Source organism: Helianthus annuus, chromosome 3, assembly GCF_002127325.2.
Source record: "Helianthus annuus cultivar XRQ/B chromosome 3, HanXRQr2.0-SUNRISE, whole genome shotgun sequence".
NCBI classification, from domain to species: domain Eukaryota; kingdom Viridiplantae; phylum Streptophyta; class Magnoliopsida; order Asterales; family Asteraceae; genus Helianthus; species Helianthus annuus.
The window spans coordinates 164,070,084-164,142,172 of NC_035435.2; the positions used below are offsets into that span (position 1 = coordinate 164,070,084).

The following is a 72,089-nucleotide window of genomic DNA, read 5'->3' on the forward strand; positions in this document are numbered from 1 at the left end:
CAATTCAAAAACCCAAGTTGTAAAACACAATACACAATGGTAAAACCCAGATCGTAAAACGCAATTCTAAAAACCTAGATCATAAAACGCAATTCAAAAACGCAGATCGTAGAACACAATTCTTCATATTTCTTACACAGATTGAAGCCGATTTCTGAGGATTTTTTTCAACGATTGATGAAACTTAAATGCTAGAAACACTTAACGATTGAATGAATAGATTGATTCGCTTAAAAACACGAGAAAAAAATGATAAAATTGTGTGAACTGGGTTTCTTCAAAGTGATGAGGGTGGAGTGACGTTGTGGTGGCGGTGGGCGATGGAGGGGTGGTGGTGGGCGGTGGTGTGGGATGAGATGAATCGTAAAAGAGAAAGACGTACTGGGTTTTCTTATAGATCTAGGGTTACACGACACTAATTTGTATTGACTAAAATGTCCCTTTTTATGTTTTTATTATTTGCCACATTTCTTCCTATTATTGCTTCCTACACTTTCTACCTAAACTAAACTTTCTATTTGATCCTCTCCCATATTATCTATACATGTAAGTATTTATATCAAATGTTGATATTAATGTCGCACGCATAATATTTATCACAACTCGCAGAAAAGGGTAGAAGGTATATATATATGTGTGTGTGTGAAATGTATGCCAATCTCACCTTATAATATATAGTGATGTTAGCAAACATTATGTTAATTAGTTTCTAAACAAAAGAAACCCAAAAAGAAACAAAGACCATGCAAAATTAGGTGCAGGTAGCTTCCTTTGAAGTTGCAATGGCTGACCATTCTTCATTCTTACTTATGTGGGAAGATTTTGCATTAGGCTTGATAATCTTGTCATAATGCTTTCGAACGAAGGACGAAGTGCTGGGTCGCTGCAAGTTTTTTCGATTCAATTACACATGGTTTATGAAGATTAATTGTAGTTTTACTAATTGCACATTTTAACAGGAGTATTAGGAGTCACATAGTTATATTCTAATAATCATATAAATTACATTACACTAGTTCAATTGTCATCCAATTACCCATCAATCCATCATAAACTGTTGGTAACAGATTTGGGACAGCCTTTTTTTACACATTGTTCTTTCTCATATCTCCTCGCCTTTAATAACATGTCAAAACGGGTGGGTGTGGGTGCCCCCCTTAAAAAAAGTTTAGCACATTTTATAGGCAAAAATCCTGATCGCACCATTGAAAGTTCGGTTGAACCCCTCATCCCCCCCCCCCCCCCCCAAACACACACAAACACAACAACTACTAAATCCTGGGTCTGCCACTGGTAACAGGTCGATCAAACTGAGTTGCGTTGGTGATTAGTTAACCAAAACACTATATTCGTTCAATAATCAATGAGTTAATGATGAAACGTATACTAGTTTAATAATATCTAGTTTTTGATAATATAAAATTATTTAGGGGGTTTTTGGTGTTGCGTTTTCAAAATAGATTATGCGTTTTCAATATAGATTTTGCGTTTTCAATATAGATTTTGCGTTTTCAAAACTGCGTTTTGGAGGCAGATAATCACTTTTTCATCCAAACACTTTTTTAGATTGTTTATGTTTTACAAACGCAATAATCAAATAATCACTTCAAAACGTAATCCTAAACACCCCCTTAGAAGGTTTGATGGGTTAAAAAATACGTTTTGGGCGACCTTCAACTTGTTCGGCCCATTTCCTGCTTTTTCCCCCTTTAAGTTGCCTGTTTGACCCGCTAAAGATTTAAAAAAATAAATAAATAAACCTAAATTCTTAAAATCCACCTCTTATCACAAATTGACTATATCTATTAGGTAGTAGGATGACAACTGAAGAGCAATGTAAATGATATGGCTGAAAAACTAGTATATGAATGATAAATGTAACTCGAACAAAAAGAGGCAATAGTAAATGTAAGATCAAACCTTTGCCAACAATCTTGAATGATAGATGAGAGAGATGGATCTAGGTCTTCGGGTAAATCCAATCGACGGTCCATGAAACCCACAACTCCTACCACCTTCAAACATCAAAAAGTACCACTTAGTAAATGTAATACGTACAAGTACGGTTGATCCACTATAGTAATGGATTTGACACGTAGAAGAAACTTGATTTCGGTTATGAAGGTGAGACCGCGTATTCGCTAAATGAGAGAAAATTAGATACCTGTAGCGGATTCATATTGCTCCAAGCAGTGGCGGAACTAGAAGAAATATTCAGGGGTATCCTAATTTTTTTACGATACATTTATAGAACGGAAATTTTTTTACCTACATTACGGGGCAGGGCCGATCCTGAAAATTCAAGTGCCTTGGGCGAGCCAAAAAAAGGCCTTTAGGTCTTACCGAATTAAATTTTATAAACTAGTTTTTTTTTTAAGTTAGAGTAAAATGCACGGATAGTCCATGTGGTTTTGCAAAATAACACCTATAGTCCCCAACTTTTGGAAATTACACCGGTGCTCCCTGTGGTTTGATAGTTTGTTACTCGGATAGTCCCTAGAATGGATGACGGTTAGTTTTCCCTGTTAAGTGGATGTGAAATGACAAATTTACCATTCATCTTCTTCACTCTATAAAAACAAAACAACTCCACCCTAACCCCACCCACCCCCACCTTTAATGGTGGTGGAAACAGAAAGATTAACAAAATCCAAACATGAATTCATGTTAGTTTTGTTATATACTATCCATTATGTACCTCAAAGATGGCATCCGGAGAAGATGAAAGGACTTGACACTCTAAATCTTTAATGGCAATATCTTTGGTCCCTTTGTATGTTACAATAGTGATCGTCTTTGACCACATTGAAAACTCGGTTTCCCACAAGGAAAGAGCACTGGAAGAAGCTATTATTAGAATAGGCTTATGTCATCCAGCAATGATGATACAAAAGAGACCACCTTAGCTAGCCGGTCCTGCAACATTTATGTAATCGCTTGTTTGCGAAAAAACGATAATAATGAATGAATAATCCAAGAATTTCACCTGCCCATCAAAGAAAACAGTGTTTTGACCTCTGTTCTGATAATCACGAAGCTTGTTAACATAAGGAAGAACGTGATTAATGGTGGGGGGAGACGGAGAGAAAGGCGGGGGTGGGTGGGATTGTTTTGTTTTATAGAGTGGAGAAGATGAAGGGTAAATTTGTCATTTCACATCCACTTAACAGAGAAAACTAACCATCATCCACTCCAGGGACTATCCGAGTAACAAACTGTCAAACCAGAGGGAGCACCGGTGTAATTTCCAAAAGTTGGGGACTATAGATGTTATTTTGCAAAACCACGGGGACTATCCGTGCATTTTACTCTTTAAGTTATTAGTATTTAGATTAACGAATCAATATTGAGCATATCACATTTGTGCTAGGCTTTATGAATTAATATTGGCAATTAATTTGGGCTTAATATCAGTTTCTAAATTTTTTTTTTTGAGGGGTGTCCTAGTAGCGGTTGAGGGGTATCCTTAGTATAAAAATCGGAAAAATTCTTTTTTTTTTACACTACCGCTTAAAAGTTGAGCCGTAGCCCGGGCTACGCCTACGACTATACTAAGTCCGCCCCTGGCTCCAAGGGACACTTTGTGTGACTAGTTCCCATAGTATTATGCCAAAACTAAACACATCTGACCTGTCCATCAACAAAATAAGAACATCCATTAGCATAACACATCCATGTGGCAAAATGGCCGGGTTGGGTTGACCCGAAGCACTTTCTGTCCAGAATCTTCTTTTTTTTTTTTTTTTTTTGCATAAACTTTTTATGTGTCAAATAGTATACTTTTTTCAAAAATAATATTATTTTGAAATAAAATGATTAAAATGTTGTATGCACTAAAAGCTTATATTATCTTGGAACTCATATCCTCAACTGACTAATTTCAAGATACTAAGTGAATCTTACTTCTCGTTTGAAGGCTCATTACGAAGAACTTCAGGTGCCATCCATTGAGGCTGCAGAAGAAATAACCACAATCAATAATAAGAATTTCCAGTTTTGACACTTCGTCAAGAAAATAGTTAAAGAGAATATTCTTACTGTCCCTCCCCCGGATCTAGCAGATAAAAAGGTTGCATGCTTCAATTTTGAAAGACCGAAATCCCCAACCTGATCAATATCATGCTATATTAGCTTGCTTCATTATTAAAAGATAACAATAATTAACAAATATCAGCTCATTTAAATGGTGTTACTCAGCGAAACACTACCTTAACCGACCAGTTCTTGTCTACAAGAAGATTTGAAGATTTGAGATCTCTGTGTACAATTGGCGGGTTTCTGTGGTGCAAGTAGTTCATACCTCTTGCCTATAATTAAGAAAAACAAACGTTATTACAAAAAACTAAATATCCGTGGGACTAGGAACAAGAAAACTGGTTGTCATTCGATAAAAAGGTTTAAAAAACTTACAACATCCGCAGCCATTTTTAGACGTCGCCTAATATCCAAAGATTGACCACAGTTGTGAAGAACATTATAAAGGCTTCCCCTGATCATGACAAATATAGTTAAGTTGGTTACCGACTCATTAAAATGAAAATTTTATGCAAATTAATCAAACTTATATATGAGTGCATAGCAAGAAATACATGCATTACCTGGGTAGTAACTCTGTAACAATGGCAAGTTTATCTTGTGAACAGACCGACCCCATAAAAAGCAAAACGTTCGGATGACGGAGTCTTTTCATGATATCAATCTGAAGTACTTGCATAATTTAGTAAATACCAAGCGCTTATACATTCAAAGACACAAACAGTGGCGGATCTTGACCGTTGAACGTGCCAGGGCCGAAAGACACGGGCACTAAAAAAAGCCTGGGCAAGCCCGGGCCAAACATAGTATATATAAAAAAATTTCGATCGAAATGCGGAAAATTAACACTACGGCCGAAAAACTTGCCTGGGCCGTGGCCCTGCCAAACAGGGGCGGATATATATAGAACCAAGGGGTAGCCTCCGCTACCGCTTGGTCCGAAAATTTTTGACGTTTTTAGTGTAAATTTTGGAAAAATTTGACGTTTTTTCGATTTCGTTACCGCCTATTTATAAAACGTTCCCGCTTGGTCGGAATCCTAGATCCGCCACTGCTGCCAAAGCCTAACTAAGAACCGCCCCTGGACACAAATTAAGAATTTTTAGTTTAATGTTAAGTCATACCTCTTTATTGTACTCCTGCAAAGCCTTTTCACTGTATTGATTACCAAAATAAACTTTAACCGCCACATCCTGATTAAAAGAGCAACAAACATATAACAAGTGTTAATATAACTGGAATGTATATTCTTCCAGGTTGTTTAGGAGTGTTCTTTTTAAGGTTTTACGGCTTATTTTAAAGTTTTTATAAGCCATAATCATAAGCAATCCCAAATACACCCTTCAACATGAAATACAGGTACGAAAAGCTTCTAGTTTAGTTAAGATTTACCGATCCATTCCAAAGTCCACGGTATACTCGAGCAAATGACCCTGAAAGTTAAGAAACTTATTAATATCTTTAAAAACATATATGATCGACATGTGGCAATTTCAAACCATATACTTACCGTTGCCAATCTCTTCCTTGAAAATTAAATCTTCCCATCGAATTTCACAGTCAACCGCAGAGTTAATGTCATTCTCAAGCTCCATTTCTTTTCGTGTAAACTGGAACGTTGAAATCGCCAACCGATCAACTGTATTCGCTACCTCAACACACTCCTCTTGCTCTCCCTCAAGGGCCTCAAATGAATAACCATTTTCTATAATATTAGGGTGCGCTTGTTTGTTCCCCTTTGCATACCTTTGTTGGTAATTCGGCATGTAAGCTGCCGCTGGGATCTCAATAGGAGGACCCTCCGGTTGTATGTTACCACTTCTTTGAATATTCAACTTTGACAACACTTTTGCCGCCTAAACGTTTGTTCCAAACAAAAATCTTCATCACATGAATAATAAAAATATTTAAATTAATTTTCTCTACTAGTTAATGAATTTGGAAGGAGTTCATACATAATTCGAAGACACAGAAAAACCGTTCTCTTCACTGTCACCTCCGGTCGCTTTCTTCCAAAGATTATAGCCAAAACCACGCTTAACAGGCTGCAATAATTTAAAAATCTCGTTTATAAGAAAAACATCAACCAACAAGTCAATTACCAAGTAACTAACTTGTTCACATTTTCAGTTGAGGATGTTAACTTGAACTTACAGGTGCTTTTGGAGGCTTCTCTATGTTCACATTTTCAGATTCTAGAATGTCCCCGTCCATGTCAACGGATGAATTTTGCGCATGCACATCATTTCCGCCACCTTTTCGCAATATATCCGTCGACGTCTAATCATAAGGTTCAATAAAAACAAGGGTGTTACTTTAAAAAATATTAAACAATAAGAAAATTTGCATATTAAAAAGAGTTGACTGCCATTTACGTCCCTGTGGTTTGTTCACTTTTGCCATTTCAGGCCAAATTTAAAAATTACACCGTTTTCCTCCCTAGCATTTTGGAAACGTGTCATTTCAGTCCAAAAAATAACCAAAGTTAAAAATTTCAGTTAGCTTAGGGGTAAAATTCGTTTGTTTCTAAGCAGTTGGTCACGGGTTCGATCCCGGCCAGCTGCAATTTTGACTGTGATTACCCGTAAGCTAACTGAATTTTTTAACTGTGGTTATTTTTTTGGGCTGAAATGGCACGTTTCCAAAATGTCAGGGAGGAAAATGGTGCAATTTTGAAATTTGACCTGTAATGACAAAAGTGAACAAACCACAGATCCGATGTAAATGACACTTAACTCTATTAAAAAAGAAGATAAAAAGTTAAATAGACAAGCACCAGATTTGAAACAAAAGAAGATAACTGTTGTGGTGGCTGCCATTGAATCTTCTTGAATTTTTTACCGCTTTTTTTGGTTTGAACATTTGCAGGATCCTCATCGAATGACCTCGGGTTTTCGGACTTTATTTTGTTGAAAATAGTTGCATCACTTGCAACTGTGACTATGCCAACAAGCTCATCATCTTCATATAACGGGCTTTTGTTGACTAAAGCCATGAATGTCACACCTGACCTTTTTCTGAAAGGGAATTGACCAGCCCAGCTTTGACCAGACCTTACTCTTCTCAAAATCCTCTCTGAAGATACATGAAACTCATCATATATAAGTAAGTCAGAGACTGTTTGACCAAGTGCTTCATAATCCTGATACCCAAACAGTTTCTCAGCAGAACGGTTCCTGAAACATGATTACGTTTATCAGATATAATATTAAGTTTGTAATGTAACACGTTAAAAATGGTTTTCTAGTTGTATATTTCTAAAAAGTGTGTAGTTTGACTTTAGTCAAACATACTAATATCTAACTTCAAGATTTGAAAGAATGTTAAAATAACTCTTATCTGAATTAAAGTAGAATATTATTACTCATAAAAGAATATAGTTCCTATGACCTTTCATTGTATATGATCACGGCCCGGGTGTCCTAAAATGTCCCAATGATCAGGCTTAGGCCCAAATATAGTCCGGCTCATTAGGCTGATCAGGCCCATGTTTCATTCCCTATACAAAGTTACAATAAAAAGAACCCTCCTCTCATTCTCTATCTTCTCCTCTCCCTCTTCTGTATTACATCATCTCTCATTCTACATTCTTTATACCTCTCTCTCTACATACATATATGCTTGTTAGTATATTGATACAGGGGAAGGTTCATTTGAGAACAAATTTGATGTGAGAAGAAAAAGAATAAATTGTATATTAGTAAAATATTATTTCATTTATAACTCATATCATTAATTTTTCTCTTTTTAATTAATTAGTCAATTAATCATTAATTATCCTACATATAATCTACAAAAACCTACATATAACAAAATTTTCTACATATACTATACACATTATAGAATTTTATCCTACACAGTCGAAATTTATCCTACACACCTTGAAATATATCTTACACAACTCGTAATTTATCCTACACAACTAGTAATTTATTCTACACTTCAAATTAAGTTGTTTTTTTAATTTGGAAAAAGTATATATTTTGAAAAGGAGTACAAATTTAATTTAGTTAGTTATTAAAGGTGAAAGATACAAGTTAATGATTTTTGTAAGTTTACCAATATGCCCTTATATTAAAATTAAATGCAAATATATTAAATTAAGTAAAATGAAGCATTCTTATTGGTTGAAACTTCTTCTTTTTTTCTTCTTACAAAAAAATTCTTCTCATTTGAACCCTCCACTATTGATACATTTGGTTAAATACTATAATGACTTGAGCGTTGAAGAGTGGTTCACTGCTATCCCCGGACTCCTTCTAACGGGTTTCTCGTTGCAGGTCCTCTTAATAACAATAACAATAATTAAAACCTACTCTTAACCATTTTTGTTAATTCTAATATGTAATGTACCCACTTAAAAGGCATCTTTTTATACATACAATATCATATTACCTTAATATCTATACATATAATAAATATAATATATATTCAAATACTAAAATTTTTATTTGTACCATTAGATAAGATTTTTTATTATATATCATTTTATTTCTCGTCACACTCCAAAGTCCAAACTCTTTTTTTTTAAAGGTGTGAATTATTTGCGAATGTCGGGAAGTTTAGCATACGTTGTCGTAATCGGGCCTGCGCTAGAGAGCCCCTCGCACAATAGATCCCCAATTTAAACCCCTCAATAAGAAACCCCTATCACCCAGACTCGAACTTGAGACCTGAAAGAAAATACTAACCCGGACCCATCACATGTGGAACTTAAATACCCGTGATCACCACTAAACCACTAGTGATGGTTGCATTCTCATTTATCTGTGTTGACAGAGGGGAAGCCCCCCTAAAAAGAAAACTATCAAGTCCCATCTATCTTATTAATGATGATAAAAAGACTTTTAACCACTTTTTAATGTTAATAATGGTCGGCCGTATCACACTCACATCAAATTATGATCAATACGTTTCAAACATCATAACATACAATAACAAACATATTTCGTAACAAGCAACCCATTCATTTACTTCCCAATGAATTCATATTGTCTCCATCTCATAACTATTTGAGAAATTTCTAACAAGAATATTATTTAAAATTAAGAATCTAAAGAACAAATATGAACCATCAAGTTAAACTTGACTTTGAAAAGTAGTATCATTGAACTTTCAAAAGCAAAAGTTCAAATGCTTATCTAGCTTAAGAGTACCTAAGAAAATTATATAACGAATTATAAATAGATAACTGCTAGAATTGTATAGTATATTTATACGTAGTGTTCACTAAATATATTAAAGTTAGTGGTTCAACTGTTAATTCTTTTTTAACTGTAAACAACCCCCCCTCTAAAATCCACCTATTACCTAGTTTGTAAGGCTTGAACCCGTACCATTTTAATAAAAATAACGTATAATGCAACTAGGTAAACAGGCCTTACGCGGTTGAACGGTTAATTGCCTTCTCTATAATAATATCAGAAAATGCACAAACATTTAAACCATTTTTTTAAGGGGATTGTTACGACAAACCATATATCAACACATACTAAAACACACATACATAAAACTAGCATTTTCAAATTATATCAACACATGTAAATTAAACAAGATAATTTTTTTTAGTACACACGTGAATTATAAGAGCACTTTTCTTTGTGGAGAATTATATTAGCACGTTGAAACCAAAAGAAGGATCCAAAAAGAGAACTGATTATTCGTTAGTATAATTATAGGGAATTCAATATAACTGATATTGTTAAGGTTATTATTTTACCTTTTCTCTATAATTGATCGGATGCTGCATGGTACTTTTTAAATGGTTCCTGTAATTTGTAGACAAAATCTAGTTTGTATTTGATCCTCCTCTCATTTTTTTTAAAACTCACATAAAAAGAAAACTATGGAACTAACTAAAGTAACTAAATAATCATTAGAATTCCAAACAACTAACCAGTAAATAATCTCTCGATTAATAGCTTTGCTGACATAAACTGCATGACCCAACTGGTCCAATGCTCTCTTATACGAAAACCCTACCGGCAAAACATCCGGGACACTATTCCAGCCGGAAAATGACGTCATACCGGGCCGTATAGGACCCACTTCTTCTTGCTGTACCTTCCCATGATTACCGGATGACGTCTGCTCAAGTTCCAGCATCTGAAACTGCTCTTGCAAGTTAGCATAACTTGCTTCCAAGCTCCGGCACCGGTCCAGTAGGAGCTCGTAGATGGATGAATTGTCGCCGCCGGTGGGATTATCCGGCGGAGCGTATCTGGGTCTGACGGTTGACAAAAACATATGATGTTGGTTTCCATTGAGGAGTCGTGTGTTGTGTGGATATATGCCTGAAAGTTGGTGTCAAACCGCCATTTGAGATAAACATAGATGGAATAATAATATTTTAGTAACTTTTGGTTTAGTTGCATGTTTTCCCCCTCAAGTTTTATAACTAGCATTCCACATCCTCGAGCTTTTAGATTTGGTGTTTTGATCAAGGATTTAGTTGATCAAGTGTTTTAACTGACTTTTTTAGAATGGCTAGAAGTGGAGGGCAAGCCCCTCCACGCCACCCACATCACCCCGCCATAAGCGCCATGGTCGTCACCTCTCTTGCCCTTGCCCATCACCCTATGTAGTCTTAACTCTAAGTCAACTAAGGGTGTGTACATACGAAAAAAGATCCATCCGACTCCATTTTCACGACAAAGATATCATAATTGCAAATTGTAAATGTCGGTATTATCCGACCATGCTTTACAATGATGCGCCAATGTTGGTACCTACCATTGTTCCCTATATCATACTTTATTAGACTTTTTTACAAAGGATCAAATAATCTTTCCTAACCCTTACTCATCCATTATACAATAGAAATCCTACAAATATGAAGAAATAAAAGAAGTGAATTAGGGTTAACTTCTTTGCTAATCGTTCGAAATCTAAGATTTTCGTCAATTTTAAGAAGCAAATTAAGGGTGAAAGTTGACAACAAACCTTGTTAAACACTTCACCTCACTAGCTCGTTTCCTATAGATTCTATTATGATCATCATATGTTGCTTACCTTTATACTTAAAAACGCCAGAGTTAATCAACCATACTTAAAAACGCTAGCGTTAGTCCACCTGTGGGGTTGAAATGTAATACATAAAAGTTGATGGTGGTTGAAAGTATGATTGAGTTAAAGAAGTGATGTATAGTCAAACACTGAATGTTGGCAAGTGGAATACAAGCACATACTTTTAGGCTTAAAAACGTGGGGGCTGGCGTAGTCACATGACACGTTGAATTTGCCAAAGACTAATACTAATAAAAGCGTGACACGTGTACTTTAGATGCTAATTTTGACATGTTTCGTCGACTCATGCAACCCCAATTTCTAGACACATATATAGAAACTAACAGCCTTTGTTTTCTATATGCAACCCCAATTTGTAGACATATATAGAAACTAACAGCCTTTGTTTTCTATTTTATTTGGTTTTTTTCTTCATTTTAAGATGACCACGTGTGAGGTTACTATCCGTTGTTTTTTCTGCCCTACAACCCATGTTTAACTAGTTTAATACTCGTTCGGTAGACGCGTTACGTTGATATATTATACAATAACAACATGAATTAATGAACCTGTAACACCCTTGTTATTATCTAACGTTTATCATATAATTTAATCTTAAAACCATGTAATTATAGTCACAATTATACTGAAAATACGGGCTTGCTAAAAACTTTTACAATTTAAAGTGATACAACATAACGTGATTTTAATACGCCGTTATAGAATAACGACGAAACAACATTGCGGAAGCTTCGTTTAACGTGTGTTCGGTTCTTGCTCAATGCTTGATCTTCATCCGGGACTAACGACATTCACCTGTGATCAAAACCAACTTAAAAGTCAGTTTTGATAATTAAATAACCAATATAATAAGGAACTTAGGAAAAATGCAACATTGATATCTTGATCCACAAACAATCAATTGAATTCTGGCCTTCACCGTAACTTACGGTGGTCACCGTAAGTTACGGTGGCCCCTGCATCCGACCTTTCCATTTTTTTGCCGTTATTTGACACGAAAACTTTCGTACCATTCAATACGCTTATCCGTTTGACCTACCGTTTCTTCCCATGTGATTGTAATTTGATCCCCCATCATGTGGAGATAAAATCCAACATCCGGATTAACAAAATTTAAGACTTTCAAGTCTTCGGCTTATTACCCCTTTTCACCAAATTTTGACCCGTTCGTGATTTTATCAAACAACATGATTGTTTGATCCCGATTTCACATGAACCTTATAATTTCAATGTTGTCTAACATATTAGGTTCAATTCACAAGTTTATGTATAATCTTAAACTCGTTTATACTTAAATGGTTATTTTGACCCATTAAGGGTATTTAAGCACTTTTTCGCTTACATCATACTCGTCTATTTCTAGCATCTTATTTCCACAATATTTATCAGATAATCTTCCACCACAACTATATGTGTGGTGAATTTAATGTAATGTTCTATGTAATCCGAGTTTTATTTCCTCGGATTGTTATTCTACGGTAAGACCCATATAGAGTCGTTTAACCAAAGTCCTACATCTTCCTCCTTCTTGTACCTATTGTAAGCATTTAATTAAGCATAAAACTCATTTCCAAACTACCGTTAAAGGCCATTTATTCAATTTAGCTTACAAGGGCGTAATGGTCCATTTTACCTTTCATTTATGATGAAGGACCTTCACTACTTATTTGCCCAAATTTGTACGTTAGCTATAATCATATTTATACGTACCTGGCTCGGGACAACAAATAGACCCGGTTTTGTACCTTGCTTTAATTGTCACTCAATCTATGGCGACGCATTTATCCGATTCGCCAATTGATCCTGTTAACATAAGACTTGACCACCGCATTAGTCGGTATTGTCAAATGGTGTTATCACCACCATTTGACCCATTTGGGCTATATACCCAACGTTATCTATTTAAATCAAAAACATGGTTTTTGATGTCCAATTCATACATCCATCCCCTCCCGGATTATATTACCTAATCCTTTATCTCTTAAACTCTTTTCTTACTAATTCAACCCATTTCGGCTTACGCCATGGGCACGCTTTTAACCTTAATTACATTAGTCGACTCTTGACCAATTTCCATTTTCACCATTTTTCCTCATCATTAGATTACACCACAAAGTAATCTTAACAAAAATCCATATTTCAATATTATTGTTATCGCGATTATTTCGTATAGAATAAACGAGTAATCTACATAAGTGCGAAAATTACACTTACCTCTCATCCGGTTTACGCCTTTCTTCACGCGCTTGATTCGTTTAACCGCTTCTTTCTCAAGCCTCCACCTAGCTCGTTAAGCGTCAAACTATTGCCAACATTTACAAGGTGGTTAGACTAGTCATTTAAAATTACGACCATTCCACCTTACTTATTCTCTATGTCGAAGCTACTATTCGACTTCAAGATTAGTTATAACTTAGTTTATTAAAGCTAACTACTTTCAATCACATGATTTACAACATTAAGTTCAAATCAACATGATGATTATAACTCTTCTTGTTTCATATTTCATTTAACTAGCCATATTATTCAAATACGCGTTTCGTTCTAAATTTCAATATTTAGCTTTCTCTTAGGCGTTTCATCAAACACCTAGTGAGCAAACTTTTATAAAATTAACAATCAAACTCCATGATTACATATCTTGCCAATTTCAACATCTTTTTACTAAATAATCGTCTAACTCATGGTTAAATGTCAAGATTAACTTCATAGAGTTCAAATAACACTAGTTTGATAATCATGATTCTAGTGTTCATCATGTTTCTACAAAACCCATTAAACACCTAGATAGTGATCATGAGTTTTACTAACATGCACTCAAATCCCTTAGTTTATTAGCTAGGGTTTATTTCAAATCATGCATACATCCTATTTTCACCCAAATAACCATCATTCAAGATCAATTTCGAACTTCTAGGGTTCATCAAGAATCTGAGATGGAACAAAATACTGAAATTCGACATACCTTATGATCCCATAAGCTTGGTGATTGTTTTTATGTGTTCATGCATATGATTTGGCTCTGATTCACCCTTCAATTTGGTGAATTTCTTGCAGTTTAGGGTTGAGTTTTGAGAGCTCCTTGTGGCTCTGATGAAATCGCAGACACCACATACGTATGTGTGGTTTGTGTTTTTTTTTTTATTAAACTTCATTACACTTGCCCATGTTTAGTCCCTCAAGTTTAGAGATTCACAAATGAAACTGTAACTCATAGTTTATTATCTAATTACCCATTACTAACTAGGTTAATTTTTACCTAGTTAACTTAGTGGGTTTCGGGAGTTAAAAACCCGTTTTATTTTAAGTCCCTTTGACTCGGGCTCTTATAAACTAGATTCCTTAATTCTTTGATTCGCTCGTATTTAATTATTAGGATTTCTTATTTAAATCCAATTATTTACCGGGTTATTTTTACTGCTAACGGTACTTTACCCGTCTTTTAGCATTAACAGAGTTTGATTACCAAACCCGTTTTCGGGGTGTTACAAAACCTATGACACACGACTTACCCGAAGACCACCGTGCATATCTCCAACATATTCTTCCTCTTCTAAACAACCTGCATGACAAAAGATGTTAGTCTGCAATACAAAGTGTACAATTACTGTAGCGTTTGAAACCTCCTAAATGGTTTATCTTTTTACGTGTGAACAGATTAAGCAGGCCTGAATATTTTGACATGAATTGAAAAGAAAGTTAAGTTAGATATTCATAGTTATTACATATATATTTGCAACTATGTCGTGAGTCCATCTGGCCCACAGTCTAGCGATAGCCCAGAAAAGGAAGAGCAGGCCCAAGCAAGGAGAAACAAGAGGGATCATGTCCAGCCAAAGAAACTTGGGGACTACGTGTTGAAGGCCATGTCAGCAAATATCTAACAGAATTCAGTTAAGGCACAATCTATTTAAGTAATTATGTATTGGTCATGAGGCAGGAAAATTGTTAAGAACTTTATGGTTTCTCTTTCCCATCTTTCTCTATTTCTCTGTTGCTCCCATCCCCAATTCTGAGTTATCAATAGAAATCTATCCTTCTGTAGGATCGTTTTCAGACCCGAACGAGTCGATCAGAAAAGTTTTGCTCAGTTTGAACGGCGGAAACAGACAACCTGAGGTCAATTCAGCAAGAATACACTTTAAACTGTCGATTTGATTGATAAAAAGACGTTATACAGCGTAACGACACTTCGGCAGCACTTCGTTGCAAAACCGGAAGAAAGTTCACTAACTCACTGATTTCGCTTGAAGTTAACTATTTATAAGAGATGTGATTTCGCTTGAACACGTCTCAAGCGGAATCATCATCATTGTTTCAAGCGGAATCAGCAAGAACAACTCGAGCGGAATTAGCAACTATTTGATTTCGCTTGAAATTGACATGGTGTCATTTCAAGCGGAATCACCACTATTTAACCATTTCTTGATTTCCGTGCCCTGATCTAACTAGTTCTATACAAGACTCGATACAAGACGAAGTCGACAGACGCATGCACCAACAAACTCCCCCTCTAATGTTGACGAGTCTTCGCATCTTCGGTCTTTATCAGTCTTTGGGCTTCTTTTTAAAGTATCTGACGCTGTAAGGCATCTTTCAAACTCTCTCTTCTCTTCTCTTTCAATCATCAACAAACACCTCTCGAACAATACTCTCCCTCGTATGTTGAATCTTTAAGTTCATTAGCATCAGCAATCACAGGATCAGAACCTTGCTCTTTGTCATTCAGACTCCCCCTCTCAATTAACTGGATCGCAGTCAGGCTTTCACAGGTTCAAGATCGTGCCCTGGCTCTTATCCTGCTCTGGATCGAAATCCTGGCTTTCTAGACTCGGGCTTCTCAGGATCAAATAACCCAGCTTTTACTCAAACCTGCACATTCTCTACCTAAAAATAAATTTCCTGATGACCACTTGTAAAAACAACTTCACCTTCTGATGAATCACTTGCAGGGATACAATTTTTAATTCAAATATTTTTTCTCGTTTCATTTCAAAATATCTCAAATCAACTTCACCCAATCCATTTGTTCATCATGTTTAGCACTTAGAATTTTGAACATCAACTTTTCAACACCAGTTGTCGAAAATCTTTTTGGATTTTTCAAAATTTATGCTAAAACACACATAAAATCTTTTTGGATTTTTGAATAATATGAAATGCAGTAAAGAAATATTTACAGATAATATTTTTGTGATTTTGTGTAAGAGGATCATATCAGTTTGTGAGACAAATCTCCAACACCGTTAAGCTTGATTACATTTTAAGTTCTAAACAATTCACCTAGATTGTCAGTATACTGGTCCACTTAAATTTTCACACAAAGTTCAATTATTTCGAGATACGAGATTAATGTTTTAGAGACTTAAACTTATTCGCGTGTCCCACCACTTGAATATACTCCCGTATCCAGATCCCAATATTCAGTCTTACAGGTGAGTATACCACATATGATATCTGTAAAGGGGCTAAATTGCAAGGGCCGTGAGAGCTCAGGTCAGAACTTTCGTTCAGCAGAGAGATGACGACTTCGACTTTTGGTGTGTCCCCTTTAGAGGATCTTTTCTTCAACAGCAATGATTATCAATTTTATTGTTTAATCATTTTTGCTGAGGGTTGCGCTATATTTCAAGCATTTTGCAAAGTATTATACGGGGACTAGGTCAGAATTTCCATTCAGCAGAAGTCCCGGAATAATACCCCAGATATCACTGAGTATAAAGACCTAATATCTCAGAAAGAGGGACCTTTCAAACAAGATTTCGGGGGTTACCCATATATCCAAGAAATGTTACCCACGAGATAAGTAAGTTTGAAATTTAGGTTTATATCTCGAAAACAATTTACTGAATGTGCAAAAACCTACTGGCACATCCGTAGTGAGATTATTTATCACATTTTTACTTTACATTTCTTTAGCGTGTTGTGATAGTCCACCGATTTACTATCATTTCCTCTTTTAAACAGCAAAACTCATTTTTGAATTTTATCATGTTTTTGGCTTTTTCAAATTTTCTAATGTTTTTGGATTTTTATAAATTTTTACTCCCCCTAAAATGCAAACACATTCAAAGAAAAAAAATTGAAAACAAACTGTAGAAACAAAGTGATAACTGTTATCGAATTGCTTCAATTTGCCATTCACTAGGCATAAACAATCAGAACTCCCCCTTTCAACAAACTATTTTCCCATTTAGATTTCAAAACACTTAAGTTTGTTTTAATCAAAATGGTTTTTCCGGAAAATAAGTTTTGTTAAACCACTTGTAGGTTTGGGATCATCATTTTGCTTTTCAACCACTTGTATGAGAATTACATCAAGTTCAAATTAATGACCTTAAGTAATCACTTTGTCAGAAATAAACTTCTGTATCACTTGTAAGACGAAATCACTTTACGTGAATTTCTCAAGAAATATGCCGATTCCTGCTCCTCGCTTACCAACCTGGGAGCTCCGGCAAGTCAGGTTTTTCTAATCAAAGAATATATCCACCCAAGCCTGACCAGCCTTGGGTGTTACCAAGTTATCAACACTCGGTTTCTTACCTCCCATTTTCTTTTCATAGAACTCTTTAACCCCCTTGACCTTCCTGTCAATCATTTTTCCAAAAATATGTTTTACAGTGGGGTTAAAAGCTTTTTCAACATCAAAACATTTCTTTTCAGAAAATAATTGATTTGAAATCTCAACCTTTCCAATTTTCTTTTTAAAATTTTCAGCCCGAAGTGGTGGAAAATTCACATCATCCACAGTCGGAACTGACTCTTCACTTTTTGAACCAACCTGTGGCTCATCTGATTTTGTGGAATCAGATTCATCGCCCGAAGATAGCTCCTCTGATTTTGACCTATCAGAATCATCGCTAGAACTATCACCAGACTTCTTAACAACCCATTTCTGGTTGTCAGATTTAGCTCTTTTCTTGTAAAATCTGTTAGAACTTTCACCAATTTCAAATGTTGAGTTTTTGAACAATTTAGTTCTGTCAATTGGTGGTTGATGTGTGTAAAATGCAACATATAAATCACATCAATTAAGGCATAAAACTAACCCTTTTTAAGTACTAATGTTGGAAAAAGAGTGTTTTTGTCTTCCTTTTGTATTTTCAGGATGAAATGAGCTCAAATTCACAAAAGAAGCAAAAAGACAACTAATTCTAGCATAAATACAAGAAAAGGAATAAAAGTAGACTGCCCGGACCCTCAACGGCATCCTCCAAAGCAAAGAAGAGAAAACAGAAGCCTGAACACGCCCCGTGCTCAGCCAGCACGGGGCCGTGCCCAAGAAGCAGCATAAAAGACAAACTTGTAGAAGCTTCCATTGCCCACCACGGGGCCGTGTCCAGTGAGCACGGGGGCGTGGTGAAAGCACAGCAGGCGCATTAATTGTAATTGCGAATTACAATTAATGAGGAGAGAGACTGTCAGACGGGCACGGGGGCGTGTCCAGCGAACACGGGGCCGTGCCCAGCCTTCTGTTCAGCCTATAAATAGGGGTGCTTGGTTTTATTCCATCTCATCCCTTGGCACACCACCTCTCTCACACTTCATCCACCACCCACCACCACCATAACACCATCATCCACCACCATCATCCATTGTCCATCATAGAGTGTGTGAGTCGTCTCGGGATCCAAGATTGATCGTAAGAGTTCTTGACAATCAAGGCCATGTTTGCCTAAGTCTCTTACATCACTTGGTGAAGACAAGTGTTTAGTATAATACTTTTTATTTTTAATCTTTTGCACTTTTTATTTGGTTTTGTATTAATGACTTTAATAACTAGTTGCTTATGTTGAAGGTGATCTTTCCTTATCGTTTGTCCGTGGTGTCTTGGCATTATTTTACTGTCTATATAAAATAAAAGATTTTCACCATTCATATCTCCACGGTCTATATGGAGGTATGTTGGCTACCTGGTCGGGGGTTAAGGGAACGGTTTGGTAAGGGTCTTGCCCTTGTTCAGCGTTTAGAGGTCCTGCTTGGGACCTGGGTCATATTTAGTAGGATCTCCTTCAATGCCCATAGGTATTGGATGGCGGGGATCCAAACTCTTTGACCCCCTCATAAGTTAACTACTATTAATACTATAACCCGGCTATTTAGGACTGTATCCCTGCTGACTCAGACTACTTAGCCGAGGGTAACGTCACCGCCAAAAGCGGGGCCTACCATAATTTGCATTAATAACTTAATTCATTATCTTCCAATAATCCGACCCTTTAGGATTGTATCCTTGCTGACTCAAACTATTGGGTTGAGGGTAACGTCGCCTTCAAAAGAGGGGCCTACTACAATAACTAAGATAATCTCTTAAACAAGTGCAAAAGTGCGAAACTAATCAAAGGTTATACTAATACACGAGTCGGATCCAAGTGATTCATCTTGTCTATCTGTTTTTATTTTTATTTTATTTTTCAGCATTTAGTTAGTTTTTATTTTCTTAGTTTAAAAATATTTTTCTCACTTTTTGATTTGATTAGACGTTGAGGATAAACCGGTATTAAAAGCTCTTGTGTCCTTGGACGACCTCGGTATCTTACCAACACTATACTACGTCCACGATGGGTGCACTTGCCCATATGTGTGTTTAGTGTTAGTGAATATCGTGTTTTTATAAATTTAAAACTTGGCTAAAGGTGTAAAAAGGGCTTAATTATATATCTAAATTATATATACACCAACACACATCAAGTTTTTGGCGCCGTTGCCGGGGACACAAGGATTTTAAGAAAGCTTAAAATCGATGGCCTAATCAGTTTTTCAAAACCTTTTTAAAACGCGCGCACATTTTTCTGCATTTTAGTTTAGTTTGCATTTACAGGAACACGCCCCCGTGCTGCATATTTTTAGTTAGATACCCAGATACAGAGTCTGAACAGGGGCCGTGTCCATCGAACACGCCCCCGTGTCCAACGTGACCAGTAACTTTAATTAAAACGCCCAGATACAGACCCTGAACACGGGGCCGTGTTCACCCAACACGGGGCCGTGTCCAGCTTCTGTTTCCGTCCTTATTTTTGTTTTCTGGTCCCGAGACTCAGTTGTGGTCTGTTGAGTGATTCTTATGGATCAATACTCAAGAGGTTACAACTACACCTACGATGAGGATGATTATAGGGGTAATTATTGCACTAATTGTCGTAACGCACGCTCGGTTCAATATAATACTTCATATCAACCATCCAATTCATACAACTATTATGAGGAACCCAGGTACGAACCATCAACTTCATACACATCCTATGAAGACCAAAGGTATGAACCTCTTCCCTCATACTCATATTTTGATGAACCAAGGTATGAGCCTTCATACTCATACTTTGAAGATTCAAGATATGAGCCACCACCTTCATACTCTCATTATGAGGAACCATGGCGTGAACAACCCACCTCATATGAGTACTATGAAGAACAAAGTTTTGACCCTTATCCATCATATACTTACAATGAAGAACAATGGTGTGAACCATCTACTTCATATGAGTACTATGAGGAGCCAAGGATCGAACAACCGGATTCAAGCTTTGAGGATCCCAATTCTTTTTCTCTCACCGAAGTGACCAATAGGATATTAGAACACATTAAAACTATCGAACGTTACATGAAAGAATCTCGCGCAAGGGAAGAGGAGTCCCGCGCAAGAGAAGAGTTAAACAGTAATAATAACGTAGAGATAGTTGAGAATGTAAAAATGGAAGAACAAGAAAGTGAAAAACCGACACATGAGTTAAACAATGAAAAAGGTGAGTCCGATAATGTTAAAATTCATGAAGAGTCTAATTTTGAAGAAATTAACCTCTTATCACATACTTTCGAAAATCATTGTTTAGTAACCCCTCATGCAAAGTTTTTAAAAGAGTTAAACACTAGTGCTAAAATCAAAGAATTAGTAAGTGTTAAGTTAACCCATGATCAAACTTCGCTAATAAAAGAAGACCCTTTTGAAATTAGCATTACACCGGTTCCATGTTTCTTTCAAAATTCATTTATTAGTAATATCACCATTGATAGAGATCTTTGTGTTAACATAATGCCTAACTACATTTTTGAAAAATTAAGTATTAGTGATTTTACTCCACTTCAAATACCCATTTTTCTATCCGATCGAAAAGTGATAAGATCAATCGGTGTAGTTGAAGATGTTTTGGTTCACAAAAATCAATTGGTAATCCCAACCGACTTCGTCATCCTTGATGACGCCCCTCTAGTCTTAGGAAAACCTTTTGTACAAACTCATAAAGCATTGAAAAACCGGAAATTCAACAATCTACCTCTTCAATTAGGGGCATTCAAAAGGAGCATAGATCTTGAGCGTTCAATGAAATATCCTTTTGGCAATAATGACCCCCTAATTGAAGATGAAGCTGAACCACCCGATACAACTAAAGAAGATGACCACTTTGTCGAGGAAGAGATAGCTATAGAACAAACCTTTAAGGTTCTTGATCTAGATGAGCCACAAAATAAGGTGTCTTCTAAAGACCCGCCCATTGAGCTCAAAGAACTTCCTAAAGGTTTGGAATATGCTTTCCTAGGCAAGGATGGTAGTTTACCTGTAATTATTTCTTCCAAGTTAAGTAACATAGAAAAAGAGAAGTTAGTTAATCTACTTAAAAAACATAAAAACGCGATCGCTTGGAAGCTTGTAGATATTAAAGGAATAAGCCCTTCCATGTGCACGCACAAAATTTTAATGAATGATGACTACAAAACAGTAATTCAACCACAACGAAGAGTGAATCCCATTGTTCAAGAAGTGGTTAAAAATGAAGTAATCAAGCTGCTTGACGCCGGACTAATCTACCCTATCTCCGATAGTCCGTGGGTAAGTCCCGTCCAAGTAGTCCCAAAGAAAGGAGGTATGACGGTAATAACTAATGAGAAAAATGAATTAATACCAACGAGAACCGTCACAGGATGGAGAGTTTGTATAGATTATAGGCGATTAAATGAAGCGACAAGGAAAGACCACTTTCCTTTACCCTTCATTGATCAAATGTTAGAGCGACTATCCGGTCATAAATTTTATTGTTTCTTAGATGGTTTTTTAGGTTACTTTCAAATACCGATAGCACCCGAAGACCAAGAGAAAACAACTTTCACATGTCCCTACGGAACTTTCGCATATCGACGCATGCCATTCGGTCTATGTAATGCGCCTGCAACATTCCAACGTTGTATGGTGGCCATTTTCCATGATATGATAGAAAAGACAATGGAAGTCTTCATGGACGACTTTTCCATCTTTGGAGATTCATATGACCAATGCCTCGATAATCTTGAACGAATGCTATCCCGATGTGAGGAAACTAACCTCGCCCTTAACTGGGAAAAATGCCATTTCATGGTAACAGAGGGAATAATACTCGGTCACAAAATCTCAAGCGAAGGAATGGAAGTTGATCGAGCAAAAATAGAAACTATTTCTCGATTACCTCCACCATCCTCCGTAAGAGCAATCAGAAGTTTCTTAGGGCATGCCGGATTTTATAGAAGGTTTATCAAGGACTTTTCAAAAATTTCAAGACCTCTAACAAAATTACTTGAAAAAGATGCACCCTTCATCTTTGACAAGGAATGCAATCAAGCATTTCTAACCCTCAAAGAAATTCTAGTCAATGCACCCATCATGATAGCACCCGATTGGAAATTTCCTTTCGAAATCATGTGTGATGCAAGTGACTTTGCTGTTGGAGCAGTCTTGGGACAAAGAAAAGAAAAGCATTTTCACTCAATCTATTATGCTAGTAAAACGCTTAATAATGCACAAGAAAATTATACAACTACAGAAAAAGAATTACTAGCAGTGGTGTTTGCTTTTGATAAATTCCGTTCTTACCTTGTTCTTTCTAAAACTGTAGTCTATACAGACCATGCAGCCATCAGGTACCTTTTCAAGAAACAAGACGCAAAGCCCCGTTTGATCAGATGGATTCTACTCCTCCAAGAATTCGACATCGAAATCAAGGACAAAAGAGGAGCAGAAAACACTGCTGCAGATCATCTCTCGCGCCTAGAAGACCCAGCTTTGGAAACAACCAGGGACAAGCAAATCAATGAGAAATTTCCGACAGAATCCTTGGAGATGATGGAGTGTATACAAGAACCATGGTATGCCGACAATGCTAATTACCTAGCTAGCAGTATAGTCACCAAAGGATGGCCACATCATCAAAGAAAGAAATTCTTTGCTGATGTAGAGCATTACTTTTGGGAAGACCCCTATCTTTTCAAAATGTGTGCCGACCAGCTCATCCGAAGGTGTGTCCATGGTAATGAAGCACGAAGAATTCTCCGTCATTGTCATGAAGGTCCATATGGAGGACATCATGGTGCCGCAAGTACCGCACGAAAGGTATTTGATTCAGGGTTTTATTGGCCAACCATTTACAAGGATGCACAAAACCTTGTAAAGACATGTGATGCTTGCCAAAGATCAGGTAATATTTCTTCCAAAAACGAAATGCCTCAAAATGGCATTCTCGTTTGTGAAATCTTTGATGTGTGGGGACTCGATTTCATGGGACCTTTCCCGCCGTCAAAAGGAAACAAATATATACTTGTGGCAGTCGATTACTTGTCTAAATGGGCGGAGGCCGAGGCTCTCCCAACAAATGATGGAAGAGTAGTGGTAAAATTTCTGAAAAAATTGTTTTCTCGCTTCGGGACACCAAAAGCTTTGATAAGTGATAGAGGTACCCATTTTTGCAATCATCAACTCGAGAAAATATTAACAAGGTATGGGGTCTATCACCGGGTCTCAACAGCATATCACCCTCAGACAAATGGGCAAGCCTAAGTGACTAATCGAGGTTTAAAACGAATACTTGAAAAAAACCGTAGGATTAAATAAAAAGGAATGGGCCGACAAATTAGACGATGCTTTATGGGCCTTTCGAACCGCCTATAAAACCACTATAGGCACAACCCCATATAAGCTCGTCTATGGAAAAAGTTGTCACTTGCCAGTAGAAATAGCTCACAAAGCCTACTGGGCAATAAAAAATGTGAACTTAGATTTGGAAACTGCCGGTAAAAATCGATTTTGTCAAATAAATGAATTAGACGAACTAAGGAATTATGCATATTCTAACTCCGAAATTTATAAGGAAAGAATGAAAAATTTACATGATAAATATATTAAATCTAATGAATTTCGGGTAGGAGATCAGGTTCTATTGTTTAATTCACGACTTCGATTGTTTCCTGGTTAGCTAAAATCTAGATGGTCAGGACCTTTTTCCGTCACCCATGTTTTTCCGCACGGTGCAGTAGAAATTAAAACTCGAAATGGGATACCATTTAAAGTCAATGGCCAACGGCTAAAACTATACCAAGGATCCATTGAGGATGAGGAAGAGGAGATCTCACTTCAAACGGTTAGCGAATAAACTCGTACCCGACATGTTACGAACAGGCAAGTGTACGTCAAAAACCGGTAAGTCTTCTAACCATTTTCGGAAAAGGGGCATGCACACGAGCACGAAAAAAAAAAAAAAACCTTGCTCGGCACGAGGCCGTGTCCGCTGGACACGGGGCCGTGTCCGCTGGACACGGGGCCGTGTCGAGGCGACTGTTGGGATAAAACCCTCTTTTCACAACAGTTACCTCATTCCACACGCCCCGTTTCGCCGAAAACGCTATGGTTCCAGGCGATTTTACGCAGATTTCCGACGTCACTACCACGTTTAACAACATCAAGGTATGATTCTATCATCTTTAGTAGTTAGATTAATTACTTGCATGTAGTTAAAACACCAAAAAATTGGGGAAAAATCTAGGGATCTTCGTGTTCATCCGGATCGAACTTCAAATTTTTGATGCAATCTGTTAGTAGTAGTTTAAATTAGTGTAGTAGAAAGTAAATAAACATGTATTGTTGATAGATTCGTTCGATTTCCCACAAAAACCCCAAACCCTTGTTTTTGAACCGAAAAAGACAAAATTGGAAGGGTAAATGGTTTGTTTTGGGAAAAACGACACTTAGGGTTTCATTTTCGGGGGAAACCGCTGCTATTGGGCTAAAAATTTTCAGGTTTTCGAAACCGGGACGAAAAATGAACTTTTTGGGTTACAGACGCCTGGACACGGGGCCGTGTCCGCTGAACACGGGGCCGTGTCCAGCCCACTGTTTGCAGTTTCGCTCCAAATATCCTTGTTTCGTACTAACTTTTGGTGTATTCTTTCAGATGTCAAAGTTCACAAGGTTCAACGCAAGCGAACTCGACGCTAGGGCACGATATGAGACACTCCAAACAAGACCCGAGGAGTATCCTAGGCGAGCATGCACGGACCTGTTAACCATGGTGAACCAGCTAGACCGATTCAACAACATCGTGACAGGGCCACTAGCGGTTGCATTGAACACTCGGCTTCGGTCGGTGCATCAATGCACCATGGAGTTCTACAGTACTTTCAATTTCACCTCAAGGTGTGACCCGTTTGACAATGAAGGGGTTGCATTTCGGTGTGGAGGGACAAGGTACTCGATCTCCATGGCAGATCGGTGAAGAGGAATCGGGAAATGAGGAGAATACCGGGGGATTACGAGACTTGGATGCAAATGAACGTCAAGCCGCATGGGCTCAGATCGGTGAAGGAATCTACAACCCTAGTAGCACCAAGAGTACCAAACTGAGGGACCCGCTTTACCGCTACATTCACAGGCTCCTCACCTACTCGCTAAACCAGCGCCACGACAGTAGTGGCGTTGTAGGGTTGAAAGATTTGGTTGTCCTTCACTGCATCCACAACCAGAAGCCTCTCGATGTTCCATATCTCTTGTTACGAAACATGCACCTCAATCGCCTTGCTCACGCTCCAACACCTATCTTCTTCGGGGGATGGGTGTACCGTCTTTTCAAGCATTTCACGAGAATTCCAAGGTCCTTTGAAAGGAGTCCATGGTCGGGACGAGTTGACTACCACATTTGCCGAGCCATGAACTTACTTTATGAGGCGGAAGACGGGACGGTGAGCTTCCAAAGGACACAAGGCTATGCATGGAACCCACAAGAGGCCCTAGTTCTCCACGCACCACCTCCCCACTACCAGTACCAACCCCATGGTGATCCGGGTCAATCCTCCTCACAAGGAGGCAGTTTTCCTAACTTTCAAAGCTTACATGATCTTTTGCAGGAAAACCTCATGTGTACCAGGAACACCTACAACCTCGCCAACAACACATACCACCGGGTTGGAGCTATTGAGCGCAACATCAACGATATACAAGATGATATCGGTAGCATCCGGGAGTATATGGCGGGGCATGGGGATGGAGGTGATGATAGTGGTGAAGACATGGACGTTTGAAGAGATAAGGGGCGGGTTCATGATGAGCCCACAGGTTTAAGTACCCTTTTCTACCGAACAATTTATGGCCTGCGTGCCACTTGTTGAACAATTTACTTTCCTTGACTACTTTTTATTTCTGTTTTATTTTTCTACTTCATGTTTGGAGACAATTAACTGTGGTAATGTAGGATGTTTTATGTCGGCTTGGTGTGGTATTAAGTGATGAAACAGGTACAATGCAAGGGTTAGAGTGCTAAACCTTAGCACTTACAGGCCCAAAATGGAGAAACCGGGAGACGAAACCTGTTTTTCAGGCTCACAGACTGTCCACACGGGGACGTGTCCAGCCAACACGCCCCCGTGTTCATCTCCCAGACCTGCTGTTTGGTTACTGACCTGCAATTATTTGCCAGACACGGGGCCGTGTCTAACCCACACGCCCCCGTGTTCATCTTCTGTAAGTTTTCAATACTGGCAGTTCGCCACGGGGTCGTATCCAGTGGACACGGGGCCGTGTCCAGACTGCCAGTAACATAATTCTTTTCTTTTTAACACCACATCACACATCCAATCAACCTAAAAATTTATTTTTGGGACACATTGAGGACAATGTGTAATTTAAGTGTGGGGGGGGGGGAAGCTAACACTTTGAAATTTTGCAAGTCCTAACAACAAGTCTTACACAAAACTCTATTGGAACCGCTAAACACCCAAATTTTTTTCAAAAATCCTTTCATTTTTACTTGTCTAAAGTTTAAGTTAGGAATCACAAGATCAATAAGGTTATATTTTTATAAAATTTACAACCGAAAGCGTCGTGATAACAAGAACCAACATAAGAAAATTATGAAACGACATAACAAGTCTAGTTAAAATTTAATTATATATACTTGATCACATTAAAAACCCATTCCCACAAAAGTGAGTTTTGAGCCTTTATTGAGCATACAAATTTACATCTTTAGACTAAATGCTCATTTTTCGTTTCTTGTGTGAATAGCCGCTTGGTTCTTACAACTCTAGAACTTGCCAAGACGATTCATTCCCGGTCCTTACCAACTTAAACCCAAGTAAGTAAATGATGGAGGCATTAGGACTAACCATTTTTCTTTCTACACCATTATTTTTCAATTTTTTTTACCACCTACCAAAAATCCCCCTAGTTAACCCCTTTGAGCCTAAACCTTTCATTTCATTTCATTACCCTAAAACCCTTTTCACCCACCAAAAACCCTTTTTTTTATTTTTCACCCTTTATTTTAGTATCAAGCTCGGTTTCTCGCAAGCTCGTTCTTTTATGTGACTTAAATATATATATATATATATATATAATGATGAAGTTAAAAACAAACAAAGCTATACAAACAAAAGCTTGTTTGGAGAAATACTTCAAAATAAAAAGTCACTATTTTTTTTTTTGCGAAAACCGACGCCTTTTACGCTTTTCGCCCTTTTACTAACCACTAACCCAACCACCCACCTTTAGCCCAAGCCTAACCCTTCACCCAAAAAGTCCTCTTGATATTTACAAAGGTAAAAAGTTAAAAAGGAGGAGGATTGATTGCTTGGCAAGCCTATGGAAGGTGTGAGTTCCATGCCGCTCTCGAGTGATTCACTAAAAATACACCTACGGCCGAGTGTTGAGTGATTTATCCCGTGAGGTATGTGAACTTGTATATAAGTAAAATTTTAAAAAAGGCATGTTATGCCCAAATAAGTAATTTATCCTATGAGACGTTCTCAATAAATCATAACGAATAGGATTGTGAATAAATAAAAATAAAACCTAAAAAGATCTTTGGATTCCCGACACTCTATGACAAACCAAAAACTTTCTCTTCTACCTATTCCATTTGGGAGTGTAAGCCACATTTAAAGAGTTTTGCTTGAGGACAAGCAAAAGTTCAAGTGTGGGGGTATTTGATGTGTGTAAAATGCAACATATAAATCACATCAATTAAGGCATAAAACTAACCCTTTTTAAGTACTAATGTTGGAAAAAGAGTGTTTTTGTCTTCCTTTTGTATTTTCAGGATGAAATGAGCTCAAATTCACAAAAGAAGCAAAAAGACAACTAATTCTAGCATAAATACAAGAAAAGGAATAAAAGTAGACTGCCCGGACCCTCAACGGCATCCTCCAAAGCAAAGAAGAGAAAACAGAAGCCTGAACACGCCCCGTGCTCAGCCAGCACGGGGCCGTGCCCAAGAAGCAGCATAAAAGACAAACTTGTAGAAGCTTCCATTGCCCACCACGGGGCCGTGTCCAGTGAGCACGGGGGCGTGGTGAAAGTACAGCAGGCGCATTAATTGTAATTGCGAATTACAATTAATGAGGAGAGAGACTGTCAGACGGGCACGGGGGCGTGTCCAGCGGACACGGGGCCATGCCCAGCCTTCTGTTCAGCCTATAAATAGGGGTGCTTGGTTTCATTCCATCTCATCCCTTGGCACACCACCTCTCTCACACTTCATCCACCACCCACCACCACCATAACACCATCATCATCCATTGTCCATCATAGAGTGTGTGAGTCGTCTCGGGATCCAAGATTGATCGTAAGAGTTCTTGACAATCAAGGCCATGTTTGCCTAAGTCTCTTACATCACTTGGTGAAGACAAGTGTTTAGTATAATACTTTTTATTTTTAATCTTTTGCACTTTTTATTTGGTTTTGTATTAATGACTTTAATAACTAGTTGCTTATGTTGAAGGTGATCTTTCCTTATCGTTTGTCCGTGGTGTCTTGGCATTATTTTACTGTCTATATAAAATAAAAGATTTTCACCATTCATATCTCCACGGTCTATATGGAGGTATGTTGGCTACCTGGTCGGGGGTTAAGGGAACGGTTTGGTAAGGGTCTTGCCCTTGTTCAGCGTTTAGAGGTCCTGCTTGGGACCTGGGTCATATTTAGTAGGATCTCCTTCAATGCCCATAGGTATTGGATGGCGGGGATCCAAACTCTTTGACCCCCTCATAAGTTAACTACTATTAATACTATAACCCGGCTATTTAGGACTGTATCCCTGCTGACTCAGACTACTTAGCCGAGGGTAACGTCACCGCCAAAAGCGGGGCCTACCATAATTTGCATTAATAACTTAATTCATTATCTTCCAATAATCCGACCCTTTAGGATTGTATCCTTGCTGACTCAAACTACTGGGTTGAGGGTAACGTCGCCTTCAAAAGAGGGGCCTACTACAATAACTAAGATAATCTCTTAAACAAGTGCAAAAGTGCGAAACTAATCAAAGGTTATACTAATACACGAGTCGGATCCAAGTGATTCATCTTGTCTATCTGTTTTTATTTTTATTTTATTTTTCAGCATTTAATTAGTTTTTATTTTCTTAGTTTAAAAATATTTTTCTCACTTTTTGATTTGATTAGACGTTGAGGATAAACCGGTATTAAAAGCTCTTGTGTCCTTGGACGACCTCGGTATCTTACCAACACTATACTACGTCCACGATGGGTGCACTTGCCCATATGTGTGTTTAGTGTTAGTGAATATCGTGTTTTTATAAATTTAAAACTTGGCTAAAGGTGTAAAAAGGGTTTAATTATATATCTAAATTATATATACACCAACACACATCAGTGGTTCAAACATAACCTCCTTATCTTTAAGATTATGAGACACTCCCTGTTTAGATTGAATTGTCTGAGTACAATTTCTGGCAAGATGTCCAACATTGTTGCATTGGAAACAGGTTCTCGTATCTTTCATCTGATCAACAGTTTTCATCTCTTCTTGCTTCTTTGCAAGGAACTCACTGTTTGACTGCTTTCTGAATATCTTTTCTTTCTCTTCTTCAAAAGTTGTACCTGAAACAAATTTTATTTTTGATTTAAAATCACGAACATATTTTTCATTTTTCTGTTTTTCTGTTGGAATAAATCCCAATCCTTTCTTTTTAAAATTTCCGTTATGGTTAGGTTTCTTTTGAAAACCAGAACCAGAACTGTAACCCTTTTTCTTGTTTTTCTCTTTGCTTAACTCTTGAGGTGTATTTTTTAGGTTTATCAGTAAGATTTAAATCTTTTATGTCAGAAATGTTAATTTCTGTGAGTTTGAAAACCTTGTTTATCATCTCAGTTTTGACACCTCTTATTGGAAATTCCTCATCAGAATATAATTTGTCCGAATCATTCAAAGTATATGCCACTTTAAATGTTTCATCATTCAAATTAGATTTTGATAACATGAATTCTTTATCATAAACTATTTTGCCCTGTTTTTCGATTTGACCAGAATTGCTGGAAAGAAAATTTTCTAACGATGTTTGATGGTAGTGGAAAATTATTAATGGAGGTGGCTCGTTTGAATAATCATTTATACAAGGTGAAAATGAAAGTGGGCACTCTCGCTTGTCTTATGACGAAAATCGTTAAAGATTCTTAGTAGAGATACCCAGCTGTGTTTAACTTTTTTTACTTGATGTTTGGGTATAAATTTACCATATAACAATTTGCAATCATATCAACGATGCTAATACTTTTTTTCATTCAGTTTTCATATTCACCCTTTATACGATACAAATATGTAACAATTTGCAATCACCCTTTATATATAGTATATATTTTTAACTCATTTAATTTTTTTAATTTTTGTTTTTCTCTAATAACCCGAGTTCATTGTCTTAAAAAAACTTAATAAGCGAATGTGCTTAATATATTTTCCTCGACATTCTGGTATATATTTTTTCTTGAGAATAGGGTAGTGTTTGAAATCGAGGATTTTATTATTATTTTTATATCGTAGACTAGATTAACTGATAGTGACAGAATGTCAGTATCAATACTGGTATACGTTTTTATGGTTTCAAATTTCTGTAAAACACAACTTTATTTTAGTGGGTTACAAACTTTATGTAACACCCCGTGTTTTCGAATGTCAAACTCAAAGTGAACTTTGATTTCTTTGACTGGTAATAGTTCTTTTTGCTTTTTGTATTATGTGGAGTAAGTGGTGTCTAAATAAAATGATCGAATGTTTAATCAATGCGACTGAACTACGACTGTGAATATTAGGAAGTAACAATGCGATAAAGTTAATCAATCAATAATCAAGTTAATCGACTCCTCAATCGAACTCGAGACTCGAACTATACGAAAATGGTGTATAAATGCTTATGTGTGTGTACCTTATGTGCTACTTGTGCGTGTCTACTTTATGTTTTGTGTGGTATTCAATCGAATCAATCGAAACTCGAAACTCAATCAAACTCAATCAAAAATCGAAGTCGAATGGTGAATTGAAGATGATTGTATGTTAGATATAGTAGTTGGGACTGAAAGTAATTTGACAAGGAACTCTATCGTATCCGAATCATCGTCCATCGAAATCAAAATATCAAAAATCGTCGCAAAACACTCAAAAAGGGTTCCTGATCGAACAGGAAGCCCTGATCGAACAGGCCAGCCGATCGAACATGCTGTTCGATCGAGCAGGCCACTCGACCAGAGATCCTGGCCGATCGGCTGACACTTTCCTCCTTTGGAGCCTATAAATAGCCCTGTCATTGTCACTCTTTCTACTTTTGGAAAGCTCTGAGCGAACCAGCCTTATTCTTCACCTTTTTTCAGATTTCTCTCAACTCCGGTAAGTTTTCATCCTAATTCTTGTACGTTTTTGATCAATGCATGATTCTTCACCTTTCTATCTTTCAAATCTTGAATTCTAACCGTGAAATCACCAAGATCTAAGTGTTCTTGGGTGATGTTATCATGGTGTTCTTGAAGAACATCATGTTTTGGCCTCATTCAACCATGAATAGCTTAGATCTAACTGATTTCCACATAAACAAACAAAGATCCATAATAGATCTTAACCTTTTCATGGTGTGAAGGATTGAAAGAAGGATTCTTAACTTTCTTTCAACTCTTTTACACTCAATGCCTTAAAACCGGTAGAAAACGGAGCTCGAACCAACCCACTAGTCACTTTAACAGTTGGGTGGTTTAGGATTCGGATTCCACCTACGAGATTCACCGATTTTCGGGTTAAACATCAAACCGACGTTCCGAGCCGTTCACCGGCCGGAGTTGGGTGATTCCTGCCCGGACGGGATAAATGGATAAGGACGAAGGTTCTATTGTTTAAACTCGTTGTCAAGGAATATCGAAATGACGTCAATCGCCAAAACAGCCAAGTGTTAGACGAAAGGCCGACCAGGTCAGAATGCTGGCCGAACGGTTAGGCTGTTCGAACGAACAACCCAACCGATCGGACACACCAGCCGATCGACCAGGCCAGCCGATCGGCTAGCATGTGGTCCCACACTTTGACAATTTCATGAAGTATGGTATTGAACGAGGTACTGTTCGATCGAACAACTGTTTGTCAACATTACTCTTCGGATCATGAGATACTATGCTTCAGCACTTAATCGATTCTACAACTCGTTCGTAGTATGGGGTGCCACCCGATCGAGCGACATCCAACGGAAGAACCACTATTGATGTGTATAACCAATCGGTTAAGCCGGCCGATCGAACATACCGTTCGATCGATCGACCTGAAAGGTAAGAACACTTCAGTGTTCTCAAATACTACAACGAAAACTTCAAAAGTTCAAACCATCATACACAAACACATCAGAGGAAGAAACAATCCACTCGAATGGTCCAGCCGATCGAGCCTACCAGCCGATCGAACAGGACTGTTCAAACGGACTTTCAAACCGAACGAACAGCCCGTTCGATCGAACCTGCTGTTCGATTGACCAGGCTATTCGATCCATTTGCACTTGTTTCCATTTTACGTATATTCATCGCTATGCTATCGAACTATTCAGGCTAACTCTACTTTCAAGCGCTCCCTTCAATCCATACCAATCAACCGCTGTGAGTATACTCGAACCCTTTTTGCTTTAGCACTTTTGGGTGTTACATACGTTACTTATCAAAATCACAATCGAACACACTATTCAAACTATTTGAACGCTAACCGATTGCATGTATTACGTGACTAAATGAATGCTTGTTGTTATGTTTACACGTGGAATGCTGTCTACCTGCCTTAGCAACGTAGTACTATAGTTTGGACTCAGCACCCGTTCACACGGGGGTTGTTAAGGGCAATTACTTGCATGGATTATGGTGGTAATCATGTATTGCGAACTGTCTCGGACAGTCAACCCGCAGTCGTTGGTATCGATAGATCCATGTCGATAATTAACATGCTTCGTTTCCCTCTGTGTACATGTTGGTTATGCGTAAACTATTTCGAACTCTATATGCTATTATCAAACTTGTATGCTCACCTTTACATTATATGTATTGACTTTATTTTAACGTATGTGACAAGTGTTTAAGATAATTGCTTACTAGGGAAGTGAAGCTAGAATAAAGCTTTAGAGGCCCCCAACAAATAGTTGTCTGTCAGGAACAAGCAACTAGGGCATAGTTGTCTGTAGATCTTGTCAGGCTGGGTCTTAGAAGCGTTGAACAATATTTATTTATGTTAAATCTGAGTTGTCGGAACAGAATTACTTGTTTGGATGTTATCTGTAATAATGTATTTGTTTATTCGGGATACGGTATGGGACGCATCTATAACTGGATCTTATGAATAGTTGTTGTGGAGACTTCTGAAGAATCTGTTTCGCTCAGTGCCATGCCCCGATGATTCCGCCATCGGTTGGGGTGTGACACTTTATACTTTGAGTTCCATCACACCATTTTTGCTTAATGAAGTCATTGTAAACAAGATATTTTTTTTTGTATTATACAAGTGTCTTTAGAATAAGGTATTTCTTTTGGTCGTAAAATATATCAATTACTGGTATCATACCAGTAACTAAGGGGCTGTTTGGTAGGCTCTTAATGACCATTCAGATGCTACCTCTTAATTGTTTAAAACCTCTGAATGAATAAGAGGTAACCTCAAGTCTGAATGGTTAAGAGGTAACACGTGAATGGTAAATCATCACATGTCACATTCTTCTACCTTCTCATTGGTAAAATTCTTAATGGTTCCATTGAGAGGTAGCCTCTTAATGACCATTCAGAGGCTACCAAACAGCCCCTAAATGAACCAACCTGATACTGACCGAACAATATCAATATTGGTATCAGTTATCGATCAACGTAAAACACGTGTCGATATCATTTTGATCCTAACGAATCAACAAGGACCGAATTTCGTTTTTTTTAAGAAAAAAAAAAAGATGTATGCTACAGGTATAAATTAAAAAGAGGGAGCATATTGACGAACGAAATCAAGTACGTGTCAATAAAACCCCACAAGTTTCAGACCACTCTCACGAGGACTTGAACAACGAAGAAGATCGCGACTGTCTACACACCGATCACATCTCTACATCACTTCATAGATCAATCACACACGGTATTATTATTATTATTATTTTTTCTTAAATTTAATCGATTGTACGTATCGATCAGTTTCAATCGGAGATTTTCATTCGTCGTTAGGGCAACGTGTAGGTTAATGATCGTATCTGTTTGTCAATTTGATCTCTTTGAATGTTTGCAGAAATTGTTGATTGTTAGGTTTAATCTGTTGCGATGTATGTTAGATAGGAAAAATGTGTAATGTAAGTTGAGGTTTTCAGTTAATTTCATCGATTTCACGAGACGTAAATCAGAATTTTTTTTTTAATTTTTTTTTGTAGTTTTTGTTGTGTTTTTTAGAGATTAATGTGATTTTTGGATGTGAAAACATCTAATTTTGAATCTCACATTGCTAGAGACTGTGAACTTTTGAATGTCAATTTCAATTGCTCTAAATTGCAAGTGAAAATGTTGGTTTAAAATTGTGATCAGTTTGTTTTTTTTTTGTTTGAAATAAGTAGTAACCGAAGTCAAATATAGCTCGTAAAGGAAGAATACCGTTTATGTGTATTTCTTACAGTTCTGGAGGAAATTAAATGGTGTGTTGATATGTTACATCATACAGTTTATAAAAAGGCTATTCATGTAACTTTATGGTAAACAATGCATCGTCGTAGTGATTTCAAGAAGCCAGCAATCACTGATTTTATTTTATTTTATTTTTTTTAATTTCTGATGTGCTTTTATACGTATTTTACTTCGAATTCTAGCGTCTGTAGATATTTGCATTTTCAAGGTGCCTTATATAGATCTGTAGTTTCATTAAGCTGTAAATAGTGGGATGATGCTCATGTGATGGCTTCATTACTGACTAAACGAAGTTAAGGCTATAGTTTCTGAACTGAAGTTTGCAGCTTTTTTCAGCAAAGCTTATGTAAAGTTTAAAGTGGAAGGAGCAATTTATCAACGTTTTCAGTACTCGGATTCCGATCATAAGTGCTAAATTGGTTTAATATTTACAACCAACGTTTTGGCCAATACAAGTTTGTTGGGTGCTTAGTCATGGAACTTGTTTGTATATAATCAAGTATTTTAGAAAATATACTTCTCCAAATGTTATGGTTTAATGACCCAAAGGTAGTTTACGATATGCTATAAAGCATGGGAAAGTTATCAACGTATCTTTTTTCTATTTGGCAAGTTCTATATTTAGGATGACAAACATCATAAATATTTGATCATTAAATGCCAAATTCTGGATACGTTGCATGTATCGTACTATCATTTATGTCAAAAAAGGAGAAATGCGCAACACATTGTAACAGTAAACAATCTAGCAGTCATCACGTACCTCTGTACACATGTAATCTGAATGCTAATTACCTTATTATCTGGTTATATAGTCTTGTTGTAATTAATAAACAAAAAAACCTATTTCTGCGACCAGATCTTATTTTAATATCCTTCTTAAATGCCTCATGTTGTCATGGGCAATTTGGGACAATTTCAGTAATTTTCTGTATAGACCTAATTGAGTACTTTGGACAATTCTAAGATGTATACCTGTAGTTTTGTTAAAAAATATGTATGTTTTAGAATAATAAGGTATATATTTAGTAGGATTGTTAAGGCATTGATTCAATTCCCTTCCTTGTTCAGCTATCAACATGTGAATATATGCGTGTGTGTGTCAGTGTGTGTATATATATATTGTTGAACTAATATGGACAGGGGCTGGTACTCTGTTTTCATTTTCACTATGTTTAGATTATCTTCTTTAGCCACATAATAGTTGCGTATTTGAGCTTTTAGTTCTAGATCTTTAGTTCAATAAATCTGATTTATTTTGCTACCTATTTGAAGTTCTCCTCCAGTCATTTAGCTTTATTAATCTCCATTCATTTCTACTTTGTTCAGAGATAGGGCTGCTGCAGGATTAAAATCCAAAACAAGAAGACTATAGAGGAATGATTTAAAGCCATTTGTCTTGGCTTTCTTCTACAATGTCTGGGATACTTAATGTATTTTCTGTTCTCCATTCTTATCTTTAGTATAATGATTTTATTATAAATATCATGTATATATGCATTACCGTTTAGTTCTGTATTCTTTAAATCATAATAATCTTTGTTTTCAGTCGGGTGTGAATGGCTCAACCTCAACTTTTCCAGATGCAACCGGAAGAGCTTTTACCTCAACGTTTTCTTCTCAGTTAGGTTCCTCTGCTGCTGATATGAACCACAATGATGCAATAGGTGTGTTCAAGTTTTCTATCTTCTACAATTCAACCCGTTTAACTCTTACGTCATTTCTTTACCGTTTACACTCACTTTGTAAAAGACGTACTAGGGTTGCGAAGCATAAACGGCAATTTCAACATTCCCAGCATGCCTGCGGCATATACATCAAGAAATTCGGGGTTAAACGGTCCTTTGAACGGTGTACAACCACCTGCTGGAAGTGTATCTAACGGACGATATGGAGTAAATAATCTTCCTGTTGCCCTTTCTCTGGTACCAATATAATGTGTCCTAAATTTTCTAATTATATGATTCTTCTAAGTTCATGCGCACATTGTTTTCATGTGTGCTTTTTTTTTCTTTTTGGTTAAAGCAATCTGCTGGCAGTTCACTTGGACTTTCAGGAATTTCAAACAACGGGGGTACGGTGTTGTATCAGTTTAGTTAAGATTTTTTTCATTTGTGTCATTCCTAATATGTTGAAGCGTATAATTTCAGGTTCAGGTATAGGTCAAAGTATCGGGAACAGAGAACAAATTATAAGCTCAATGGCAATGGGTAACCTTGTTAATGGCGGAAACATCGGAAGAAGTTTAAGCTCCGGTGGACTTAATATGCCCGGGGTTGCTTCTCGGTTGAATCTAACTGGTAACAGTTGAACACAACACTATGTTATCATCTAGCAAATATATTATATATTTTAGAGTAAAATGCCATTTTCGTCCTTGAGGTTTAGCCAGTTTTGCGACTTTCGTCCAAAGGTTTGTTTTTCCGCATCTGGATACAAAAGGTTTGAAATCTTGCCATTTTCATCTGGCTCGTTAATTCCATCCATTTTTTTTTCCCATTAAGTCAGTGGTATTTCTGTCTTTTTTGTTCACTCAAAGGGCAATTCGGTCTTTTTTCCAATTGTCTTTTAAGTTAACAAAAAAGACGAAAATACCCCTGACTTAACGGAGAAAAATGGATGGAGTTAACGAGCCGGATGAAAATGGCAAGATTTTAAATCTTTTGGATCCAATTGCGAAAAACAAACTTTTTGACGAAAGTCGCAAAACTGGCCAAACCTCACGGACGAAAATGGCATTTTATTCTATGTTATCCTTCATGTTTTATTAGTTAGTAACTTGGTTTGTTGTTTGCGTGACACCTGTAACTCTAGCACCGCAAATGGTATCTCTACTAGGAAATTCTTACTCTGGTGCTGGAGGGCCGCTTTCACAGAATCAATTTCAAGCGGGAAATAATCATTTAAGCTCAATGGCGTTATTATCTGAATTGAATCGTGACCATTCTTTTGACATGAATGATTTTCCTCAGTTAAGTGGACATCTTAGCTCCGCTGGTGGTTCTCAAAGACAATTAGGTAATATAGCTTCTGAACTATACGATACCTGCATTATCTTTCTGTTTAGTTTTTCTAATGGCGTATAACAGGAAACTATTTTTTCTTATTACTATGCAGGGGGTTTGGCACGTCGGCAAAATGTTAGTTTTATGCAACAAAACCAAGAATTTAGCATCCAAAATGAAGATTTTCCAGCTTTACCCGGATATAAAGGTACGTCAGTCAACTTTCTACCTTTCAAAACAATTGATAATCGAGTAGGTGATTGGTGGATCACCCATCACCGGTTATGTTGCTGTGTTTGAATTGTGTTAATATGTGTGAGGTAATAAAAAGGGTATCACAAATCAGTAAATGTACGGCAACGCATACTGACGTATTCTCCCCTTTTAGTAATTCTATGTGAATACATTAAGTGAAAAAACTCAGTTAATTAAAATAGTTATCATGAAGGATAGTAACTAGGGCTGCAAACGAACTGAACGTTCAGCTAACAGTCCATGAACCGTTCGGCGGGATGTTCGTTTACGTTTGTTCGTTTAATACATGAAGGAACATGAACAAGAAATTTCGTTCGACTAGTTAAATGAACGAACATGAGCAGAAGTCTCGATCGTTCAATTGTGTTCGTGAACGTCTGTTTACATTTATTCATGTTCGTTTGTTTATGTTCATTAAAGATTTTCTACATTTATTTATATTATCTAAACTTTTTATACTCTTTAATTCTTATTTATTTCATTACCCTAACAATTAAATAGGAAACCATATTCCCATCTTGTTTATGCATCGTTCCCCTTTCCTTCCTGGCGAATACTATCGACCTCCGTTCCACGATTAGGGCTTCAAGTTCTAGCTTCTTTCGGCCAGATTCTATTTGTGTTCATGAACACGTTCATTTCCTTAGTGAACGAACACGACCAGAAAATCTCGTTCGGCAAGTGTTCATGGACCATTCATGAACACCTTTATTTCTTAACAAGCGAACACGGACAAAGCCTTGTTTGTGTTCGTTCGGTTCATTTGCATTCCTAATAGTAGCGTCGGTCCTTGTCAATCTGATGATCTGGCAGTCTTAGGATGATAGAAAGTGTCAAAACGTACCGACACACACGCCATCCACGTGTAGCAAGATGGGAGAAAGTGCCAAACTCTACCTACCGCATCGATCCTTTAAGAAACTTTTAAAGTTTCGATCCTCTCATATCTTCCCCTTTCTATACATCCCCTCTACCTTCTCATCTTAAACTCCATTTGGGGAAAATTATAATCCGATAATCTCTTGTCACATTTACGTGTGTATAATATTGGAAATGAAGATTGAGGTGACCTGAAGAGTGGCGTAGAGGAAACGTTGAATCCCTAATTTTCATACTGCGGGGAAGAAAATATAAAAGCCCTAAGTTTCTTCAAGGCAGTTTTGATTATCCGACAACCGATCTATCGGTTTCAAATCAAAGTTAAATTGTTATCTATACCGTTTGGAAAACATGGGAGGTAAGTTTATTAATGCGAATAACCATAATCAGATAAAAAGCTCGATGCAGTTTCATTTGATTGTAGTATGAAGCATTTATCTCATATATGCCATATTTGATTGCATCGTTCCTGAAAAGAACATTTTGGTATATGCCAGATTTGCCTAAATTTAACGATTTCTTCCTTTAAAGAATTGAGGTATCTGTGAATACTGTCACTATAGAAAGCGGATCCAACATCTTTAAATTGTTTATTAAACCTTGGATAATTATTAGTATATATGGATAAAAAAGGCAAGTCTTGGTATTATTTAGAGGTGGAAAATGTGGCGAATCGGTCAATCGGGTAACAGGTCAAAATGGGGAAATTTTTGGTACAAGCCTAGTTGTGATGATCCAATTCCCAAAACATTTTTGTCCATTATTTTTAAATATTTTTTAATGTGTCAAATATGATTGCAAAATCTTTATTATTTCATACAGTTAAAAAAAAAAAATTATGGAGGTTTTATGCTTTATATATACACTTTGGGGGACTATAGACCTGTTTCCCTTTTAGCTATTATTTTTATTTATTTGACCTTTTTGGAATGAAGCATAAATCGAATCAACCCATTCATAAGTAAATGGGTGAAATTACGACATAATATTATTTTGTATGTCAGGGTAAGGATCAAATATTTTTTTTATAAGATAGTATCATGATTTGAAAAGTTTATAAAGAATAAAGTGTCATATTTAATTATACAAACAAAAATATAGTGTCTGGTTTGATCAAGCATAAAAAAATATACTCAACAGAGATTACTGAAATTCTGTTTTATATTTACATACAGAGTAGTGATTTTGAATTTAAATCATTTAAAATTTATCTTTTTTTTTGTGTAAGTATGATTATTGTTGGCTTCCTCTTGGAGTTCTTATTACATCAATAGTAATAGTGATCACAACCTATCTTATCATTCAGGTGGTAACGAGTTTCCGGTTAATATACACCAGAAGGAACAGCTTCGTGACAATACAGTCTCTATGATGCAGTCTCAGCAACATTTGCCTGTAGGTCCCACTGTAATATAAATACTTAATGCTGTATCAAGTTTCTCTTAAGCCAGCTAACCAACACTACTTTGTCATTTCTCAGGTCGGAAGATCAAGTGTTTTCAGTTTGGGAGGCGCATATTCATCGCATCAACAACCACCACACGCTCCAATTAATGGTGGCAGCTCCTACCTTCCTGCAAACGCTCAAGATATCCATTTTCACGGTTCTGAGGTGGCCTATACTCCCGTTACATTTTCTTAATGGTTTTCATTCAACGCTTATTTCTCATCTGTTTTTATTCTATTTCTTATAGGCAAGAAACTCGGGGATGCTTGCTACTGGATCAAGGCCAGTAAACTTGTCGAACACAGTGTCAGGTGGCGGGTCCTACGATCAACTCATGCAGCAGTATCAACACTTCCAGAAACAGTCACAGATACGACTGGTCAACCCGTTTAGAGACCAGGAAGTGAAGTCAACTCAGGTGTCTCAATCTGCTGCAGACAGATTTGGATTGCTTGGGTTATTGAATGTTATTAGGATGAATAATCCTGATTTGACCCCACTTGCTTTGGGTATTGATTTGATGACACTCGGTCTGAACTTGAATTCTCCTGATAATCTGTACAAGAAGTTTTCGTCTCCGTGGTCTGATGAATCTGCTAAAGGAGATCCCCATTATTCCATTCCTGAGTGTTTCAATACGAAACAACCGGCTCCGTTAAACGTGAGCCTCTCTCTGCAAACTTTTGTCTCTGTTTAAAAGTAGAGGTAAAATAAATATAGCTTAAAAATTTTAACGGATTAAACGGGTGGAAAGTTTCCCAAAGTGTACATGCAGGGGGTATTAGCCTGTTTGGTTTGAAGGTCTTGATTTGAGGGTATGGGTTTGATGGTGTTTCAGGGCTGCAAACGAACCGCATGAACACGAACAAGACCTTGTTCGTCTTCGTTTGTTAAGGAAATATATGTGTTCACGAACTGTTCATCAACACTTACTGAACGAGATTTTATGTTCATATTCGTTCGTTAAGGAAATGAACACATCTGTTTTCGATTGTGTTCTTTTGTTAATTTTAGGTAACGAATACCAATGAAAGTTCATGAACACAAATAAAAACAAACGAGCACAAACAAGTGTTCATGAACATAATATATAATACACTGATTACTGATACTTATTAAATATTTTATTTGTCAAAATTTTGAAGTATTTAAATAAAATATAAAAATTTAAAACACTGACAAACGAACACGTACCGAACGTTCACGAACATAATGAACGAACACAACCTCTGTTCATGATCGTTCATTTAACTAAACGGACGAAGTTTCGTGTTCGTGCTCGTGTTCATTTATTTATTAAATGAACGAACACAAACGAACTTCCTGCCCAACAGTTCACGGACCGTTTGTTGAACGTTCGGTTCGTTTGCAGCCCTAGGTGTTTGGGATGTTTGGGGTAAGGGTATGGGTTTGAAGGAACGGGGTTGATACACATAAAGATAGATAAGTATCCTTCAAACCCACCTAAAGGGCTGGGTGCATAAATCTATCCCCTTCCCATTCCATCATGTTAACATATACCCATAGTGATTCTCAAGCGCAAGCCAAACACTACCTAAATCATTTTGTTACAAAAGTTAAATGAGCATTGACTATTGACTATATATAATAGTGTAACATATTTGACACTAATTATCTATGAATTTTGGATGGCTCAATGGGCTTCATTCCGCTTCTTTGTATATTGCAGCAAGATAGCTTCTCAAGATTTTCTACGGAGACCTTGTTTTATATTTTCTACAGGTGACCTTCTCTGTTCTTTCATAAGTTTTTTTTGTATGTTTTTTGATGGTTAACTTTTACTCGCATCTTACAGCATGCCAAAGGACGAGGCTCAGTTGTTTGCAGCTAATGAACTGTATGTATCCCTCTTACATCTTATCATTATTTTAAAATTTCATATACTCTTTTTTTCGTTTTATCTTTGATAAAAATCATTGCTCCAAGAAAGCTAATATAATTGCTCTTGAATTACCTGAGGAATTTATGTAAATATGTTATATACCCTTAGAGAGTTTCTGGAAGCATTATATATTTTTCTTTCAAAATTTTTTAAAAAATGATCTTTTTTTTTCTTTTGTTCTTTTAAAAAGATCATTTTGATACTCTGTTGCAGGCACAATAGAGGATGGTTTTACCACAGAGAGGTGCGTCTATGGTTCTCAAGGGCTCCAAACATGGAACTGTTGGTCAAAACAAGCACTTATGAGAGAGGTTGTTACTACTGTTTTGATCCCAACACCTGGGAAACTATTCGAAAGGTACACATTTATTTCTGTATCATTACTTTAACATCATAATGACCGACTATTTTTATAAAAAAATAGCTGTCCCGTAATCCTTAGTAGGGTTGTGCTTTTAGTAAAAAAATGTACCAAACCGAAACTAAAGAACTGAAAAGAAACATGCGCTTTGTCTTGTCCGAAAAGTTATAGAGTTCCTTAGCCATTTTTTTTATATGTATACATACATATGGACGTGTATGATGATGGCAAGTTTGATTGTTGCATTGCAGGATAACTTCGTTGTTCAATATGAAATGGTGGAAGACCGACCGGTGGTCCCCCGTCGTTAGTTTTTAATTTGTTGTTTCTTTTGAAGTGTCTGATAATCTAAATGAAGTTGATGAGATAAACCTTTTAGTAGAAGTTATAATACAAGAAAGTAAGAAAGTAGGTAATCCAAATGGTTGGGTGCATAATGCAAAGCTTTAGAGTGTTGTCAGATCAGAATGTGTTTCCAAATGTTGGTACTTTTGGTTAAACCTCCTTTAGAAATCACAAAAATGTTGGTGGTACTTTATATTGTGTTTTCTATGTTTTCGTTCCTTGCTTTACAAGTTGTACGCCGTGCATTAGATAATTAGACATTATCCGATTTGCACGGTTTCTCGCTTCTAGCTGCTTAGGAAGTTGATTTTTTTAGTTGCATCTTTTGACTATTAGGTGGCAATATTGCAAAAAATGAAAGAATGGTTACAATTTACTCCAAACATGTATTAGCAGACAATTTTACAACACATTTTATGGTGTTACAATTTACTAGACAAAAATTTATGAATAAAACATTTTATAGATACCTCCAAGATCTTATAAAGTCATTAAATAGATTTGACTATTCTAAATATCATAAGGGTGGGTGAACGGAGCGTAAGCGGGGAGGGGAGCGGGGAGGCTGATTGCCGCGGGGGGCACACCACCGCCAGCCCTATTCACCGCAAGGGGGGAGCCAAAATGGTGGATTAGTCACCGCATGGAATGTTTGGCATTTTTCGTTTATTAATTAATTATTTTGTTAAAATGAAGGCTAAATGGAATGTTTGTGGGTGCGGAAAAATGGAATGTTTGTAATTTTATTTTGTTAAAATTATTTTGTTTCATTTATTAATTAATTAAAAAAGAAAAAAATAGTTTCTCTCATGAGGGGTGCACCTCGTACGTTTTTTGGCAAGAGAAGAGTTAGGGAGGGGAAATGACATGGCATCATACGATTAGGTTAAAAAATCTTTCCCCTCACCTCATTAGGGGGCGCCCCCTTCACCCTAACAGATGTTTTTCTTTCTTTCTTCTTTTTTTTTTTTTTTTTTACCATTTTAAATATTTTTGTTAAATAAGACTTTTTTTTTTAAATTTATAATAATAGATTATTTGATATTAACAAGTAAAACAATAATAGATAACTTTTAATAATCAACAAGAGGTTTCTTTTTAGAAGTTGGAATACGAACCACTGGAAGATTAAACATGTATTTGTTTGTGAAACATGTAGTTGGAATAAATGTGAGCTTACTTCCAAAACGACTTGTTCTTTCTCGTCTGTATCATATATGCCTAATCACTTGAATTTATGTAGTAAAGCGCTTCTAGTCTGGTGGTAAACAATGGTCATCATCACCCTCCATGTCAGCATCATGTCATCCCACTCTCATCCATCACCCTATATGGTGTGGTTATGACCCAAATCACTATCCACTTTATATTTTATAATTAATCAAATTTATCAAATGAGGGTCGTGGTTGCCGTGGATTAAACCATACGAACCATCATGGTTTGGGAAGAGGGCAGTGTATCACGTAGACCACGACCCATGTGGCAATCCATGACCCAAACCACCATTCTCATACCCCATAGCCTAAGTAGTAAGGGTTTTAGTTTTTTTTTTTTTTTTTTTTTTTTTTTTTTTTTTTTGAAAAACTTAACTTTTGTCACCAATGGGATTTGAAACCTCACCAGATGGTAAAACAAAGTTTTATCCACCACCTTAATACCAAGGTTGTAAGAATTGCTAGGCGCTTGTTGGCCGGTAAGGTACCAACTAGCTATTAATTGGGATTTATAGGGATTGATTGGATTGGGATTTTATATGTATGTACACACTTTTTTATGTATTTTTTAAGTAGACATGTTTTAACACCTAATTCGACCCGTATTTTCAAGTAAATATGATTAATTGCCGGACTTTACAGGTTTTGGTCAAGAATCTGGCCTAAATTTGGCCCGAATCGCTAGACTACAACCGTTTTTCGGCCAATTAGGACTGGATTTGACTATTGTTGACCGCCTAATTGACCGATTAGATAAAAATTACTCGGCAAACCTAGGACTAACGATTAATCAGCGACTAATCAGATACTAATCGAGATTTTTACAACCACACAGTTAATACCAATATAACACTAGACAATTCTGAGCAAACCGTGCCTTTTCAATTATCTAATCTCATCTTGAGTTGTGGATTAAAATAAACAATAAAGAAGCTTGTAAGTTGTAACAAATAAATTGTATGTATACCATATAACATCAAAATAAAGCACCCACCCACCCACCCGGTTGCTATTCAAAAGCAAGAGCGGTTATTTCCCGCCACAATCATCCACATATCTTTTTTTTTTTGTGTGTTTTTTTCTTCTTCAACTTCCCTCCCAAACTACACACAAACACAGACAAATGAAACTTGTGGTATTCATCTCCTTCATCATCATCTCTCATCATCACATGGTCAACGCAGGCGTTCAAATCCTCTCCAAATCAAAGCTTGAAAAATGCGAAAGGTCTTCGGACGGTCCTCTCAACTGCACCAGCAAAATCGTCATCAATATGGCGGTTCCTAGTCAAGCAGTAACTCACTCACTCACTCAATATCCTCCTTCTTCAACTATTAATATTATTATTATATAAATCACATAATTCAGAGTTTGTTTCATTTTGTTTGTAGAGTGGTAAAGAAGCGTCCATTGTGGCGCGAGTGGATGAGGTGGAGGAGAAATCCGACGATACAATCAAAACGCTTCGGGATCCACCTGTGATTACTGTTTACAAATCGGCAGCGTACGCCCTGTATGATCTGACTTATATTAGAGTATGCATCTTGCAACTTCAATTCTTTCACTTATCATATGTTAAATTAAATGGTACTAATTTAGATTATATGTATGCTTAGGTTAGGGTTTTTGACTCTAGGGTTAGGATTTTTTATTTTTAACCATTTTCACCCAAATTTACTCCATCCAGATGAACTTTTTGAAAATGAATGTATCTTGGTTAATAAAGGAGTTTAAGTGTTTTCTGATGAATATTGGTTCTTTATTTATTTATTTATTTATTTATATATGGTCAGGATGTCCCTTACAAACCTGAAGAGTTTCATGTTAAGACGCGCAAGTGTGAGTCTCATGCTGGTGCAAATATTGTTGGGCAATGTGTGAGGTAAGAATCATCATTTTTCTAGTGTATTACCGTCGTCGTCGAAATGTTGTATAATTTATTCATCTGATCTGCAAAACTTCAAATGAAGTGTGACTTCATCTTGGAAGTTGATACCTCACTAAGAAAGACGTTTAAATCATAAGTACCTTTTTTTTTGGTATCTATGAACAATAGTAAGCTTTTTACCTCAATTTTTTTGGGATATTAAAGAAAAATGAAACTAAAAAGGTGCGAATATAAGAGCAACTACTTAATTAATTTTGTATATTCACTCACTCATTGTGTCTTAACTTCTGTTCTTCATAGCTTGAGAGATGATCAAGGACGTGTGATCGAGCATACTCAGGTACTACTTAATTGTCACATTTTATGGTATCAAAACATATACTGGTAGCGTGATTTATCATATTGGTTTTTTATAATATTGTTTTCTGTAAACCCTCTTGGTACAGCCAACTTGTTGTCCTTGTGGGAAGTGGCGTCGGGTACCTTCATCTTGTGGAAACTTTTGTAAGTTCTTTGAAATTGGTTACATATTCTGTTCTGCATTTAAACGCTCTTATTATTCCTTCTGATAATCAATCTTAATTCTTGTTGAAATCAGTCAATAAGATGAGGAAAGGAAAGGTGAACACTGCCCACTGCCTCCGTTTTCCTGGTGACTGGTATGGACTTTACCGTTTAATCATGTTATATATTATGCAGATTATTAATTAATGTTCTTTTTTTTTTATCTAATATTTCATGTTGTTATTCTACACTACCAATGTAACTTGACAGTATTTAGATGTTTAATATTGTAATGCTTCATTTCTTAAGGTTTTCAGGAGTTGATAAGGCCCATTACATGCTTATCTTTATAACCAAACATATAATTAGTACTTAATATGAATTAGAGCTTTCAGATTTCGGAACTTGTAACAATACTTTGTACACAAAGGATTGCATATCATTTTAGAACTGTATCATGTTTCTTTCTTTCATTTTAACACCATCCGCAAATCTAAAATTAGTTCGTGGTGTCTACCTAGGTTCCACGTGTTTGGTATCGGCCAGCACTCAGTTGGGTTCAACATTCGGATCAATGTCAAGACAGGATTGAAAACCACTGTACGCCATATTAATAACCATCAACTTAACCATGACTGAATTTGAATAGAACTGCTGAAGAACTTTGGATCTCTTTTATATTTCATAATTTTTCCTTTTTTGATTTTATCGCAGCAGGAAGTGGTTATCGGGCCTAATAATCGAACTGCCACGTCACTTGATAACTTTCTACGCGTGAACCTCGTTGGGGACTTTGTTGGGTATAACAGCATTCCTTCCTTCGAAGACTTCTTTCTTGTTATTCCGAGACAGGTAAGTTTGTTCCGAAACAATCTCCATCTTGCCATTTACCTTCTCCAACTGTATTATCACAACCTTATAATTTATTTTTTACTGCCTATTGTTTTTTAATACATCCGAAGGGGGGCCAAGGTCAACCACGAGATTTGGGAAGGAACTTTTCTATGTGGATGCTACTTGAACGAGTGAGGTTCACGTTAGATGGGCTTGAATGTGATAAAATTGGTGTCAGTTATGAAGCTTTTAATAACCAGCCAGGTTTCTGCTCTGCACCACAAATGAGTTGTCTGCATAATCAGTTATGGAACTTCTGGGATGTGAGTAAATACATTTGCTTGTGTTCGATATTCCTTTGTGTTTAGTTCATATTTTTGGCTCATCTGATGATCTGGTTTTTGGATATTAAGATGATATATGACGAGAAGAAAAGGGAAAGTTGTCGCGTAAATATTATAATCTGCTCATTTTAAAATTTGAATGTAACAGGCTGATCAGAACAGGATCAGAAGAAATCAACCCCCTCTTTATGATGTGCTAGGAAGGTTTGAAAGGATAAATGAGCATCCGGTTAGGTTCCCATGATTCTGAATAACACAATAACGTGTACACACACACACATATAGAAAAAGTATATCGTACATTACGGCTTAACGTACTTCACATACAACAACGTGCATGATTTTTTCTATAACATGCGTGATTAATGTTTTCAATATGCGTGATTATTGTGTTTCAACATGCGTGATTTTGGATTTTTGAGTTATAACGTGCGTGATTTTAAAATGAACGTGCGTAATTACCTTTCGTACGTGATGTACGTTAACCTTCCTCTCTCTCTCTATATATATTTATATGTATATTATGTATGTTTATACACATGTATGTATGTATATATAATTTTGTATCACCAATCAAATCGTATACAGAATGCAGGAAGCCATTCATTTTCCATAGGAATTACCGAAGTTGTAAACTCAAACCTTTTGTTAGAACTGAAAGCTGATGATATAGAATATGTCTATCAAAGGTTGGTACACTTTCTTGAGGTCCACACAAACATGCATAATTTAATATATATGCATAATATGCAACTTCAGGATTGTAATTGTTAGTTGTATATATCCACCGACTTTTATGGTTCTGAATATAAAACTCTAACTCATACATCTTGTTCGGCTGCAGGAGTCCTGGGACCATCGTAAGCATCGCGGTCCCCACTTTTGAAGCCCTTACTCAATACGGGACCGCCACAATCACAACTAACAACACTGGTGGAGTGGAAGCTGCCTACAGTTTAACTGTAGTTCTATTGAACCTTAATTTTAGTATTTTTTATTTAATTCTAGCTGCCTACAATACTAAGCAATGGCATCTAGCATATGTTCTTGATAAAAGTATTTGATTAAAGTTACAGATTTCATTTTACATGTTTGCTTTTGCAGTTTGATTGCTCCAGAGGTGTCAATCCAATGGAGGTATGCATTAAATTAAACCATTAATCCCTTTTCTAGTTTTGTCATCATTTAATGATGAGTAAATTACGTTTTTGGCCCCTGTGGTTATATCACTTTTACTATATAAGCCCAAATAAGAATTTTTAACATATCTGCCCCCATGGTCTCTATAACTAACCATTTTGGCCCCCATGGTCTCTATAACTAACCATTTTGGCCCCCATGATCTCTAGCACTTAGGGGCCAAAATGGTTAGTTACAGAGACCATGGGGGCATATATGTTAAAAATTCTTATTTTGGGCTAATATAGTAAAAGTGATATAACCACAGAGGCCAAAGACGTAATTTACTCTTTAATGATATTTTAGACTTGTTTAATAACCTGTTAACATACATAGAATCCACTGTTATGCAGTTTTCATGGAATGGAGAGTATATAATACATTCATACTTAGAATACCTGATAATGAATGATATGGAATTTCATGGAAAAATAATTTTTTTTAACACTTTCTTACAGGAACAATTTTTCACTATGAAGCCAGGACACCTTGTATCCCGATATTACAAAGTGCAGCCAACATCTGATCAAGCTGCCAAATATATGTGTACTGGTACGGGATAATCGTCATATTAGTATGTTTTTTTATAAATATTCTGTTAACAAAGAACATGCCGTTGCAGCTATATTGAAAGATTCTGACTTTAAGGAAACTGATAGAGCCGAGTGCCAGTTCACAACCACAGCCACAGTTCTAGACAACGGAACACAGGTATGGTATATGAACGATACAAACAAAAAGTTTTGTTTATTTTTCTGTAATTGACCTGAACTTTTTTTTTTTTTTTTTTTTATAATAATATGTTCATAGATGTCTCATTAAGGTTTTATCTCTTTCTTTCTTTTTTGATCATTTTTATTGATCAATCCTTTCAAAATTGCTAGAGGTTAGTAAAAATGCATGATTTAGTTCTATGTTATTTAATTATTCCACATACATACTACTTATTTATTTCAGCTTCCATGGGAACCACCGAAAAGTGATGGTATAAAAGGCTACTTTGAATCTGTTGAGAGTTTTTGGCATGCACTTTGGGAGGGTATGGTCGACTTCATTACCGGAAAAACTTGCAGGTTATCATTTCATCTGTCGACACTCATTTAAGTTTTATGAAACTCCTTTATGTCAGCATAACTTCTCAAATATTTTTATTTTTTGTGATTTATATTGGTTACAATACTTTATGCACGCAGAATGAAATGCTCCAGTTTCTTCGATCTTGGTTGTCACTTGCGCCACATATGTATGACCTGGCTGCTGTTGTTTGGTCTGTTTTTGGCAATCTTCCCTACAGGTAAGCGGCTGCTAATTTCGCTTTCTAAATTTTTGTTTGGAGATGACTTTTTCTTTCTTCATTTTTGTGACTTTTAGTGATCCTCCTACTTTGGCTTCTACATGAAACCGGACTTTTTGATCCCATTTATGATTGGTGGCAAGATAATTTCTGGGACGATGAACAGAAAATGCAACACATCATAAAACAACGGCCAGATGATTGGAATAAACGCCATAAGAAGAAATCAAGACATCATGCAGATGGTACTCATAAAAGACAAAGGCAACAAAAGGGTATTAGTCAGGAGCCGAGACACACTCATTCTGAACGTCATCATCATGTTAAGAGAGACAAACACAAACCCGAGAGAATTAAGGATGGAAGTTTCACCGATCATCCACTTTATGTAAACAAAGGGGAAAATGTTACGGAAGACAAAAACAAATATTCTAGACATGATGACCGAACCACAAAGGCCGTAAACAAGCATGGGCATGTAAAAGCAGATGACACACACCATAAACATTATCGTTCTAAGAGAAAGACATAAAGGATGACACTTTTGCTTTGTTATTCCTACATATTTAGTTGGAATATCATCATGTAGGACAAAAACAAGACTAGAAAAGCAGAACCAGATGTTGAAGGTTTTGTTATCCTATGCGGAAAGTGTTGAATGTTTTGTTTTTATGCATCTAGTATCACATAGAATTTTCATTTCTATTTGAGATAACTAGTTGATTCAGATGTTGGATCTTATTTCTCTTTATCTTCATCAAAGAACTGAACATGAAAAATGCAAACCTACATTTTTTCCGTTGATTGATTGCCACCTGAGAATGGAAGGAAAAAATACTTCATTTCTATGTTTGTTTCATCATTACCGATATTTGGTCAATTGGCAATGAGAATTCACAATATCAGCTCTTTAAGTGTTGAGGATTGAAGATTCTATGACCGAACACTAAGCTATATAACTTGGTTAATGGAGAATTGAAGAAGAGGCTACAAGCCAAAACCACACAGATAATAAGAGAATTAAGAGAGAAGAGTGTAACTTGGGAAGGAAGTAGTTATCATTGAACATAAGTGTCAATTACCTCGCCTTGAACTATATATAGCTATTCTCATGTTACACATGCCATACCATAGTTACCTAAATCGCGATACGCTCCGGTACGGGTATGCGGACCGGATACGCGATTCACTAGATTTGGTGTATTCGGTATGAAGGGGGTAGGTTCATTTCGGTACGAGTAGATATGGTGTACCATGAAATATGGTTCAATGTACCAAAATCATTACGTAACATATAATCTTCTATACTATATAATAAAAGAAACCAATTTTGGGACACATGTCATTCATTAAAGTCATCTATTTTTTAGTTTTCTCATCTTTATCTCCTACTTAATTATAAATAATTAATATTAATTAAAAGATAATTATAAAATTAAATTTAAACAATTCGTATAGGAGATAATATAATCTTTTGAAATATTTATTAGATTTCAAAATTATTTATCTTGACATTAACAAAAGATGTACACTAAATATAAATTAATATAATGTAAAGAGTTAAATGTCATTTTAGTCCCTGTGGTTTGTGCCATTTTGTCAGTTTAGTCCGAAAGTTTTATAATACACAGGGTTTATAAAGATATAATAAGATATAACTTTTTATTGATTGGTATATAAAATTACATGTGCTCAACCTATACAATACATGAGATTCTTAAAAATGTAACTTTTTTCATTATTAATATGTAAAATAAAATTTACTCAACCTGTACAATACACAAAGTTCTTAAAGATATAACTTTTTATTATTTAATATATAAAATTACATTTATTCAACCGAGGTAATAAATGAGATTTTTAAAGATATATTTTTTTATTATTTGGTATGTAAAATTACATTTATTCAACCCGTGTAATAAACAAGGTTTCAAAAATATTTTTTTTATTATTTGATATATAAAATTACATTTATTCAACTCGTGTATTACACGGGGTTCAAACCTAGTATATTATAATCAAAATTAGATAAAATATAAATTTCCATCTTAAAATTAGATAAAACTAGAATTGAGACCCGCCGCAATGCGGCGGGGATTCTTTAGTTATAACTAAGTCAATTTAGGACCTGCACATTATGTTAAACCTGTCAAACGGGAAAAAAAATAGACGATGTAAAAACGTTCACCTATACATGCACGTTGCGCCGTGTTAACTCGCAAAATTTAGAACGAAACGTAAAAACGTTAAACCAAAGACGCACGCTGCGATGTGTTAAGTCACAAAATTTAGAACCAAGAATAAAACGAAAAATTTACGGAAAATGAAAACTATAAAGGACCAAAGTTGAAAGTAAAAAAAGTTGCAATGATAGATAACAAAAGATAAAAAGTTTTGAGTTAAAAGTAAAAAAACAAATAGTTTTGGGTTAAAAGTAATTTATGAAATACTTTTTGGTTAAAAGTAAAAAAATCATTTTTTTCGGAAAACCCCAAACCCAAGGGCACGACAACCATATGCATAACCATTTTTTCTTTAGAAAACCCCCAAAGCATACCCCGCATTGCGGCGGGGTGTAAAACGGTGTCAAATAGTACTAATGTCACACAACCGTCATCGACCACCAACACTGACTCGACCTAGGATCTGCATGTTGCGACGAACCTGTCAAACATGAAAAAAATAGAGGTAAAAACGTTGAACCCATGCACGTTGCGCCGTGTTAACTTGCAGAATTTGAAACAAAAAGTTGAACCACACTCGTACGTTGCGTTGTATTAAGTCGAAAAATTTAGAACTATACGTAAAACGAAAATTTGCCAAAGATGAAAAATATAAGTGACAAAAGTTGTAAAGTTAAATTGCAAATAATGAAAAGTTTTGTGTTAAAGTTAAAAAGAAAATTATGTAAGGTTAAAATTACAAAAGCTAAAAACCTTTGGGTTAAAAGTAAAAAATCAAGTTTAGTTTTGGGTTAAACTTAAAAAAACAAATTATGTAGGGTTAAAATTACAAAAGTTAAAAACCTTTGGGTTATAAGTAAAAAATCAAGTTCTTTTTTTTTTAAAAAAACTCACAAAGCACAAGGTACAAGTGGTTATGCACAAAAAACTTGCTTATTTATATATGGAATAATATAAATTTCCATACTAATTGTTACAGACTACCATAATTTCTCTTTACTTATTTGTATTTTAGGCATTCCATAATTTCTCTTTACTTATTTGCGTTTTAGACAATTAGGCCTTTTGATAAAATATTGGGATGTGCAGTTAGTTTTAAGAAGGCCAATTACAACACAACACAGATTAAACTTAGGTTTTCTTCATAACATTTCTTGCAGCCGTTCATTGATTAAAATTAGGTCTTCTTCATCACTTTTCTTGCAGCCGGTGTTCCCATTTTAGTGACTTTACACTCCAAATACGGCGACTTTACACTCCATTTAGTAACAAATTCGCCGTACTATAACAAATTGGAGCGCCGAACCTTAACATATCTGAGCGCCGGACCTTATCAATCTGGAATGCCGTACCGATTCAACTCGGATCACCGGACCATGATGTTCCGGATCGTTTACGATTTGAGATTGGGTGCACCGCGATCTAATACGTGGATCGTGGTAACCCTAGCGATTTAGGTAACTATGTGCCATATGTTAAAATATCTTATATATTCAGTTTAAATGCTAGTTTTATTATTATTTTTAACCATTTACCCTTGGTTCTTTTACTTGGGGTTATTTGAGGTTTGGACTTGAGATTATGGACCGGCTTTTGTGGGCTTTATATCCAGACCTGGTGCTTGTTGGGGCTTATCCAAGATCAAGAGCTTTTATATGGGCTTAAGGGTTTCGTTGGTTATACGAGTATAAGTAGAGGCTGCCTTGGGATCTTCAGACATACTCACCGCCGCTCTTCTCCTTCTCCAACATTCTTTGTTCCTTCTCTTTGTCTCTCCTCACACGTTCATTCGTGAGGGTTTGTAAGAAGATCATCTGTTTTGATAATCTTTTGGTTCTTATTGTTCACCAGTCAATCTGTGTTACCAGTCAATCTGTGATGACTGGTTGATTTCTCTTGTATTGTTTGTGAAGATTATTAATAAAACTGCATTTTATTTGTTGAATCCTTGAAGTTCTGACATGGTATCAGAGCTATGCGGTTAATATCGGTGAGATATCGGTTATATCGGTCCCCTAGTAAAATATCAGTGTCAAATATCGGTCAGAATATCGGTACCGATATTATCGGCAATATTGACCGATATAACCGATATCTCACCGATATTTGACCGATATAACCGATATATCACCGATATTTGACCGATATATTACTAAATTATTATTGTTAAATTGCTATATATGTTAATTTTGCATTATATTAAAATTACCGATATCCCACCGATATCTCACCGAGATAACCTATATCTCAAATATCGGTCCTTGACCGATATCCGATATTTTACCGCATTAACTGCATAGTATCAGAGCCAGGTTAAATCAGTGCTTTGGTGTTCTTCCGCTGCATTTTTCGTAGGCCTGATTCTCTGTAAATCAGCCTAGGGTTTCTGATCTTGAGGCGATTTGTTTTTCCGGTGATTATTGAGGTCTTGGTAGTCCAGAGGGATCTGCCAACTTCATATCTTGGTATTTTCTTTCTCTTGGTACTTGTGCTGCTGCGGTGTTGTGAAACCCTAATATTTTAGGTTTTTTTCTGGTGCTTTTTGAAGAAGATCCTCGTTGGTCCCTTTGGGAGGGTAATCCAACAGGACTAGTGGTCTTTCTTCTGATCAGGTGCTTGTAACCCTAGGTGAAGGTTACAAGCTTTGATTCACTAGAGTTATACGCACCCTCTGTGAGACCGTTCTATCTCTCTCTTATTTATTATTCTTTTGCATCATTGATTGTTGAGTCTAGGCATATTGATACCGGGTTTAGTCAAGACCGGTTTGATTATTGGGATACAGAGAGGGTCCACTCTATTGCATTGTTGATCTGTCTTTGTGTAAACAAAGCTCCCTGAATATTGTCTGGGGAGGCACCTTGGCTATATATGCTCTGTTGCTATTTTTTGTCTCTGTTATGTGCTTCTTGTTTAACTAGTTGTGCTTCTTGGTTCACTGTGATTACTTGTTAAAATGACTAACGAAGCTAATAAAAGTGAATCCTCTGTTACTTTAGTCAGTAAATTGGATACTAGTGATCCCTTATACCTACATGCAAGTGATTCCAACAGTCTCACCATTGTGAGTGTTAAACTAAAAGGAACTGAGAACTATGTGGTTTGGTCAAATGCTATGAAACTTTCTCTAATGGCTAAAAATAAATTAGGTTTTGTTGATGGTACCTGTTTTGGTTAAAAATTACCGAAGCAATTTAGTGATCAAATTAGTTAAGTGAGGTAGTGTGCTAAAAAATGTGTTGAAAATATGTTGATTAAGAGGCTGTTTGTTTACCTCTTAATGAGGCTCTTAATGGTTCAGACATCTTACTGGTTCAGCACTTAATGGTTCAGACTGTTTGTTTCACGAGCAGATGTCTGAATGGTTCAGACATTTGCCTTTAAATGGTTAAGAATTATACAAAGTCTGAATGGTTAAGACCTCTAATCTGAATTGATCAGACATTTGTCTCTGAACGGTTAAGTATTATACAGGCTCTTAATGGTTCAGACCTCTTACTGGTTCAGCACTTATCCATTCAGATGTTGCCAAACAGCCCCTAAGTTGTTTGTAGAAACAGTTTCAGGATACGGCTCAGGATATTGAGCTGTATCTACGATCAAACTATGAGCAAAAAGTAAATGGGATAATACGAGATGTACGAGGAAAGCCCTTGATCAATCTAGATCGCCGGCACAAAACCTCGGGAGCTGACAATCGCAGCTGCCTTGTTCTTATTATTGCTTTAAACGTCAGGATACACTGCAGGATATTGATCAGATCGCTAAGTGTTACAATGCTTGTTGTGAAAGTGAAAGTTGCGAGAGAGTAAAGTGTGAGAGAGCAGTGAGTGTTGTTGTGTCCTATTCGATCCGATTTATCCATCTATTTATAGGTATGAAATACAAACGAAAACTCCTATAAATGGGGGATGCTCCCGAATATTCCATAGTGAACGTTGTGGACCGAGTAATGCGACTTCAACGTCTTCCTTTGAAGTACTTAGACCGAGTCTTCCGGAGAAAGGGTCCTTATGAACGTTGCGAGCTTGGACTCATATTCCTGCACATAATTCGTTAGTGACCCTCAGGATACCATTCAGGATGTTACCAATATCCTGAATGAGTAACCCGGGGTATGAACACATATCATACAATTAAGATATAGCTTAAAATATTGACCAGGATATAGGCTCAGAATTTCACCCATAAAAGTACCTATACCAAATCAACTGATGGTGATGTTCTAGCCAGTCAATGGGATAGATGCAACTCGGCTATTTTAACTTGGATTCTTAACTCTGTTTCTGAAGAACTATTTGTTGGTCAAGTTTATTCTAGGCTTGCTAGTGAAGTTTGGAGTGATTTAAAAGATAGCTATGACATGGTTGATGGGTCGGTTGTGTTTGGGTTATATCAGAAAATTAAGTGAGTCAGAATGGATCTAATGTTTCAGAATCTTATCATAGAATCAATACTATGTGGAAACAATTTGATGCCATGGTTCAGTTACCTTCTTGTACGCGTGCTGCTTCTACTAAATATAATGAATTCAGTCAACTGATCAAACTTATGTAGTTCCTGATGGGATTGGATGACATATATCAACCTGTTAGGATAAAGTTGTTGACAAGGGATCCTTTACCCACTGTTAAAACCACTTTTCAATCATTTCCAGAGAAGAATCACACAAAGATTCTAATAAATCCTCAAAAGTGCCTAATGTTGGTTTTGTGCAAAAGCAACACAATATAGTGATAATAAAAAACGCTTTAACAAAGGTCCTAATCCAAATCTGAAGTGTACATACTGCAATAAGATTGGTCATGTGATTGAAAAATGTTTTGAACTTCATGGTTATCCTCCTAATTATAGAACTAAACCTAATCAAAACAGTACTCAGTGGTCTAAATCAAATGTGTCTGCTAATATTCTGTAGCTAATAATGTGAATGATAAAACTGCTAGTACTTCTTTGAATGCTTTAACTGCTGATTAGTTTTCCAAGTTGTTAGGTTTACTAAATGGAAAATAAGTTGGAGGATATACCAACTCTAACATGGGAGGTAAGTGTTATAGTGCTTTCTCATCTCTAGAGTCTTATAAAAATGTTTATTGCTTTAATTCAACATTTTTCATCAAAATAGACTTAAGTGGATTGTTGATTCTGGTGCTAATCAGCACATGGTTATGAGTAATGATAACATGTTTAACTTAGTAGATGTGTCTGAATATGATATTTCTGTTAAATACCCAAATGAAACTGATGCTAAAGTTAAACAAATAGGATGCTTTAAACTGTCCGAAGATGTGATTTTAAAGGATGTGTTTGTTGTCCCTGAATATTGTGTGAACCTTATATCTGTTCATAAATTAGCTAAGGATAATAAACTTAAAGTTACTTTTGATGAACAAAATTGTTATATTTAGGATCTGTCCTTAAAGAAAAACCTGGTGATTTGTAGGCAAACTGATGGTCTTTATTTCTGTGATAACTCTAATAGTTCTGTCTTCGTTTGTTTTAATAGGACCGAAACAATAAAGCTCTTGCATTCTAGACCGATCATCCACTTTATGTAAACAAAGGGGAAAATGTTACGGAAGACAAAAACAAATATTCTAGACATGATGACCGAACCACAAAGGCCGTAAACAAGCATGGGCATGTAAAATCAGATGACACACACCATAAACATTATCGTTCTAAGAGAAAGACATAAAGGATGACACTTTTGCTTTGTTATTCCTACATATTTAGTTGGAATATCATCATATAGGACAAAAACAAGACTAGAAAAGCAGAACCAGATGTTGAAGGTTTTGTTATCCTATGCGGAAAGTGTTGAATGTTTTGTTTTTATGCAACTAGTACGTACATATCACATAGAATTTTCATTTCTATTTGAGATAACTAGTTGATTCAGATGTTGGATCTTATTTCTCTTTATATTCTTCAAAGAACTGAACATGAAAAAAGTAAACCTACATTTTTTCCGTTGATTGATTGCCACCTGAGAATGGAAGGAAAAAATGCTTCATTTCTATACTTCCATCTCTTGCATGCTAATATATGTTTGTTTTATCATTACCAATATTTGGTTAATTGGCAATGAGAATTCACAATATCAAGTGTTGAGGATTGAAGATTCTATGACCGAACACTAAGCTATATAACTTGGTTAATGCAGAATTGAAGAACAACTATCGAGGCTACAAGCCAAAACCACACATAAGTGTCAATTACCGCGCCTTGAACTATATATAGCTATTCTCATGTTACTCTGCTATCTCAAAGAATAAAACACATACTAAATACATGCCATACACAAGTCTTATTTGACTCGACTAGCTGACTTGGCTAAATACTTTCTTTTAACGGAAAAAAACTCAAGCTACTCCTAAGTTACACCATTTGACCACAATGGGAGTTCAACCCTCACCACTTTGGGAGAGGGGCACCACACTTTGGTACCATTGGGCTACATGCCCTTTGGAGTTGAAATACACATCGCTTTAAGTGGGATAAACACATACATGATGGAATTAAGGGTAGTAGAGATGGTGATTTAACCCAAAGACAACATACACACATGGGCATGTTGTATGATGACATACACCATAACCATGTGCATTCTTAGAGGAATGGCACATTGGCTTTATCATCCTAATATATTTAGTTCTGAGATCATTATCACCATTTATGCCAGGAAGAGACTGGAAAAGCAGAAAGTTTCAATCTTTGTTTTAGACATTAATGATGACTTATGTACAACCATGTATCTTGTATCTTATATCTTATATTATATAATGAAAAAGTCCTTATACACATATACATGAATTCCAAACACGGTGAAATTCTCCTTATTTATTTACTTACATGAAAGTTGATAATCCAACATAGCTGATTCAGATGTTGAATCTTAGGGGCTGTTTGGCAACCTCTTAATGAGCCTCTTAATGGTTCAGACCTTTTACTGATTCAGCACTTAAGGGTTCAGACTGTTTGTTTCGCGAGCAGATGTCTGAATGGTTCAGACGTTTGCCGCTGAATGGTTAAGTTTTATACTGAGTCTGAATGGTTAAGACATCTAATCTGATTTGGTCAGACATTTGCCTCTGAACGGTTAAGCATTATACTGGCTTTTAATGGTTCAGACCTCTTTCTGGTTCAACACTTAATGGTTCAGACCTCTTACTGATTCAGCACTTAACCATTCAGACGTTGCCAAACAGCCCCTTAATTCTCTTTCTCAAAGAACTGAACATGAAACCCATCAGGAAACTATAAACCTGGAGTTTGTACAATATCTCCCTCCTCCTTTGATTGGTTGGGTGTCGGGAACTAATTTATACGGGTGAAACACACTGGGGTTGATTTAAAGTAGTTGTGTCAATGTTATATAATAATTTATGTACTAGGGTATATTACACTTTTCCTCATTTATGTATGTAACGGATTGCAACGGATACCCTTTGACTTCAATAATTACAGTCACAATCCTTTTTTTGTAAAACTCATTACACCATAAGTCCTTTATCACTAACAAGGTTAACATTTTCAGTTAAATGTATTCACTTAAGGGTATTCTTGTCATTTCACACTTTTCGTCCTATATGTTTGTAGCAAGTTGTAATAGATAATCTTTAACTTCAATAATTACAGTCACAATCCTTTATTTGGAAAACGCATTACACCTTTCGTCATTTAGCACTAACCAAATTAAAATTTTCAGTTATGTCTATTTACTTAAGTGTATTCTGGTCATTTCATATTTTTATGTAAAATGTTCATTAATAAGGGTGTAATGGGTGCACCCCTCATCCTCATGAGATGGGGAAATTTCCACCCACCCAATCGTATTGTCCCATATTATTTCCTCTCTCATTTTCCCCTCTTGCCCAAAAAACATAAGGGGTGGTTTCCCCTCATACCATGGGGGTAAACTAGTTTTTTTAAATACTTAATAAATAAAAGTACAATAAATTAAATAAAACCAATAAAAAATCTTTACATTAATTAAAAATACTTAAAATAAACTAGATTAAACAAACTAAATTTTCTACTCTTCGTCGGATTCCACCAATAGGTGGGGTAAATTCATTCTTCCGATATGCTTAACGAGATCATGTTTTAGTAAACTTAGCATGCTGGCTTTTAACTCTGTTGGTTGTATGTTGACCAAAGTTGGGGCTTGTGTTAGTCCTAGTTGAAACAAACCTTTCTTTTTACTCTTTCAGCCAGACATTATACAAATAGTCCAAAACTTATGAAAAAATAGAATATAGCGATTTGTAATGTTTGTATGTATATATGTATGCATGAATCTATGTAAACTAATATAATATGTACCTGATCGACCGTCGTCAGTCAGTTGAGTGTAAAGCCGCTCAAAGTTATATTTGTATTGCGTCGGAGTGGGAGAACTACACAGTCAAGACCAAGAAAGCTTGAATATTTTCCGGTCTTCATCCGTAAATTTTGCCCGACAGTGTTTTAGAATATTCCGTGAGATATGCCACCTACATAGCAATTTGGAAGCTTTTTGGAAATACTTTTGGATTCGCCTCCACGATCGCATTGCAACCATATATTCACTGTCCTTGATGACGAACCTTCTCCTTTTGTTATCGTTCGTTGGGTCACAATGACGTAACCTTTCGCAACTTCTCTTTTGTAAACCCAATTCTTCAACTCTTCAAGTGACCCAAATACCTAAAATAATGGTACATTAGAATTATGTGTGTTGGTTAAATAAAATAGAAATTCACATAAATAAAATTAATATATTAATTTATGGAAAAAAATAAAAAAAAACTCGGGTTAAACAGCTCGGGTTCGGGTTAATATGTATAACACAATTTTCGGGTTTGTATGAAATTTCGGGTTCGGGTCGGGTTTGTATGAAATTTTGGGTCAGATCATACATTTTCTAGTTTTTTCATATCTAATAAACATTATATATAACGAATAACACGTATACAAAATAATTTTTCCCTCTAAAATTGTATAAACGTTATATATAACGAGTAACACGTAAGTGACAGTTATGTCATACCTTTATGATTTTTCAGGTTATTAGCACCTTCCTCATTAGCACCTTTGTTGTCGTCATCATCTTCGTCTTTGTCGTGATCATATTTCTCGAAGTGTATTACGCCTTCCTCGACTTTGTTATCATTTTCCTCAAAGTCCTTAGCACCTTCCTCGTACTCTAACTTGTGTTGGTTTTCCGTAGACGTATGGTAAGTCCCGTATTCATGTCGTGGATAACTTTGAGCCATGTAAGATGGTTTCGCCTCATCTACGAACACCTAAAACAACTTAACGATGTTTCGTAACCAAAACGACATCACATCTTATATAGATTTTTTACCTGGTTAAAATCAGGAAACACGGGACGCACACCCCCGTCATCACAACGAAGCATGGACACAACCTCCTCCTCACCTCGATCAACGCCGGATAACCAAACGCTTTCGGAGACGTATGACTGGTTCGAATCTTCGCCAAAAACATAACTAATGTCCGAAGACATCTTTATGCTTCTCGGTTTGATCGGAATTTTTTATTTGTGAATTTTCATCATTTGAATCATTATTTTGTGAGTTTTCAACATTTAAATGAAATAGTTCCCGAATGCTTGGATTAAAAATATTTTCTCGGACGATAAGTCGCATATAGGTCAATGAGCGCGTACATGGGTCACCTTTTCAGACTTTTCAGTCTGAACTCGTTGCATTGTTAGTATTTATACCTTAAATTCCTCGCACATCGTATGTCGCTCATAGGGCAATGAGAGGCGTATAGGGTTTAATGCTTCAACTACCACCATCTTATACACCTCTCGTTGCCCTTAGATTCATTTTTTTCTGATGCATTTAATGCATTCAAACTTTATACTCACCTCATAGCCCTATACGCTGCTTCTGGGGGGGGGGGGATATGCACCTAATTTTGAAGGATGTACCAATACACTCACCATAAATATAAATAGCTCACCCTAAATATAAATAGTTTATGAAACACCTCTTTTGACAACTAACAGGTAATCTCAAGCTTAGACCATGCGTAGTGGTTGGGGTGAATAATACTCCACCCTTGGGCGTTGTCCGCCACGTGTCGTCCTAGTCAGCAAAGAGGCGTTTTTTTAAAATGGGTCTACGGGGATATGGGCATTATGTTAAAAGGTGTGTAAAGAATTATAAAAATAAAAAAAACCATGAAAAAAATTGATTGGTCAAAGAAGGAGGGGTTAGATGTGATTGGTCAATGGAATCCCCCATCAGACGTGCTTTATTCCACGCTCCAAACATTTTTTCTCAAAAAAGGCCCACGGGGGCCGAGCTCGGGCGTGTTTAGACGTTTTGGGCCAGAAAAACGCCCCAATTTCTTACCACTATGGGTGGTCTTAGTGATAACTTTTAAACAACCTATATCTTATATTAGATATTATATTATGTAACAACAAAGTCCTTATACAGAGATACATGAATTACAAACACTGATGAAACAATCCTTATTTTTTATATTAAAGTAAAAGCTGATAATTAAACATAACTGATTCAGATGTTGGATCTTAGTTCTCTTTCTCAAAGATCTGAACATGAAACCCATTAGGGAATTGCACGGTTGGAGTCCGTACAATATCTCCTCCTTTGATTAGTTTCCACCTGAATTGAAAAGGAAAAACCCAGTTTATTTTTATAATTCTATCCCTTGCACGCTGATATATATATATATAGGACAATGCTAGATAGAAAACCCTAAAAATTTGAGAAAACCCTAGAAAACCCAACCTCCCGACCTTTTTTTTTTGAAAAAAATAACACATGTAATATACATGTTTTTAAGAGTTTTGAGCCAAAAAAAATCAAAAAAGCGCCGAGTGGATGTTTTTAAAAAAAATAAACAAGTTTCAGCAACTTTCGTCACTAACATGTGTTAGACAAAAAAGTGCTGAAACTTGTTTATTTTTTTTAAAAAAAACCACTCGGCGCTTTTTTGATTTTTTTGGCTCAAAACTCTTAAAAACATGTATATTACATGTGTTATTTTTTTCAAAAAAAAAAAAAAAAAAGTCGGGAGGTTGGGTTTTCTAGGGTTTTCTCAAATTTTTAGGGTTTTCTACCTAGCCCTACCCTATATATATATATATATATATATATATATATATATATATATATATATATATATATATATATATATATATCGTGCATTACGGCTTAACGTACTTCACGTACAACAACGTGCGTGATTTGTTCTATAACATGCGTGATTAATGTTTTCAATATGCGTGATTATTATGTTTCAACATGCGTGATTTTGGATTTTTAAGTTATAACGTGCGTGATTTTAAAATGAACGTGCGTAATTACCTGTCGTACGTGATGTACGTTAAGCCGTAATATACGTTAACCTTCCTCTATATATATAAAGGGTAAGGTTCACGCGAGAACCACCTTTATTGCGAGAACCAATGTGAACACAACCTAAAATAGCTAAAAAAACTAACCCCCCCCCAAATACTAAAATGCTAAAAACTAAACCCCCAAAAAACCTAAAGAAATTAAAAAAACACACAAATTTTTCTTTTTTAATATTTTTAAGTTAAAATCACTACTTTTAGTAGCAAATTTTTTTTTATAAAAAAATAAATTTAAAAAAAAATAAAATAAATTAAATTTTTTTTTGGCTACTAAAAGTAGCGATTTTTTTATAAAAAATATTAAAAAAAATTTTTGTGTGTTTTTTAGCTATTTTTAGGTATTTTTGATTGTGTTCACGTTGTTTATCGCGGTTTTCGCAATATATATATATATATATATATGTATATATAGGAGAAGAATTATTTAGGAACCATCCTTTATTGCGAGAACCGCGATAACCAATGTGAACACAACCAAAAATACATAAGAAAATCTAAAAAACACACATTTTTTTTAATATTTTTTTATGGTAAAATCGATACTTTTCGTTATTTTAAATTTTTTTGACTACTAAAAGTAGCGATTTTAAATTTTTAATATTTTTTTAAGTTTTTTTTGTGTTTTTTAGGTTTTTGGTTGTGTAGTTGTTTTTTTTTATTGTGTTCACATTGGTTCTCGCGGTTCTCGCAATAAAGGTGGTTCTCGCATGAACCCTACCATATATATATATATATATATATATATATATATAGAGAGAGAGAGAGAGAGAGAGAGAGGAAGGTTAACGTACAATAGATCTTAACGTGTGACCGGCACGATATATAAGTACGCACGTTATAAAACTCAAAAACCTTAATCAGGCATGTTGAAAGCATTAATCACGCACGTTATATACCTATAATCTCGCATGCCCTAAGTCCCAGTTCAAAAATCACATCCCCTGTTCTACGGTCTGATACCATTGTTACTGACCGCTGACTACAATCGAGTCAAATCTTGGTCATGTTCCTGCATCCTCTGTTCTACGGTCGGAATCAAAGCTTGGTCATGTTCCTTCATCCTCTGTTCTACGGTTTGATTTCGAGTCGTCATTTTGATGAAATTTTCAAAATCAACGATGAATTTGAACCCAATTTGATTAAATTGACCGAACAATGGCCAATTTGAACTGAAACGAAAAGAAAATTGAAACGAATTGGACGAAATTGATCAAACAATCGATCAATCTCAGGCTAATTGAAACGAACAATAACACACATGTTATACAACAAAATTACGCACGTTATATTTACCGGTCATACGCAGCGTACGTTAACCCTAATTGTATTTTACACACACTCTCTCTCTATATATATTTTACAAGTCATTACCGATATTTGGTCACCAGGCAATGAAGAAAGATAGCCATTTGAAATTTAGCGAAATCTGCTCCAGTACAATACCTCAAGCCTCCTCCAAAAGCCATAAAAGACTTTGACGCGCCTTTCAACTCGATCCCCTGCTTGAAAGTTGTATTACAGTTTAAGACTTCACAGGAAGATTATTACCATTTATTTATTTATTATTGCCTGTGAATTGTATACAAAGGTTACCTCCCATCTCCACGGATTGAAGTTAAGTGGATCCTTATAGTTGACAGGATCTAAATGGACAACCGGGGGACATACCGCTACCACCCAACCAGCTGGGATAGTGTAGTCTGCATTAAGTTAGCCATTTTTTATATCAGTACACCTATGGATCTTAGAAACTTAGCTGGGATATGTTGGTGGATATTTAGTATTTACCTTTATACTTGATATCTTTTACTGCTTCCCTGAATATTATTGTAGCTATGCCACCCAGCCTTAATGTTTCATTTATAACCTGTATGTTATTTAGTTAGTGGGATTTTATTGGAAGCAGCCTCTCTATTTCTATGGGGTAAAGGTAAGGTTGTCTATATCTTACCCTCCTCAGACCCTACCTTTGCTTTGCTACTGGTGAGATTTACTGAGTATGATATATATATATATATATATATATATATATATATATATATAGGGAGAAGATCATGCGAGAACCACCTCTTATTGTGAGAACCGCGAGAACCAATGTGAACACACCAAAAATGCCTAAAAATAGCTAAAAATCACATAAATTTTTTTTTTTGAATTTTTTAATATTTTTTATAAAAAAATCGCTACTTTTCGAAGCTAAAAGTAGCGATTTTAACATAAAAAATATTAAAAAATTCAAAAAAATTTTTTTAGATTTTTTGGGGGTTTAGTTTTTAGCATTTTAGCTTGGGGGGGGGGGGGTTTAGGTTTTTGGGGGGTGGGGGAGGGGGTGGGGTTAGGTTTTTTTTAGGTGTTTTTTTTAACATTTAGCTTGGGGGGGGTGGGGGGTGGGGTTAGGTTTTTTTTAGGTGTTTTTTTTAGCATTTAGCTTGGGGGGGGGTGGGGGGGGTGGGTTTAGGTTTTTTTGGTGGGGGGGGGGGGAGGGTTAGGTCTTTTTTGTGAGGGGGTGGGGGGTTTAGGTTTTGGGGGGGGGGGGTTGGGGTTAGTTTTTTTAGGTTTTTTTAGCTATTTTAGGTTGTGTTCACATTGGTTCTTAAGGTTCTCACAATAAGGGTGGTTCTCACATGAGCCCCTCCCTATATATATATATATATATAGGGGATGGTTCAAATGAAAACACTTTTATTGTGAAAACTCGAAAACTAACTAAAAAAGCCTAAAAAACACACTATTTTTTTTTCAATTTTTTTTTATAAAAAATTGCAGGTTTTTGTATACAAAAAAACTTTTTTTCAAAAAAAAAAAAAATTGTATTACACATGTGTAGTACACCTACACATGTGCACTACAAAAAAGTTTTTTTTTTTTTTGAATTTTTCTTTCTATCCTAAAAGTAGCGAAAATTATTATGCAAAAAAAAAAAAAATTGGTATGTTTTTTTTGGCTTTTTTAATTAGTTTTCGAGTTTTCACAATAACTAGTGGTTTTCATTTGAACCTTCCCCTATATATATATAGAAAGTTTTAAATACAATAGTTCTTAACGTTCGATACGTATGCTATTAAATTACACATGTTATAAAATTCAATCATAATCACGCATGAACAAAATGTAGCATTCGTGATTAGGGGTTTACCCCATGAATGATTTTCTAATTTGTTCATGCGTGAGTATGTGGTTTTGTTCATGTGTGATTAGAGTTTGATTTTTTAAAACATGCGTGATTTTGTATCATACACATCGCACGTTAATGAATATTGTACGTTAACTTTCCCTTATATGTGTGTGTGTGTGTGTGTATATATATATGGTGGGGTTTTAGAGTGAACACTAGTGTATTTGTGAACTGAGTGAACAAATCCTAGCCATTGATTTACATCATCAAATCGTAAAATACACTAATACATTTTCATCATCAAATCCTAATTAAATCCTGGCCATTGATTTACACCTGTGTATTGATAATCAAGGGCTAGGATTAGTTCACACAGTTCACTATCGAGGGGGTTATTCACAAATGTACCTAATATATATATAGGATTAGGTTCAAGAGTGAACACTAGTGTAGCTTATGAACTGAGTGAACTAATCCTGGCCATACATGTGTGTAGATTAATGGCTAGGAATTGATGTTGAAATACACTAGTGTATTTTACGATTTGATGATGAGATCCTGGCCATACACATGTGTAGATCAATGGCCAGGAATTTGTTCACTCAGTTCGCAAATACATTAGTGTTCACTCTAGAACCCCACCCTATATATATATATATATGTATATATATAGGGAGCCGCTAAAATGAAAACCACCCCCAGTTGTAAGAACCGCGAGAACCACTTTCCACCAATCAGACTTTGCCAACGTAAAGGGTAGTTAGGTCATTTACTCCATATGTCATTTCATATCTCTCCTCTGTCTCTTTTTAAAAGCCTGTCTACTCTCTTTCTTCATTTAATATCTCATCTTTCTCTTTCTTTATTTACTCCCAAATCTTGAAACGTAATCTCTCCTTTCTCTCTCTCTTGAATTCTTTCACCCCCATCATCTCCCCAGATCTGTTTCACCACCATGAAAATCTTGAAGATCTGTTCACCATGAAATCTTTGTTGCTCTCTCTTGAAGATCTGTTCACCCATCATTCCGCCGCCCACAAACACCCTTCTCCGCCGCCCACAACCACCCTTCTCCGCCACCTACAACCTACCGCACCACCATGCCACCGCCCCTAGATATGATGAAGGGAAGAAGAAGGGGGCGGCGGTCACCAGGGGCGATGACGATGAGATGAACGGTGGTGGGGGGTGCAGGTTTTGATTCATGAGTGAAGGCGGTCACCAAGGTCGATGACTTGAGATGATCGACGGTCACCACGGTCGATGACGGCCGATGCCGGTGAGATGATTGGGTGTTTTTAACTAAAAATGATGGGTGTTCTTTACTAAATTGGTAAGAATTTAAGCCTTTGATTCCCCCTGTTGTGTTCAAAACAAAGACGTCTACGATGAACCTTTGTCTCTGTTTTTGTTGTTTGAATCTTTGTTTTGAGTGGTGGGTAGAGGTGGTTCTGGTGATTGGGTGGTGGGTAGAGGTGGTGGCGGTTTTGGGGGTGGCCGGACGGTGTTAGCGGTGGTGGTGTTGGAGGTGGTGACTGTGTGAGTGGTTTGATCTGTATGATTTATTGATCAGTAAACTATGTTCTTTGCTTTTCTAAAGATTTTTTGATTTTCTGCTGATTTTTTGGCATGTGTTTTTGATTTTCTGGTGGGTTCTGATCTGTGGATTTGGGTGGCGATGATGCAAAAAAGAAAACCTAGATTTTGATGACGATGGCGCGGCAACGATGGTGGAGGGTAGGTTTTTTGAACCTGCAACCCCACTTTGCAGCCTTTTTGATTATCGGAAAATATGAGCCAAACCCCGTTCTTTTTCGAGATACACTTTGTTTTGATGATGTTGATTTTTTATTTTTTCCCTAGTCGATGACGATAACAATCTATCTGAGACACCTACCGAGTTTGCGTTTTCTGGGGGCGTTCGTGATGCGTAAAAAAGTTTTTGTAAAAAAAAATATTAAACCATAAACTTTTTAACGTAAAACGTAAAACGTAAAAAGTTTTACGTAAAACGTAAAAAAGTTTTTCGTAAATCGTAAAAAGTTTTAGGTAAAACGTAAATCGTAATTTTTTTAGTAAAACGTAAAAAACCAGCGCGTAAAACGTAAAAATGTAAAAAATGTTAACATAAAAAACCGGCGCGTAAAACGTAAAAAAACGTTAACGTAAAAAACCGACACGTAAAACGTAAAAAACCGGCGCGTAAAACGTAAATAACATTAACGTAAAAACAGCGTTAAAAAAGTTAATGTAAAAACCGGGCGCGTAAAACGTAAAAAAAACGTTAACGTAAAAAAACGTTAACCTAAAAAAACGTTAACGTAAAAAAAACCGGGCGCGTAAAAAACCGACGCGTAAAACGCAAAAAAACGTTAACGTAAAAAACCGGCGTGTAAAACGTAAAAAAACGGCGCGTAAAATGTAAATAACGTTAACGTAAATAACGTTAACGTAAATAACGTTAAAGTAATAACCGGGCAAAAAAAACGGCTATTCAAAACGTTTTTTTAAACAAATCTTAAAAAAAATTATCATAAAAATCTGATTTCAAAAAATTATTTAACAAAAAAATGTATTTCTTAATAAAAAATTAAATTAAGACAAAAGGTAATTAATGAATAGGACAAAAAAAGATAATTAAAAATAATATATATAAAAAGACAAAAAAAGCAACTTTACTTATATACCCTTTTGGATTAAAATATTAAAGAAATAATAAGACAAAATCTATTTTGTTATAAATACAGATATATCCCCTCTTAATTATCCTCTTAACTCTCCTCCTAATTCCCCCCTTAAGTTACATTTTGACTACATTAATGTTCAGTTACATTTTGATTAATCATTGTATATATATGTGTGATTGGTAAATGAAAGATACACACTTCTCATTTTCTCTTATTCCATTTCACGTTATCAGCACCTTAGCTCTATATCCGCTCTAATTGTTGAAGATATCTCAAGTTCGGTTGGTGTTTTCATCTCCATTTGAGTTTCCCTTTCAACTACAAATTCACCATACCAGGTAACAATCTTTCACTTCTCCTGTTTTTTTTTAGGTAGATATACAATAGATTCACTGGAATCACAAATATCATCATTTTTTTTGTGATTCAGTGTTAATCATCGACATAAAAACGAGATAGAATGATACATGATATGTACAGATTATTACAGAGAACAACAGAGTGTATTAAAAAAAAAAATAGTTGTTTATCAAGGAAACTGGTTGAAAGATATATGCTCATTTGTTTATACGAAATTATACATAAACACCTTAATATTTTATATAATCTCTCCTCTGTACATATTATTACCCATTTTGTTTTTATTCAATAGATATATATCATGTGTATCAACAAAAACATTTTTCTTGTATGCCTTGTTAAACAATATAATATCTGTGATGTAAATTGTTAAATTGTTAAATTGTTAAATAAAGATAGATGTAGCACCGAATCATAAAATAAGGTTTGATATGGATTTCATACGCTTTTAGATCTGTAATTTAGGACCAACATCAACAAGCTTTTAGATCAATTTTTTTTAAACAAGTAAAATGGGGTTCTGCTTTAGATCCCGTAACTAGGAAACAAGAATATGTCCGGTGGTTTCCGCCACCATATATTACCTACCTACAAAAGATCCCGTTTATCGTCCCCGTTGCCGAGAAACACAGTCGCTGCCGCAGACGGCGGCGCCGCTGCGCCTCTACTGTAACGATCACCACCGTAAACATCATCATCAGTCTTCAACATCATTCCATTGCTACCACCGACGTGAGCGGTGACGGCGGCGTCGTCAAAACGACGAGAGAGAAAAGGAGCAGGTTTTTGGTGTGGGGTGAACAAGTATAAGAAGGAGAGGTGTTTTCGCTGGGAAACGAGGTGCGGGAATATTCTCCGATCGCCGGAAATACCGCCCGAGGAAGGAGGGAGCAAAAGTTGGTGTGCGGCTGATTGTAATTTAGGGTTTGGAGAGGTGTTTCCTTGGGACACAGATTAAGTATAGAGTTAATATGGAATGCTCCTATACATATTAGCTATATTATATATTAAGTATAAACAACCGGAACGACCCACTATCTAAACACCCATTGTAATTTGTAAACATGGTATTCTTCCATCAATATTTTCTTATCTTTGCACTAGGCACTCTCTATGAGGAATCAGCTAACCCGTTATTATCATTACACTATACATATATAGATATTATATGTATAAATTAATTAAATAAATAATTGTCTCCTATGTCATAACATTAGGCTATTTTTGTTTGTTCAATAATTTAATTTTATTTACACTATTTTGAATAAGTTTTATATATATATATATAAACCCATTTTAGAAACATGAATTTTTTTTTAGATACCATGTCGAACTTATCAAAACTCGAATTCGTCGCACTTGACATCTCCGGAAATAACTACCTCCCATGGACTCTTGATGCGAAAATTCATCTAACAGCAAATAATCTAGGGGCGACAATCGATGATGAGAATCAAACATCCGCTCAAGATAAGGCTAAGGCCATGATATTCCTCCGTCACCATCTTCACGAAGACTTGAAGAGGGAGTATCTTACTGTTGAGGACCCTCTCGAGCTGTGGAGAAATATCAAAGAAAGATTTGATCACCAGAAGCTGGTCTTGCTCCCTAAAGCTCGCTATGAGTGGCTTCATTTG

The 72,089-nt window shown here is 36.1% G+C and overlaps 4 protein-coding genes and 1 non-coding gene across 10 annotated transcripts in view; 2 read left to right on the forward strand and 3 right to left on the reverse strand.

Moving 5' to 3' along the window:
* Nucleotides 1–610: 610 nt before the first annotated feature.
* LOC110872835 (probable serine/threonine-protein kinase DDB_G0271682) lies at nt 611–10,353 on the reverse strand. Of its 3 annotated transcripts, XM_022121713.2 has the most exons (16): nt 9,932–10,353; nt 6,812–7,211; nt 6,190–6,315; nt 5,991–6,080; nt 5,546–5,891; nt 5,428–5,468; nt 5,160–5,228; nt 4,599–4,699; nt 4,411–4,489; nt 4,209–4,307; nt 4,039–4,107; nt 3,904–3,953; nt 3,575–3,630; nt 2,165–2,190; nt 1,921–2,015; nt 611–883 (listed from the first exon to the last, which is right to left on the reverse strand). In XM_022121713.2, the coding sequence occupies exons 1-16, from the start codon at nt 10,279–10,281 to the stop codon at nt 808–810; spliced, it is 2,073 nt and encodes a 690-aa protein (XP_021977405.1). In that variant the 5' UTR covers nt 10,282–10,353; the 3' UTR covers nt 611–807. The 3 variants fall into 3 exon arrangements, 2 of the variants coding, with proteins under 2 accessions (XP_021977405.1, XP_035843589.1); XR_004888796.1 differs by lacking the exons at nt 611–883; nt 2,165–2,190 and having other exon boundaries at nt 2,699–3,630; XM_035987696.1 differs by lacking the exons at nt 611–883; nt 2,165–2,190 and having other exon boundaries at nt 3,508–3,630.
* Nucleotides 10,354–34,569: 24,216 nt separating this feature from the next.
* Nucleotides 34,570–43,638, forward strand: LOC110930595 (probable NOT transcription complex subunit VIP2). 2 transcript variants are annotated; one of them, XM_022173925.2, is made up of 15 exons: nt 34,570–34,717; nt 36,580–36,683; nt 36,800–36,917; nt 37,003–37,175; nt 37,276–37,324; nt 37,401–37,550; nt 38,065–38,268; nt 38,368–38,463; nt 40,696–40,784; nt 40,870–41,001; nt 41,084–41,497; nt 42,527–42,579; nt 42,653–42,694; nt 42,953–43,097; nt 43,352–43,638. In XM_022173925.2, the coding sequence occupies exons 2-15, from the start codon at nt 36,666–36,668 to the stop codon at nt 43,409–43,411; spliced, it is 1,743 nt and encodes a 580-aa protein (XP_022029617.1). In that variant the 5' UTR covers nt 34,570–34,717; nt 36,580–36,665; the 3' UTR covers nt 43,412–43,638. The 2 variants fall into 2 exon arrangements, with proteins under 2 accessions (XP_022029617.1, XP_022029618.1); XM_022173926.2 differs by having other exon boundaries at nt 34,580–34,717; nt 37,012–37,175.
* On the reverse strand, nt 36,828–36,908 carry LOC118491051. Its single transcript, XR_004890276.1, has one exon. It is a non-coding gene; the product is annotated as a small nucleolar RNA snoR35 (small nucleolar RNA).
* A 2,091-nt stretch (nt 43,639–45,729) lies between the features above and the next one.
* On the forward strand, nt 45,730–58,729 carry LOC110932513 (protein HAPLESS 2-like). 3 transcript variants are annotated; one of them, XM_035987698.1, is made up of 19 exons: nt 45,730–45,954; nt 46,052–46,195; nt 46,454–46,542; nt 46,849–46,888; nt 46,995–47,052; nt 47,147–47,207; nt 47,574–47,652; nt 47,767–47,904; nt 48,015–48,209; nt 48,379–48,459; nt 48,819–48,919; nt 49,075–49,192; nt 49,335–49,367; nt 49,868–49,961; nt 50,032–50,120; nt 50,367–50,482; nt 50,603–50,703; nt 50,781–51,107; nt 58,457–58,729. In XM_035987698.1, the coding sequence occupies exons 1-19, from the start codon at nt 45,784–45,786 to the stop codon at nt 58,582–58,584; spliced, it is 2,163 nt and encodes a 720-aa protein (XP_035843591.1). In that variant the 5' UTR covers nt 45,730–45,783; the 3' UTR covers nt 58,585–58,729. The 3 variants fall into 3 exon arrangements, with proteins under 3 accessions (XP_035843591.1, XP_035843590.1, XP_035843592.1); XM_035987697.1 differs by lacking the exon at nt 58,457–58,729 and having other exon boundaries at nt 50,781–51,430; XM_035987699.1 differs by lacking the exon at nt 58,457–58,729 and having other exon boundaries at nt 47,770–47,904; nt 50,781–51,430.
* Nucleotides 58,730–63,308: 4,579 nt separating this feature from the next.
* Nucleotides 63,309–72,089, reverse strand: part of LOC110930309 (cytochrome P450 87A3) — an 18,606-nt gene continuing 9,825 nt past the window's right edge. The window contains exons 6-9 of the mRNA XM_022173597.2: nt 66,079–66,157; nt 65,884–65,990; nt 65,662–65,789; nt 63,309–63,535 (exon numbers count right to left, since the gene is read on the reverse strand). Of these exons, the coding sequence (XP_022029289.1) occupies nt 63,442–63,535; nt 65,662–65,789; nt 65,884–65,990; nt 66,079–66,157 (408 nt within the window). The 3' untranslated portion in view covers nt 63,309–63,441. The remainder of the gene's footprint in view (nt 63,536–65,661; nt 65,790–65,883; nt 65,991–66,078; nt 66,158–72,089) is intronic.

Excerpts from the sequence above, each read along its gene's own strand:
- LOC110932513 (XM_035987698.1), top strand. The coding sequence starts at position 45,784 with ATGAAACTTGTGGTATTCATCTCCTTCATCATCATCTCTCATCATCAC. Across the intron at positions 48,210-48,378 it reads AGTTATGGAACTTCTGGGAT|GCTGATCAGAACAGGATCAG; the intron begins GTGAGTAAATAC and ends TGAATGTAACAG. Across the intron at positions 48,460-48,818 it reads AAAGGATAAATGAGCATCCG|AATGCAGGAAGCCATTCATT; the intron begins GTTAGGTTCCCA and ends AATCGTATACAG.
- LOC110930595 (XM_022173925.2), top strand. Across the intron at positions 42,580-42,652 it reads TTGTTTTATATTTTCTACAG|CATGCCAAAGGACGAGGCTC; the intron begins GTGACCTTCTCT and ends CGCATCTTACAG. Across the intron at positions 42,695-42,952 it reads TTGTTTGCAGCTAATGAACT|GCACAATAGAGGATGGTTTT; the intron begins GTATGTATCCCT and ends ACTCTGTTGCAG.
- LOC110872835 (XM_022121713.2), bottom strand. The coding sequence starts at position 10,281 with ATGTTTTTGTCAACCGTCAGACCCAGATACGCTCCGCCGGATAATCCC. Across the intron at positions 4,700-5,159 it reads TGCAGGAGTACAATAAAGAG|ATTGATATCATGAAAAGACT; the intron begins GTATGACTTAAC and ends CAAGTACTTCAG. Across the intron at positions 2,191-3,574 it reads ACTAGTCACACAAAGTGTCC|CTTGGAGCAATATGAATCCG; the intron begins CTTGGAGCCAGG and ends GTTCCGCCACTG.